This window comes from Medicago sativa, chromosome 5, assembly GCF_051527215.1.
Source record: "Medicago sativa cultivar Bolivia chromosome 5, Bolivia_mono, whole genome shotgun sequence".
Lineage (NCBI taxonomy): Eukaryota > Viridiplantae > Streptophyta > Magnoliopsida > Fabales > Fabaceae > Medicago > Medicago sativa.
In genome coordinates this window covers 74,616,623-74,682,725 of record NC_140753.1, presented here as the reverse complement: position 1 = coordinate 74,682,725, position 66,103 = coordinate 74,616,623, and the positions used below count along the sequence as shown (strand labels likewise).

Sequence of the window (66,103 nt, the reverse complement as noted above, 5' to 3'; positions counted from 1 at the left end):
ACACTGGCTAAGATACTAAAAAGGAAATTATATAGTAGTTTTTTTTTTTTTGACTAGGGAAATTATTTAGTAGTTATTGTATTGAAAATTGTGTAATTAATCCATAAAAAGTTAAAAAGTTTCCTTTTTTAGCGATAATTTTCTTTCTTTTTTTTATTCTTAGCCAACACTGGTTAACATGGCCTTTTTTTAATATTATCTCTAACACTCGGTTTTTTTTATTGAATGAAATATATGTGAATACCACACTTTAATTTACAAAGGAGATCCACATAAAGTGGTGAAACCACATAAATTTCATCCAATAAAAGAGTGAATGTTAAAGAGAATGTTAGAAAGTGAGTCTTTCTATCATTTCTCTTAATATAAAATATGTCTTTAACTAAAATAACAAGTCTTATCAAACTTTAAAAAGACCTTACTTCAGCTCAAAAATATGTAACATATGCTAAATTTGGACCTTGATGTTTTGAATATGTCAAATTTATGTTTTGTGAAGTTTAGATCAGTTTAATCTCTCGTCAGATTTCGATCGAGAGAGAGAAGTAATATCTAATTGAATATTAATTGTATTATGAATCAAATTTAAATAATATTATTTCTTCCGGTCATTTTTATAAGAAATAAATATATCAACAAAAACTGATATATATATATATATATATATATATATATATATATATATATATATTATGAACCAAATTTATCAATTTTAGTTGATCAATTTTCTCTTATAAAAAAGTTATGATGAATTAGTAGTGAAATACATTAACCACCTATATGATCAGATTAATTACATGTGTGATTTGAGAAAGCATGTCAAAATAAAATCACATGGGCATTCGTGTACTGTACATGTATTATTAATATTCCAAACAAATTGAAAGTAGTTGGACATGCATGCATCCAAGTTTCTAGTAAAAGATTTATTTCGGGTTTGGTGCATGGTATTTTTTCCATAAGTTGAAGAAAATCATACTCCTTGTCATTTCAACATTATATTTGCATCATGAACATTTTATGCAATGCTTTGAGCAAATGAGAAAAATTGAAAGTAGTTTGAATTTCAAATTACACACATAATCTTAGTATAAAACGTGTGTACGTAGCATATGCTTACAACAGTGCTTAAAAATGGAGGCAGCAGCTGAAATGGTTTAGCGGCGGCGGTTCCAACTGCCGAAGAATGCAAGTGGTCACGGTTCTTTTCCGATATAAAATGTTCCTTAGAATAGCGGTTTTTTTTTCCCGGTATAAAATATTCCTTTGGAATAGTAAAGTTGAGTTCTTTGTTTTTTAAAAAGTCAAATTAATCTATCGAAATTGACACATGTAAGAATCAAATCTCAAATCTTGAGAGGTTACAAGGTTTTAAGTCAATACCACCATACTCAACATAATCCACAGAGTTGAGTTCTTTATGTTTGCAATTTATTACCAAACATGCCCTACAAGTGTGCGCAAACATCGTTTTCTTTTGAATTATTTCATGAGCCCAAAGCACTAATATGTTTTGGATTCGTTTATAACATTTTTTTTTAAGAAATCAAAATGAGATATATTAACAATAACGGTGATACACTTTAGCACAAGGTGTACTAAAAGACCACAATAAGGTACAATCAGTCCAACATAAAAATACAAAACAAAGGTCAGCCGATACCCAAACAAAGCAACAGGTCCGACCACCATCTCAGAGAACCAAAAACAAAAGTGGTGTTGTTTGCTTTCAACCACCAATAGGAATTATGTTTAACCTTTTCCATAATTTGTAACACGGGAGTTTGGATGTTATTAAATAGCCTGTTAATTATTGCGTTCAGTCCAAACTAGCCAAATGCACATAAGCCAGACAAACTGAAGAAATGATCTACATCCGTGAATGACCTATGGAATGAATAAATTGGATAAATTGATCTACATGTCGTCAGGGCCGGCCCAACAGATTAAGAGGCCTAAAGCAAAAAATTTAATGTGGTCTTCAAAAAAAAATTAACTGAATATTTATATAAAATCAATTTTGTGGAAACCAAAATTTGTGGAAACCAATATTTATACAATTGATGCATTTTTGGTAATTAGTTAAGCTATGCAAATGTCAGTAATTTATATGTCATATAATATACTTATAACCAAATTAATTTTTTAGAGACATTTTTTAACCCAAAATTTTGGGGTCTAAAACCCTTGTTTGGGTTGCTTGGCCTTAGGCCGGCCCTACATGTCGTTTATAACATTATTTTGTGTTTGAATACAATTTTAAACGTAGGAAAAACGTGGTCATATCCTTGCATAAAACAGATCGATGGCCATCCACAGCTAAACAAATTAATTGATGGATAAATAAAATAAATATTATGAAAAAATGATAAGATAGTTTAAGGCTAGGTTTTGTAGTTAATTTTTCTGGTCGTGGATTTTGTACTTAATCAAACAAAATAAATTGTTTTTAAGCACGTTACCTTATATAACCATATCATGTAACTTCACAATTGATTATCATTGCACTAACATGCATATTTCTGGATCGTATCATTGTGATGTTGCAAATACAATTTTATGACTTAACTTGTAGGATACAAATATGTATGAAGTCAAAAATATTTTTCCTTTTCAACTTCTTTCAATTTTTTTTCTTATATTAAGAAACAAAGAATCTTGTATTTTTCATTCATATCTTACCAAATACTTTTTTTGGCTTATATTTTTGCAAATCAAATACATTTGTCGGCCATTTTGAGTTTTAATTTTTAGAAAAATCAAATGAAAATAACAACTAGGTGAGTGAAGGTGACGTGCTCTAACCTCTAAAGACAAATATCAAATCTATATCTACCCATGAGTTAATGCAATTACTAACATTATATTTCAGCCCACAGATGCAATATAACCAGGAACCACCATTCCAGCACCTTGTTTTAGTTATTTTTCCTTCTTTTTTTTCTCTACCTTAGCTGTACAAACTGTGAGCCAATCAACTATTTGGATTTGGCTCATCATCTTAATTGGAACATAAGTATGGCTAGTTTGTTTCATGTTAGTTAAGATTGAATGATTTATACACCTAAAACTAATTAAGATTTTGAATGTAGTTGTAATTCCTTGGATTTTTGTGTGGTCTTGGTCATTAGTATTTTTTGGTGGTCCTATTAGTTTGTTTGAAGTGTTATCAGAGTCATCATCTGGCTAAATAAGCTTGAGGGGTTTCATGAACATTAATTTTCAATTCAAAATCATTGGGATGAGATGGTCGGGTGTCTTTCAATTTAATTAGAAATTTTAAATTGAAATTCAATCATAAGAACAATATCAAAATTAAAGAGATATTGACCATCTATTATGATCGTATCTGATTTGTGAGATAAACTATGCAGTTACATGTATAGAATGTATTTTTACACCAAAATATGATTATTTAATATTTTTAGTTTTTGTAATAATAAGGGGCAACGCTCGAGAGATCTTGTTTAATTTTTAGTTTTTGTAATAATAAGGGGCAACGCTCGAGAGATCTTGTTTAAAGATCTCAATCCATTCCATTGAAACAAATATAATTTCCTTTTCAAGTAACGTAGTGGCTAAAATTTCACCCTTATAAGATGAATATGTGAGGAATACAAAGTTCGAACTTTGACCTTTATATATATAATACAATGTCTCTGTCAACTGAATTATGTTCACAAAGACGTGCTAACATTTACTCCCTCCGTTTCAAAATACATGTCCATTTTAGAGAAATTACACATACCAAGGAATCAAATAAATGTTGTTATTTTTGATGCAATTCTTTGTGTTTTTTCTATAATACCCTTACTCATTTATTATTTCATTCTATTATTTCTCTCTCTACAATAAATATATAAGGGTATCATTGATAAACCAATAATTAATGTTGCATTGAAACTTGAAAGGGACAAGTAAAGTGAAACAAAATTATTCTCCAAAATGGACAAGTATTGTGAAACGGAGGGAGTATTTATGAATGAAATAAATTAATTCCAGTCCAATAGAAAAAGAATGGAAGAAATTAATTATTTTCCCCTATTAAATGAATTGCTGACATGTAAGGGAACCGAATCCAAAGACTTGTATATCTAAACTTTCCTTTTTTTGGAAGGAAGAGCAAAGAAATAAACAACTACAAAATAGGATGGATGGCCAATTCAACCAACCCTCAATTAACTTTTTTTTTTTTTTTTTGACAAAAAACCCTCAATTAACTTTTACTCCATTTAACAATGCTCTTCAAGTAACTATATAGACTATAGTGTTTAATTTACTGACATCAACAAAAGAATTATAAAATCATTTCAACCAATGGTTTGAGGGCCTCCTTTGATCAATAAAAACTACATTACTCTCTTTTTTCATAGCAATAGTCACATTTGTAAAAATATTATCTCAAAAAAGAGTACCACTTTTAATTTTCAATATAATTTTAATTGATTTTTTTCAATTGTACCATCTAATACTTTGTGCATAACTACTATTTTTTACTTGCATTTGTGATAATGAAATACACATACTCACACTCACTTCATGACAACAGTGAGAAATAATTATTGGTTATAGTTCCTTTTATTTAGGTAACCAACAAAGTAACCCCTAGAACCTAGCAGACAAATTAGAAGAAAATAAATTAAAATTAATACATAATTTAGTGGTAATTGAACTACCATGTGTGTTTTTTTGTTTCTACCTTTTTCTTGTGTTCTGTTTTTTATATACAACATTTATGTGTGCTACAAGAATATTACTTTAAATCTAAGTCACAGTATTGTACTTCAGAGCTTTTATTTTTCATGTCCATATTACAGGGAGGTTCAAATATTTTTTCCTATTCTATGTAACAACTAAAGTTTATGAGATTTTGAAGCTAAGAGACTTGTTTATCTTTCAAAATTTCAGTGAGCTCAGAAGCAACAAAATTGATACACGTAATCAATTACTCACCACTACAATGTTAGATTGTTAGTTATTTCAAAAATATACTCCATCACATTTATAAATAAAATAAAATAAAATAAAATAAAAAAACTTTTTAGGTTTATTGAATAATTAACGTATTTGGTTTGTATATAGACCGGATACATTAGTTATTCAATATATCTAAAAGTTGTTTTTTCTTATAAATTTTTTTTTAGGCCAAATAAAAATCACATAAATAAAAAAGATGAGTACAAAGACTGGGGGGACATTAGACCTGACCCAGCAATAACCCAAACGGGAATACATCAAAAAATTCACAACAGTCCAAGAGGATCAACCCTAAACTATCCTAACAAAAATTCACTAATCAAAGGCGCAACACAGCGAACCCGCGTACGGGCGCGAAACCAAGTTACAAAATAGAATGAAAAGTGAATTTTATAAAGAACAATTAGAGTTTAATTATAGCGAATGGATAGACCGTCAACACGGTAACAAAATCCAAGTGTCAACCGCTCCGTGATAAACAGCAAGCCTAAAATGCTCTTTCGAGCAAAACAACGCGTAAGAACTCAGATCGAATACTATAAAAAAACTTGACATCACTTTTTACACTACTTATTTATTGACACAGACCAAAAATAACTTTAAAAAATTGTGTTGAAATATCTATTTTATCATAAAAATAAAATATGAGGTGTAAAGGCTTCGAAATTAATTTTATATTCAAAAACCATAACTCAAATACTATAAATTGACCCTTATTCAATCCTTGTATGTATGTGCTTATACAAACTTATATCTATAAATGCTTGTCTAACTGATTCATTTTGAGGCAACACATCTACATCATTCTTAATTATCCTATCAATTTGAAAATGACTATTACCATCACTTCACTAATTATGAGCAAATGGTTTTCTAGAACAATAGAAGCAATAACAAATTGTCAAGAAGTTCTTTTTAGTTCTTCTGCATTTGAGAAATTCATGAAAGCCATGGAGAGATTTCTTTTTGCTGCATTCACATGCATTTTAGCACTAGGTATGTTACATTTTGTTTCTCTTCTGTATATTATTATACTATGTTATTGCTATACAAAATATTATACATCTTATTATTTATGCATGTTTTGTAAAGTCATTGAAAATTGGTTGTTATGAACCTTAGGAGGGTCAATAATTGGAACAATAGCAGGAGCTATCAAAGGCCAAACCACAGAAGTTGGTTTTCTTGATGGAGCTGGAAAAGGAGCAATTGCAGGAGCCATTGCAGCCATAGAACTAATGAGTTTTGCATCTGTGGCTGAGCCATTTTCCAAGGTAACAATTATCTCACTACTTATTATTTATGTAGCTTTGACACTTTTGATTGAATGGATGTTGCTTCGACACTGACACATGTGATTACATTCGATAAATTTTGGTGTGGAATTGCAGGTTGCATTGTTGAGAAGTTTACTAAATGGAAAAGTGTTTATGGAATGGATATGTCCAACTGTTGCACAAGCTTATCTGTTTTATGTAAGTATTAATGAATAAAAAGCTTACTAAATGTGAAATTAATTCATTAGAATCAAAATTTTAGTTTACATTTTGTTAAACTTGTCCTTTACAGATAAATTCACTAGAAACAGCTTATGGAGCAGTACTTTCAGATATTTATGATGACTTGGGAGTTAAGGGGATGCCACAAAGTTGTATTATGAAGCTTCCATGTCAGCAATTCAGCTCCAACAAAATGATGAAATTATACAATGAATCATGTTGCTCAATTTGCATCCAGGTGAGAAACAAAACATCTCAAAACCATGTGAAAATTATTTTTGGTAATATAAAGCAAACAAAAGTTGAATATCAGTTACTGAGCTCTAAAATTTTTAACTTTTTTCTAGCCTCTTAATTGTTAAAACTAACAATGCAGAGGCTACTATGAACAAAAAAAATTCCAATACAAAGTCATCACAATGATAATATGTTAATTTACATTAAAGTGTGTGAAGTTGTTCATGAGACCATGGGGAATAATTGTCACATTATGTGGCCATCTGGTATATAAATGTATTAGGGTGTCATGTCAGATAGGAAGTATAAATGAACTTTCTGTACACAATAATTTACTTCATCATAAGATCATGCACCTTCACCTGCAAATCCATAAGTAACAAACGACCAATCTTTTGTACAAGAGTCCTACCAATTGGACTACCCTCCTTACCTCTAGACAGCATATCAACAATAACTAAAGGAATCCACATTTTACTCTAAGTGAAATAACATTAATTCTAATAGCCACATAATAAATTTATCTTATACAACTATAGACTAACTCGTTTTTTTACAGAAACTAAACTAACCCTATTATCTTTACATTTTGATTTGCAGGATTTTGAGAATGAGGAATTGGTCAGAATACTTCCAAAATGTTGTCACGTTTTTCATTTAGAGTGCATTGACAAGTGGCTAGTCCAACAAGGATCATGTCCTATTTGTAGAACTGACGTTCCTTGCAATATTAATTCGTGAATAGTTTCGTATTTGTTGTAAAATAGATAGGTTAAGCAATTACCGAGCATTAAGCTCGTATATAAATTTCCTTTTACTATATTCGTATATGACTTGCTAACATTTGTTGGTAAAAAAGAAAAACGTTTTCGTCTATTACTAAAAAAAAAGTTTCCAACTAAAAAAACATGCTAATGTTATCTGCAAGTTAGTACATATGGACCTAAAAATTGTAATATTGCAACGTTAGTGGTTGCGTTTGCATGAGCCCAATCCTCCAACAATTGATGACTTATGTCAATCATTTGAGCAACCGTCTCTGTAACATCATCCCACACTTTGAGACTGCGGTCCTTCCATAAACTCCAAAACAAACTAACCATGAGTTGTAAAGTCCGGCGTGAGGCATTGTAACAACAAAAAGATTACTTATGAGGTCGTACCCGTTTTATGACAGTTTGTTGTTGAATTGTTGTTCTATAAACCAGTTGTAAACCAACCTTGCATTGCAAAAGGACAAGTAAAAAAACACATGAGCCAATTTTTCAACATAAGAATCACAACTAACACAATTTGTAGGGTATTGAACACCTTTATCCTACAAGCAAACTCGTGTGGGCAAACAAGTAAATTTTTTATTTTCGGAGGGATGTTTAAATGCCAAATGTCGGACCAGAAACCTGGCCTTTGAAGATGAGATATGTCCACCAAACCCTCCATATAGAGCATGTACACACTTTTTACAGAATACTTCACATCCTTTTCGACTTTCCGAATCAATTTGTCATCAAGTACCTCTGTTCAAACAGAGGAGTCACATAATAATAGAAGCAATAGCTGGGCTGAAAATATGATGAACCAAATCATGATTCCAAACTTGTGTGAGGACACCATCAAACTAGCAACGGAAAAATTACGGACATGGGATGATCCTAGTATATTATCATTAATATGGTCGCTACCAACGAGCCAAAGGGTCATCAAGAATAGTTATAGATGTACGTGGACGGTGGACCTATTCACCACCGTACGCCCCCTCGCACAATAAAACATGCCCGAATGGAGCAATCAGGTAGCTCCCAAGTAGGATCGTTTTGAAACTTCCATACTTATTTACCCAATGTGGACAAATTAAAAGCTGGGAGGTCCTTGAACCCCATTCCCCCATGACTCTTATGGACCGATAATTAGTGAATACCACGACTATTGAACCCACCATGATCCTACCCGAAAGAATTAATCATCTTCTCAATAGTATTGATAAGTGTAGTAGGGAGAAGAAATATACTTATGACATAGCACAGAATAGCTTGTAGAACCGATTTGATCACGACCTAGCGGCCTGCTTTAGAAAAGTCAAGCAATTAACATCTTTGAAATAATTAATTTTATGAATCGTGGTCTTAGCATAAAAATATAGATTATATAGAATGGTGGTTTATCCAAAGCTAGATAATTGAACACTAAAATAGTTTTGGCCTACGTATACATATTCTAATGCTTTTTTTTTTGAGAGAACATATTCTAATGTATTACACAATGATGAGAATAGTTAGTTTTGTTATCTTACTTGCCATGCAAGCAACAGAGATTAGAGTTACTATATGCTATAGCTTGTTCATATTAGGATATGGTGCTCTCTGTTTTGTGTATATATAGCCTATGTACTCATTCATTGATTAAGAATAATACACTTCTCTTCATTTTCTCTTGTTTCCTAATATGGTATCACGCGCCTTCTCTCCATAAGAGAAAGGTTGTTACGATCCATAACGGTTTCTCTAACCGTTTTCTCCGCTGCACCTTCTTCTTCTCCGATCATCATTTTGATCGTTGATTCTTGCTTTTTCCGGTGTTGATTCTTGTTTATCCACCGTGATTCTTGCTTCTTGTGGTTGTTTCAACCTTGCTACGCCATTGTTTCTCACAATTTCATCTTTTCTTCATCTTCTCCATTGAAGATTTTCATACTCTGTTTATCTTCAACTTGAGTTTTCTCTGAATTTCCATGGCGCCTCGTAATTCGTCTCCAGATACTGAGTCTGTATACTTTGTTCATCCTAGTGAGAATCCTAATTCTCTCTCTATTACTCCCAAACTCACTGGTTCCAACTATATTGCATGGAGTCGCACAGTTGAACGTTCTTTGGGCACGAAGAACAAGCTCGGTTTTATCAATGGATCTATTCCTATGCCTGATGAAGATGATCTGAACCGTGCAGCTTGGGAGCGTTGCAATCATTTGGTGCAATCTTGGCTCATCAATTCAGTTTCAGACTCAATTGCACCAACCGTTGTTTTCTGTGATACAGCTCTTGAGGTTTGGCTTGATTTGAAAGAACGTTTTTCCAAGATAGATCGTATTCGTATTGCAAATTTACGTTCTTCTATTAACACTTTGAAACAAGGTGATAAAAGTGTTTTGGATTATTTCACTGAAATGAAATCCCTTTGGGAAGAACTTTCTTCCCACAGACCCATACCAAACTGTGTATGTGTTCATCAGTGTCGTTGTGTTGCTTCTAGAACTGCAAAGATTCATAGGAATGAAGATCAAATCATGCAGTTCCTTACTGGCTTGAATGACCAATTCTCAGTGGTTAGAACTCAAGTGTTGCTTCTTGATCCCCTTCCCTCTCTGAACAAGGTTTACTCATTGGTTGTTCAAGAGGAGAGTAATCATGCTTCTGTTCCTTCTCTGAATGTTACTGATGACACCTCTATTCAAGTTAATGCTTCTGATACTAGAAGACCTCAAGGGCGTGGCAAGAGTTATTCACAAAACAAACCTCCTAGACATTGCACTTTTTGCAACCGTACAAATCACACAGTTGATTTTTGTTATATGAAACATGGGTATCCCAATGTGAATAACCGTATGAGTCAATCTCGTGTCAATGCTACTACACAAGAAGATTCAGAAGTTGCTACTTCTTCATCTGCTGGTTCACATGCTTCTGCAAATTCCAACATCAGTTTTTCTCAGGACCGGTTGTCTCAGCTTGTATCCATGCTTCAGCAGGCAAACTTGGTTGTCCCTGCCTCTTCCACTCCTCAAGCAACTTCAAATCACATTGCTGCTAGTCCTCTTCTTTCTACCAGCATTTCAGCCACTGAATCTTCTGCAGGTATACCTGTATCTGTTTCCTCTCTTTCCACACAAAAACCTTCATATTGGCTTGTTGATTTCGGTGCTAATGAGCACATTTGTTGTGATTCTACTTGTTTTACTTCATTCTACAAAATTAAACATGTCCATGTTTCTTTACCTAATGGTAATATTGTCCTGGTGTATTATGCTGGCACAGTTGAATTTAACTCTAAATTTTATCTTAATCATGTTCTTTATTCACCACATTTTATGCTCAACCTCATTTCTGTAGCCAAACTGTGTGAGTCATTAACATGTTTATTTCATTTTTCCCTTGACAAATGTCTCATACAGAACCAACAATCTTTGAAGATGATTGGTTTGGCTAAGCAATTGGATGGCTTATACAAATTTTATCCTTCTAGCAGTGACTGCAATTTAGGGCTTTCTAGTCTCAATAATAAATTTTGTAATGCTATGTTGTCTTCCCCTTGTAATAAAGTTCCCTCTTTTGTTCCCTCTGATGCCTTGTGGCACTTCAGATTAGGGCATTTGTCTTCTCAAAGACAAAACACTATGTCTCTGTTGTATCCATCTATCAAGATTGATAATAATAAACATGCTTGTGATTTGTGCCATTTTGCTAAACATAAACATTTACCATTTCCTTCTAGCACTTCATATGCATCTCAATGTTTTGAACTCATTCACCTTGATATTTGGGGCCCTATTTCTACTGCATCTGTTCATGGACATAGATATTTTTTAACTATTCTTGATGATCATAGTAGATTTCTTTGGATCATTCTCCTTAAAACCAAAGCAGAAGTTTCTGCTCATGTTAAGAACTTTATTACTCTCATTCAAAACCATTTCCACACAACTCCCAAATTCATAAGATCTGATAATGGTCCTGAATTCATGTTATCCTCTTTTTACTCTTCACATGGTATTGTTCATCAAAAATCATGTGTGGAGACTCCCCAACAAAATGGTAGAGTTGAAAGAAAGCACCAATACATTCTTAATGTTGGGAGAGCTTTGTTATATCAGTCTAAGTTGCCTCCTTCATATTGGTCCTATGCCCTCCAACATGCTGTTTTCCTCATAAATAGAGTTCCTACACCTATTCTAAATAATCAATCTCCTTATTTTGTCCTTCATAACAAACTTCCTGATTGTTCTTTATTCAAAGTCTTTGGATGTTTGTGTTATGCATCCACTTTACATTCTCACAGAACTAAACTAAACCCTAGAGCCAGAAAATCCATTTTTATAGGTTAACAGTCAGGATATAAAGGATTCACCTTATATGACCTTCATTCTAGAGAAATTTTCATCTCTAGACATGTTACTTTCCATGAAAATTTTCTTCCTTATCCACATTCTCCATCTTCAACTTCACCTGACTGGCAATATTTTTCACATTTTCATTCATCACCTGTTGAAACTAACAATCATTCATCACCCATCATTGATGATATTCTTGCTCCTACTCCACCTTCTCCTGAACCTCCTTCTCCTCCTCCACTTATACCACCCACTATTCCCAGACATTCAACTAGAACTCTTACTACTCCATCCTATCTTACTGATTATGTTTGTAATAATATACATGCTTCTACATACCCTATCTCTCATTATGTTTCTCATCATCATTTATCTAACAGTCATTCTTCCTTTGTTATGTCTCTCCATACTCAACCTGAGCCCAAAACCTATGCTGAGGCAAGCAAGCATGACTGTTGGAAGCATGCCATGCAAGTTGAACTTCAGGCCCTTGAGAAAACTGGTACTTGGAAATTGGTGGATTTACCACAAAATGTGAAGCCAATTGGTTGCAGATGGATCTATAAGGTCAAGTTTCATGCAGATGGAACTGTTGAAAGATACAAGGCAAGATTAGTAGCAAAGGGATATAATCAAATTGAGGGTTTGGACTACTTTGATACATACCCTCCAGTTGCAAAATTAACTACTGTCAGATTGGTCATTGCATTGGCTTCAATTCATAATTGGCATATTCATCAACTTGATGTAAATAATGCCTTTTTACATGGAGATTTGCAAGAAGATGTGTATATGATGATTCCTCCTGGTATCAAATCCTCCAAACCTAATCAAGTCTGCAAGTTAACAAAGTCCCTTTATGGTTTAAAGCAAGCCAGTAGAAAATGGTATGAGAAGCTGACTTCAGTGCTTTATGATCAACATTATACTCAGGCTGCTTCTGATCATTCCCTTTTTGTTAAGAAAACTTCCACATCATTCACCATTCTTCTGGTATATGTTGATGATATCATCCTTGCAGGCAATTCACTCACTGAATTTGATCACATCAAGTCCATTTTGGATTCTTTGTTCAAAATCAAAGACTTAGGTATCTTGAAATACTTCTTAGGTATTGAGGTAGCACATTCCAAACTGGGCATTTCACTATGCCAAAGGAAATATTGTTTGGATTTACTGGATGATACTGGCACTCTAGGTTCTAAACCTATATCCACTGCTTCTGATTCATCCATTAAACGTCATTCAGATTCAAGTGCTCCTTTTGAAGATATTCCTGCTTACAGAAGATTGGTTGGAAGATTACTATATCTTAACAATACCAGACCTGACATTACATTCATCACTCAGCAATTAAGCCAATTTCTTTCCAAACCTACACAGGCTCATCATACTGCAGCTCTTAGAGTTCTCAAATATCTCAAGAATTGTCCTGGCAAAGGTTTATTCTTTCCCAGAAGTTCATCTCTCACTTTACAGGGATTCTCAGATGCAGACTGGGCTGGATGTGTTGATACAAGAAGATCCATTTCTGGTCAGTGCTTCTTTTTGGGCAATTCCTTGATTGCATGGAGAACTAAAAAGCAAATCACTGTATCAAGATCCTCTTCTGAAGCTGAGTATAGAGCTTTAGCATCTGCAACTTGTGAACTCCAGTGGATTCTTTATCTTCTCAGAGATCTGCACATCACATGTTCTAAGTTGCCAGTACTGTATTGTGACAATCACAGTGCCATTCACATTGCAGCCAATCCTGTCTTCCATGAACGCACCAAACATCTTGAGATTGATTGCCATTTGATCAGAGAAAAGTTGCAATCAGGCATCCTCAAGCTTCTTCCAGTCTCATCACAAGATCAAGTGGCTGATTTTTTTTACAAAGGCATTGCTTCCCAAGACTTTCAATGTTCTTTTATCCAAGTTAGGGTTGATCAACATTTATCAACCACCGACTTGTGGGGGGCTATTACACAATGATGAGAATAGTTAGTTTTGTTATCTTACTTGCCATGCAAGCAACAGAGATTAGAGTTACTATATGCTATAGCTTGTTCATATTAGGATATGGTGCTCTCTGTTTTGTGTATATATAGCCTATGTACTCATTCATTGATTAAGAATAATACACTTATCTTCATTTTCTCTTGTTTCCTAATATAATGCTATCAAACTCACGTGTAGTAAGGATTATAAAATTAGTAATTTGGTCTCCCAAGTGCATATTTTTTTTTTTTTGAAGAAGAAGACTCCCAAGTGCAAGTTATATTTAGTGTTGTGAGATTTGCCACCAGACTGAAAAAGAAAAAAAAAACATAGCAGTATAACGTGTAATCAGTTGAGTTGAGTACGATATAATTGTTTGTTTATGCAATTACATGAGTTGAGTTGTAGTTTGCAAATAGGTTGATATTTAGAGGTCTAGATTTGAATTCAGGATTCCTCACTTCTATATACATAGTTAAAGTGTCCAAGTCTAATCATTAAGCTACTCGATCAAGGAAAATACTATGGCTAAATAAGTTATTTTAACATTTTATAATTTGTTTTTAAACTATTCCTTTTATACTTGATGAATATTGTATTAAGGAGGAATTAATTCATTGGCTGCGGATGATAAAGGCAAGGCAATTATGGTGTCAACGTTTATGATATCCTCTCGGAATTAATTAAATGGAAAATATATGCTCTCGCAATTACACCCATGATGGAGTGCACGATAGGGTTGTTAAACTTGGAAGATTAGGATCGGAATGACAATTAATGTGTAGCCATGCAAGTGGGAAAAAATAACACTGCAAATGTAAGCTCAAGCCTATAGTTTCAGCATTTTTTTATTGGCAAGTCATGGTTTCCCGGTCTTCTGCTAAGAGTATTGAGTATCATTAGTTGGAATTGTCGAGATTTGGATAACCCGAGTGCAAGTACTACGCTCAAATGTCTCGTTTTGTGCCTCAAACTTACTGTTTTAATTCAATCAAATAAAGTAGTGAAAATCTACTTGCATAGCATTAATTAAGTATATATATTTGGTATCACGCAGACTGTATCAGAATCACGACAACCTACCGTGATTTTACAAAGCTACAAAGTGTAACTTTTGAAAAGTCATGGTGAGTCACCTTAATTCTGAGACACACCTGTCGTGATATCAAACATACCTTAAATTTTTCTTTTTTGCTTGTTGCAACAATAATTTTGATGAGTGAAAGTCCTAAGCTCAAGAGACATATGATGGTCACTCTCATGTACTCCTATTCCTTGAATTGGAAGTCCTAAGCCTTCCATATGATGGTCACTCTCACCTGCTAGAGTTTTTAAGAGTGAAAGTCCATGCAACGACTCACAGCTTAATAGGGGCGATTACATGTATTGTTATTTTAAAATATTGAGATGAAATTCCAATTTGATTTACATATATGTTTGATTATCAAAGAATCCACTTAGCCTAAACCAGGGCCATTCTTTCACATGTGCAAAGAGCTACGGAGCCGGGCCTTCAATTTATGAGGGCCTCAATTATTTATAGGGGTTTGAGTATAATTGTTGGGATGTAGGATAATATTTTCTTTTGTTATGTTGGTCAAAATCAAACACTTATTATTTGACAAAAATAAAATGTAAATAAACAAGTTAGGCCAAACCCACACACATCTATATCAATAAAAAAAATCAACAAAACAAATTATAATCAAAATAATTCTTATTGTTAATTTGTAATTGTTTAAATTATAATTAATTTTTTTATTAGGAGCCAATTTTTAATATTAGAACCGAGCCTCCAATTTATTAGAACTGCCCTGGCCTAAACTTCCCTTTATTAATGAAAGGAAGATCAAGAAATACAAACTACAAAACATATGCATGACCAATCCAACCCACCACCCTCACTTCAATAATTTTTTTGTGACAATGCTCTTCAAGTAACTTTGTAGTGTTTAATTAACTTAGAACATAAGAATTCGAAAATCATTTCAGCCAATGGTTTGAGGTCTCTTTTGACCAACGTGAACTATATACAGTTATGAATAACCTCTAGTGAAGCACCGTTTGGTTTCTGTGAGGGACTTTAACTATATTTTTTAATTAAAGGGATTTTGATTTTGATACTAGCTACTTTGTCTCTTTATATTAAGAAAAGTAAAATGTGTTTCATTTGTCTATACAAAAAATATTTGAAATAGTATATATGTGTGTAGTAATTTGAAATAAGTTTATTCTCAATGACACTTTTTTATAAAATGGGCTTATAATTGAGGAGATGAATCATTCGTATGTTGACGTAGACTTACTTGAACACATCTTTTAGACACACATAAAAGAGAAAAATTATTATGTGATGTGCATTTTTACGAATGATCATTCAAATGATGTGTTTAAATTCTTATGTCCACTAAGAATTGCTCTAGGGAAATAGAGTTCTAACCCCATTGCTCTAGGGAGTTAGGGCTCTAACCCCCATCTTGATTTATCTACCCATACTCACACTAACTTCATGACAACATCGAAAAAATATTATTACTCCCTCCGTTTCAAAATGAGTGTCGTTTTAGGTATTGGCACACAGATTAAGAAATGGAATGAAATAATCATTAGATATAACACTTTTACTAAACTGCCCTTTACTTTATAAGAAAAAGACAAACATAAAGTTGCGTTGAAAATTGTGTGAGAGAAAAGTTGGAGTATTTATTGAGGGTAAAGTTGGAAGAAAAAAATTAAAGTTGTATTGGAAATGTAAAACGACATTCATTTTGAAACAATATTTTTTGGCTAAAGCGACACTCATTTTGAAACGGAGGGAGTAGTACATTTCCTTTTATTTAGGCAAGCAGCAAAGTGACCCCTAGTCCCTAGCAGACAAATTGGAAAATAAACCAAAATCAATAGTGACGATTGAACTACCATCAGTACCATGTGGTTTCTTTCAACATTTTTCTTGGGATGTGTTCTTTTTTTTACACAACATTATTTTTTGTGCTACAAAATACACCATACAAATATGGGAAATGTTAACTTGTGCCCTTAAGACACAAGTTAATGAATCAAATATAGAAATAATTTATTGGAATGTACGTATTACATTTAATCTTTAACTTTTTAATGAATTAGATGCACAGAATTTTAGGGAATATTTCCTATTTTGAGTTTCTTAACATGTGCCCTAGGGGCACAAGTTAACACTACCCTACAAATATTTGTCTATAAGTCTAAGTCACAGTACTCAGAGCTTTTATTTTTCATGTCCATACCATATTACAGGGCGGTTCTAATATTTTTGCCTACTCTATGTAACCACTAAATGCTGCTACAGTTTATGAGATTTTGGAGCTAAGAAGAATTTTTTATCTTTCAAAATGTCAATATCCTCAGAAGTAATGTAAGGGATACACGTATTCAATTACTCATCACTACAATGTTAGTTATCTCAAAAATATCTTTACAATTTAAAATGTTGACATCATTAATTATTGAGACAAAAAAAAAAGTTTAAAAATGCGTTGAAATATGTATTTTTATCATAAATTAAAATAGAGGTCTAAGGGCGGCGATATTAATTTTATATGCAAAAATCATAACTCAAATACTATATATAGCACTTATATTCAATAGTTATAAATATGTGTTTGTACAAATTTATATCTATAAATACTTGTCTAATTCTACATCTACATCATTCTTATCCTCCAAATTAGAAAATGGCTATTACCATCACTTCACTAACTATGACCAGATATTTTTCTGGAACAATAGAAGCAATAACTAAGTGTAAGGAATTAGTTCTTTCTTTGAAGGCATTGAATGTAATTGGATATTCTGTATTTGAGCAATTCATGAACGTTATGGAGAGAGTTCTTTTTGCTACATTCACTTGCATTTTAGCACTAGGTACGTTACATTTTGCTTCTCTTTTGCTAGTGTATTTATTTGTTTTTGCTACATAATATTATACATCTCATTATTTAGCATAATATAAAATCACTAAAAATAGTGTGTTATGGACCTTAGGAGGGTCAATAATAGGAACAATAGCAGGGGCTATCAAAGGCCAAACCACTGAAATTGGTTTTCTTGATGGAGCTGGCAAAGGAGCAATTGCAGGAGCCATTGCAGCCATAGAATTGATGAGTTTTGCTTATGTGGCCGTGGGTGAGCCATTTTCAAAGGTAACAATCCTGACAATCATTTATGTCACTACTGATTAATTATGTAACACCTACACTCCTGATCAAACATGTGTCTGTGTCCAATACATGACACGACACTAACATATATGGTTACATTCAATCTTTTTCAATTTTTGCATACTATTATTGGCATCGAGGTGTTGGTGTCAATATTGTGTCATGTGTAGTGACTAAAACTTGGAACTATTTTACATTTTTATTCCTTTGCCCCCTTATATTAAACCAATTGAGATGGTGTTCTTCTCAACTAATTTTCTTTTTGTTTTTGGTGTGGAGTTGCAGGTTGCTTTGTTGAGAAGTTTACTAAATGGAAAATTATTTATGGAATGGATATGTCCAACTGTTGCACAAGCTTATTTGTTTTATGTAAGTATTAATAAACAGAACCAAACTTAATGTGAAATTAACTAATTGAAATCTCCTTTAGAAAGAAAAGAAAAAACCTATTGAAATCAAAATCAGCTTACATTTTGTTAAACTCGTCCTCTTCAGATAAATTCACTAGAAACATCTTATGAAGGAGTGCTCTCAGATATGTATGACAACATGGGAGTTAAAGGGATGCCACATAGTTGTATTATGAAGCTTCCATTTCAGCAATTCTGCTCCAACCAAGTGATGAAATTGTACAATGAATCGTGCTGCTCAATTTGCTTACAGGTGAGAAAACAAAACAGGTTAGAGTCATGTGAAAGCTACTAATGTTTTTTCACCAATAAACTATAAAGTAAAAGATCTCTTTTCCAAAAACTTCATAGTTCATATAAGTCATTGATATTTTAAGCTCTACAAGCTTTCAACTTCTTTTTATTCATTTAATAGCCTATGAATTGTTAAAACTCAATACATAGTCTTCACTCCTCACAATGTTAATGTGTTAAATGACATAAAAGTGTGAATGTGACATGCCAAAATTGTCGATGAGACCATGGGGAATAATTGTCACATTAAATTGTTGATGTGACCATCTAGTAGATTGGATGCCATGTCAAATAGGCAAAACTAAATTTTCTCTTATAGGAACATAAATTTATGTCATGTCAAATAGGAAAAACTAAATTTTCTCTTATAGGAATGTAAATTTATCTTATACAATTAAATTAACTCTATTATCTTTACATTTTGATTTGCAGGATTTTGAGGATGAAGAATTGGTCAGAATACTTCCAAAATGTAGCCATATTTTTCATTTAGAATGCATTGACAAGTGGCTAATCCAACAAGGATCATGTCCCATTTGTAGAACTTATGTTGTTGATCACATTAATTCGTGATAGTTTGGTTTTTTTTTTCTTTATATATAATAGTTTTGTTTTGAGCTTCGTCCCTCTTTGTAAAAAAAATAGTTTCGTTTTTTTTTTTTATTTTAAATATGGTTAGTTTATGCTTTGTTTTGTGGTAGAATTTCATTTTCGTGTTCAAAGACATAGTAGGGTAGAAGCTTTAATCGCAAGCTTCTACTTTGATGCACCATTAGTGGTGAAACAAACATGCGCTAATCAATTGTTGAGCGTTGTAAATAATGTAATTGTAATAGTAATTTATATTTGACTCATCAGTCTATTACTTCGGCTCATTAGATTTTGAAATTGTCTATATATTTAGAATAACACTTGTGCAATATGGAGATCATTGGAATATATTGAAACCTTCTTCCACTTTGAGCATTAACTTTGTATATATAACAAGAAAAAACTTTGAAATAACTTTTTGGCTTAATTACGTATGTATTTATCGATCAGTTGTTTTAAAATCTCTTAGTATTGGTTACTTTCATAAAGTTTTAGATTTCATGAATGATAATCTAACATATTTAAATGACTATCATGTCAAAGATTAAACGTCAATGGATATTTGAGAAGTAGTGTAAAATAATTTTTTTGAGTTTTCATAATATTTGTACGAAGTTTTCACCACCATCAAGCAGTTATTAATCTTTGTCGGGCAATCTGCAGGGTATATAAAGTGGATTCTTCTTTCCTAACTAATTTTTTTCATACGCATACACATGTGACAGAAATCGAATCATTGATCATATACTTAGAGGTCTAATCCATCGTTGGTTAGTGTAAGAGTTTTGACAACATATAGTAAAGCCCGGTAAACATATATAAATAACTTCATTGTGTTCAAAACTCTTTTTTGCACACAGATAATTGAGCAGTAGTGTAAAATAAGTGGTTCATAAGAGTAAAGTTAAGAATTTGTATTTTATTTGAGTAAAATTAAGAATTCGTATTTTATTTCATGAAAATGTCAACAATTAAAATGAAACATCATAGAAGAGATGAACTATTTGGTATAATGTGTTTATTTCATATTTAATAGGACTAACTATTATTTAATTTATCTTTTCAACGGGTTGATCCAATTAAGAATCAACCTGAATTTAAATGGTTAAATCTCAATTATGCTAGAACTTATTATGGGGTTTTGATTTTATCACTAAAAAATTTATGGCAACGTTCGATATTTACCAACTTGGCTATTTTTCCTTTTTTTTGTCGGTCTAACTTAGCTATCGTTTTTATGTAGTCGAAGTGGTAAATACTACGGAAACTTACGAAGAAATTTTTTTGTTGAGTTAAAATTTGATATAAGAATTAAAAATAAAAATAAAATTTAAAATGAATTTTTGTCAAAAACAGGCTTTTTTTTATAAGGATTAAAAACAAAATTTTATATATTTATGTGAACTAAAAACTTATTTTTTGATAGGGTTTTGTTAACCGATACCCTAGAATACTGGTTAAGGAATCCAAAAAAGGAAAATTTCAATGAAAAATAACATCTTCTGACTTTTTGAAAAATTGATTACACCATTTCCCTTTTTTAAAAAAGTAAATACTATAAGAGAGTATCAGACTGCACGGTGAGACTGCACACTACCAAAAAAGACTGCACCGTGAGACTGAGAAATGGCGTCGTTGTGTGGCCCCACCTGCTTCAAGATTCCGGCGACGAACGGCGGCGTACTCCGCCACCGAACTTCACTGACCACCAGAAGAGGGTGTTTGTCAGTTTCCGGCAGCACCTCCTTCTTCCATACCTCTCCTTCATCAAAGCGCTCTTTGTCATTCACATGCTTGAGCATTTCTTCTGATGCCCGTAAGTACGTACCCACCATTTCCTCTTCATTGCATTTTCCACCAAAATCAATAAAGTTACATTTTTTACTATAGGGGTAATTGTTTTTCCTATTGGCAACGTTAATTCTGATCTATGATTTAGTGTTTGTTGGGTTTGATTGATTGTAGGAATAGGAATTAAGGAAGCTGTTGAAACAGAGAAAGCACCTGCTGCTTTGGGACCATATTCTCAAGCAAACAAAGTCAACAACATTCGTTTTGTCTCTGGTGTACTTGGTCTTGTTCCTCAGGTTTGTTATCTAGTAGCATTACTGTTTTAGTACATACAATATGTTTGTTTGTTTGTGTGTGTGTTATTGGTATCTTCTTCGTCGGATTTAGATTTGCTATGGTGAGCAATCCACACATTCACGTAGTCAACACATGGTTGGTTGCAGGATTGAGATTAGACGTCCAGATTTCAATACATATTTTGATTTAATAAATAAAAGTGAAGTACCAGAGCTTAAAATTTGGACCGTATGATCTTGATCTGTCGACCATAGATGTGCTATTTGACTGCGTGAATGTGTGGAATTGTTGACTGCAACAAACTCAAATACTAGCATCGTCGCCTGATTGTGTTATGATGATATTAATGTGTTTTGTTCTTTAATGCAGACAGGGAAGTTCGTTTCTGATAATGTTGAAGATCAAACTGAACAGGTACAACAAAACCACAGTTTTGTCCTTGCATTGCAATCTTTCTTTTTATGATATGTAAGATCTTGCAAAAAATAAGAGCCTGACTTTTTACTTAGTTCATTGTATTCATTGCAAGTGTAATTTGTTGTCTTTCACATGGTTTGGTGGTGCATTTTGACCTTTGATTGCTTGTGTTTTGCTTGATTATCTCTTCCTTCCTATACTCGTTGATGATGCTGAACGTCCATTTTTCTCGGTATTAACAATTAGTAAGGGCTGATAATTCGATTAGTTTTGTAACTTCGACTTCTTTTTGGGAAATTTTAAAGTGGGAAGTTTACACACTAATGGTTTAATGATCTATAAGAATGGGAAGTTCATCGACTGAACATTTGTGAAACTGGGTTACTTACATATATTGTTAGGAAAATTAATCTGCTTCTAAACTTTCATGGAAAAATTATCTGCTTCTAAACTCTTGAATGGTCAGGAGATATTAGTGAACCTTAACTAATTGGAAATGATTATCCTTCGTACATGTTCTGTGATTGGGGTGGGTATTCAAAACTTAACTGTATTAGGAATTAACTTTGGCAATTTTCAATGAAATGATGGCACCTGATCATAGGTTTTGGATCGAGTCTAACTCATCATTACAAATCCGATTTGTGAAGTGGGAATATATCTCCTCTTTATACTTGTTTCAAACCTTATCTCTTTTCAATATGGATGTTTGGATTCTTTGCAATATATCTCCTCATGTCCAACACTATTGAACTTGAGTATTTTTTATCCCGATACCTAGTGTAATGAACTCGTGCATTTTATTTATTTATTGATTTATTTATTAATTGACGTTACTCTGCACTTATTAATTTTTTGGCGTTGTAGCTTCTAAAAAACATGGGAGAAATTCTTAAAGCTGGTGGTGCCAGCTACTCATCAGTTGTTAAGACAACAATTATGTATGGACTCCTCTACCTTCCATAGTTGGGTTTTATTGAGTCCTTGTGAGAATGCAAGACGACTAGTTTTTGAACATTTTTTTCATGCAGGTTGGCTGACTTAAAGGATTTTAAGAAAGTCAATGAGATATATGCTAAATGTAAGTTTCTGTAGCTGCGATTTTAATGTTTTCTTGACACAATTTACATTCTTTATCGAATATGAAGCTGACAACAGCCTGTTTAGGTGTGAAAAGATTATTCATCATCCTAAACTTCTGCACATTTTTTATTAGTATATTCTATTAAAATTAACTGCTGAATTTACATAACTACTGAATTGGGTGTTATCAATGACTCTCAAATTCCAATAATAATGTGTGTTGTGCTTTAAAATTTGAGTATACTCCATTTACGGACTGAGAATATGAATTTACCTTGGCTGGCCACTTTATGCCTTTTATGTGGTTTGAGTTTTGAAGATTCATATCTTAGGTTGTTGTACGTAAATCAGTTATGTTGTAGTAATATTTATCATATACCAAGAACACTAAATTGGGGCAAGAGAATCTAGTAGTGCTATGTGGAAATGATACTTCCCCCCCTGAGTTCTTATTCTATGTTTTTCACTAATGCCTTTAGAACTTCTAATTTTCTTCAATTTACCTGCTCTTCCAATGGTTTCAGATTTCCCTGCACCTTTTCCTGCTCGTTCAACTTATCAAGTAGCTGCATTACCATTGGATGCCAAGATTGAAATTGAGTGCATTGCAACGCTATAACCACCAAATTCAGTAGTGTATTCTCTAGCTCCTTCAGCAAACATGGATCAATTTCAGTAGTGTTACCATTTTAGGTTTGGAGTTTTACTTTGGTTTGATCCCCTTGGATAATAGTGCTATTGTCATTACATTTCCCAGTTATGCCTCTAATCTTCCTATTCTCTCTCAAGATTATGTTCCTATTAAAAAGTGAGTGGAGGAAATCTGTTCTTTGTAGTTTTGATAATTTTGTTTTACATATGACCAGCTATGAATAAAGTTAGCATGCTTGTTTAAAATAAGATCAGAACTATGTATTCGTGTTTTTATTTTAGATTAAATTTTGTACATCACACCTAAACTTTTTTTCCATGTAGATATATCTATGACCGTTGCACGGTTTTTTTTGGAGGATCCAAATCCAGACTTCTGAAAAACCTAAACAAAAAAAAAAGGTTAAAAGTTTAAAACATAAAAGTAGCAAACCATAGTTGATTTCAATTTAGAATTTGTTTCAGACTAGTGCATATCTTTTGGACATCCATTGAGAGCATAGTTTAGCTTCATATCTGACTCTTCTTTATGTTTGATTAGTGTACTGTGTATCATTTCCCAAGTTGCAAACTATCACAGTTTAATTTGATGTACAAGTCGTTGCACAAGAAGACTCTGAGAGATCACCCAAAGGTTTGATGAATGATTTTTTTGGCAATCATTTGTCTCCTTTCCGCCTTATTTTGAAATTTGAAAGACCGTCTTCTTTGTTAAAAGCCAAGAAGTTTACCCTTTCGAGCTAACACTCTAAAACTTTCACATGCCAACACGAATGCTCCCAAATACAACGAATTCCGCCTGATTGTGTTGTAGAATCAACAAGAAACGACCCAGAAACCTGTGTTCTTTGCTTGAGTTCTCACCTATCGACCACTAGCATGAGTTTCTAACTAACGTCCTTTAAAGAAGTTTCATACTGCCTCCATAAATCCTTACCAGTGAGAAAATTCATTGACACATGTGGTTTTTTTGCTGCTGTGAGAGTTCAGTTTGCTCTTTAGCATTCACCACATCCATCAAATTGGAAGTAACAACATTATTTCCAACATTCTTTTGAGGATTGATTTCATGAACAAATTCCATGAGAGGATTGGGGTTAATATCTTTAACTTTTCACACCACTTGTTTCTTCCATTGTTTGTTTCCGAAAATCAAAACTATCAAACTTGCCTTCTCCAGCTGCACCAATGCTCTTGCAATGATATTGTGCTCACTCCTTTAAATTCTTTTCCTACAAATAATAAAAAATTATTGAGAAAATGTTGTTTTGAAAATTTTGAGAAATAAATTGACACAATTTCAATAATTTCTATCGTTGGTATCTGAACATGTGTACATGTTAGCATTTGAACAACTCAAAAAATAAATAGATATTTAGAATCATCTTTTGGTTCAATTTTTAAAGTTTTATTAACGGTTTTTGGCTCAGGCTTGCAAAAGCCTAGGTCTTTTAATAGTTGATTGATAAATTTAATAATATTGTGGCAAAAATATAACGTTAATAATATTAATTTTAAATTAATTAAAAAATTATATTTATTACTTTTTATTTAAGATGTTTTTGAGTAAAATCATCTAACCTAAGCAACACAAAATGATTGAAAATTTTATACGTGGATACTTTGATAATATTTTGATTTAAGGAAATATAATTTTATAGAATCAAATTAAGTAGTTGTAATGAAATATTCATTCCATCCCATGTTTACAATAACTATTTGATAGATCTTAATTATAAAAAAAAAAAAAAAAAAACACTATTTAATGGATCTAACGCTTCAAAAATGATCACGCTCTTGGAGATGGGCGATGCAAAATCTGAATATCCTTCATTTTAAATATATCATGTATACTAATCTAACTTTTGTTAATATTCACTTATCAAGGATCATATTAATCGTCATATTGTCATACTATTAACAAAAGTAAAAAAAAAAAAAAAATAGTGTTTTTTTCTTCAGTAAAAACAAAAATTACTTGAGCGGCGGAATTATAAGAACCGAGAGACATGGGATTTGTCTTCCTAGGAACAACGTGGGATCTCAAAAGGGTAAGTAACCTTAAATTAATTATGTTCTGTCCACACGCAGAACCTTTCAAAATCCAAAATTTTAAAATTCTTTTTATTTTTATTTTTTGAAGCAAATTTTTTAAGATTCTTATGTTGTTTGTTACATACTAAATATTTGGATTAGATTCTAATTCTCGTATTAATCTTAATCTTTTCTCCCACGCCAAGAATATCTCTTTGCTTCTTCTGCTTCATATTCATTCCAATTTCCAACCCAATTCCTCTTCATATAGATCTGCATCGTTTTTGCTCAACCAAGATAATATTTGCATATTTTACCTTTTCAGTTTGAACTTGGGTTCCTGTAAGAATTCAAACCTTATATTTATTTATTTATTTATTTATTGTATTGAATTCTAGGTTTTTCTTCTTTCTGTTGTTAATTACCAAGTTTAAAATCATGGGGTTGCTTCATATCGAATTATTGGATTAAGATGTTACATAAAGTTCAAATTTTTTAATAGATTAATATCTCAATTGAATTTTGAACCATGATTGAGTTTTTGATTGATATTCAGGTTAGTAGCTATATACAATCTAAATCATGGAAGGTGTTGTTGTGAGAAGGGTCATTCCTTCTGATAATAGTTGTCTTTTTAATGCAGTTGGGTAAGTACCTTTTCTTTATAGCACACCCAGCTTGGTACAAATGATTCCACTTGTAATATCCTTTGCTCAATTTTGTTGTGTTTGCTCAATTCAGATATGTTATGGATCGTGACCAAACTAAAGCTGCTGAGTTGAGACAGGTGATTTTTCTTTGCTATGGATATGCAAAGTGAATGGATGATACAAGTTTATCTGATTGCTTCATTTCAATGCATGTTATGCCAATTTGGTGTTTTTTTTTTAGTAGAAAACTAGATACAAGGTGTTCATTATGTAACCTTCGTTTATGCTTGTTAAGTTTTGTCTCTCCCTATTTTTAAAATTCTGGTCATTATTTACAGTGATAATGTGCTACACTAAACAATTCAGATGTTGTATCCAACTTGGTTAAATGTACTTGGACTTGCATGTCACTTTGCTTGTTTCAATTTGAACTAATTTCAGAAATAAAAAATTCAGTACAGAAATACATTGATATGTATGTTTGGCTGGACTCTAAAATCATTAATTTGGATAAACAACTTAATTAAGCGCTTATCATATAAGTGCTTATGTAGAAGTTATTTCTATAACAAATGATAAAGTCAAGTCATTTTCGTAAACTATCTTGTTGTGTATTGTAGTACATGTAGAATTTCAAGAAGCATCCTTAAATAACGAATACACATTTGATTGTTTTTCTTTGGCAAAAGCTTGGCTTTAAACTTCAAATTATCATATATGGCTTTGCTTGTATGTTTATCACCTTCTCTGATTATTTTCAGTTCCTGAGGTATTACACAGTAATACATAGGTAGATCGTAATTTTTTTTCATCAATCTATCATAAATTCCTAACTATCATCCATCAACCCCCATGGTGTTCTAGTACCAAATACATATACATTTTTACTTATATTTAAAACCGGAAGGGGTATTTCTTTTTGGTATTTGAAATTACATTGTCTATCATTTAAGACTTACCAGCGAATCGGAACTTTAATCCCTTGTTTTTCCTAATTTCAGTTCTCTTTGGTGTTATCAGTGTCATTTATTTACATATTTTTTACTTTAACATTTTGTTATATTTTACATGCTAAAGGTTATAGCTGCAACAGTAGCTAGTGATCCTGAGAAATATTCTGAAGCATTTCTTGGGAAGCCAAATTCAGCCTATTGTAACTGGATTCTTGACCCAGAGAAGTGGGGAGGTTAGTTGACTTATGTCTTCCGAATCATGGCTGTTTTAAATTATAAAATTGTTTATAGGTAATAGTTATTAATTTTTGTTTCGCAAGTTAGAACTGCTACTTTCGGTGTTCTACCATAATTTTAGGATGATTTAGAATCTATGAGAATCCTTACACTTTGGCTTTTGATAAACTTTGCAAACATAAATATATACCAAGTACATAGGAGTACATTAGATTATTTTAATGAAATTTTAAGATGTATAATGATTAAATTAAGAAAGTCATATTTGAACATCTAGGAGGTAACTAGACAAAGTTCTGCAACAGTCAGTTGTTGTGGTTCTTGCAATTAAGTACCAAAAGTTTTGTCGGTTCTGAATTTGTGGTTGATGAACATAAAAATGAGTTTCAAAGGGCATTTTAAACTCTTCTGTTTGCAAATTTGGCAGTAAAACACTATTAGTTTTTCATTAGTTTGGACTTTGATGTGCTAATGAAGCTATATTCCGTTGTGAAGGTGCGATTGAACTCTCAATATTAGCAGATTATTATGGACGTGAAATCGCAGGCTATGATATCCAGACAACACGATGCGATTTGTACGGTCAGGTTAGATATTTGACGATGTTCTATATGTTCTCAAGTTTTGTCAATCCCTAGTAACTGAACCTTTCCGTTCTTGTTTTTGCTGATTACTTTTGACAGGAAGGTAATTATTCTGAAAGGGTGATGCTGATTTATGATGGTCTCCACTACGATGCTTTAGCTGTATGTAATTTCATATTCCAGAAATTACTAATCATCTATTGATTTTCTCTCACACTTCGGGCATTTTTTCCTGCCTTGAAAAGTGAAATATTTTTACGCTTGACATCTACAAAATTAAGGTTCATATGTATTTTCCATTTTTATGTTGCCTAATGATTACTCCTTGTATGGGTCAGATGTCTCCTGTTGAAGGAGCTCCAGAGGATTTTGACCAGACCATATTTGCCATACAAAAGACCAGAAGCATTGGACCTGTTGAGGGGATTGCTTTAAATTTTATTAAAGACCAACATAGGTAGTCCTCAATTCTTATTGAATCTTTATATGGATTTAGTTTTTATAGCAGTTTTGTTGTGTACTTCTATATATAAGGTTTCTCTTATTTTTCGGGTGTGATGGGTCTCAAAATGTAAGTAGTGAAATATAAAGACAAAAATAGAGAACTGTAATTGTATTGATTTGGAAAAGGAACAATTGATGGAAAATGAATAACTAACTGTAAGAAAATAACAAGATTGTTAACAAGCTAACAATCTCCCAAAAGCACTAAGGCTCCCACAATGCACGTAATGTGAATTGTTCTGCTAACAGAAAACTCAGCTGAGAGACTCTCTCTCCACTGTCCCCCTTATATAATGCTAGTTCCATGCATCACATGCATTCCATGCATCATTCCCTCCACGTCATTACCCTTCATGCCTTTCTTACGTTTTCTCTGATAAACTCTCCACACTTTGGGCTTTTGACCAAAATGAAGGCCCAATTGCTCATCAGCATTTCTATCAATACCACCCCCTTCAGCAAGGACCTTGTCCTCAAGGTTAAATTCTGGAAACTGCCCTCTGATCACATCATTGTCCTCCCAAGTAACATCGTCTATGGACTTGTTTTTCCACTGAATTAAGCTTTGAGGGGTTGAAACACCATTCTGCATAGTAACTCTAGATCCCAGCACTTTCACAGGATAAATCTCCTCATCAAGGATAACTTCTAGTTCCTTAGGCAACTCCCCTTGCACATGATATTCACCGACTGCTTTCTTAAGTAAAGAAACATGAAAAATTGGATGAATTCTGGACTGATCAGGTAACTGCAACTTGTAAGCAACTTCCCCAATTTTCTCAATTATCTTAAAAGGACCATAGAATCTAGCTGCCAATTTCTGATTGTTTCTCTTAACCACAGATTGCTGTCTGTGAGGCCTGAGCTTCAGAAACACCCATTCCCCCTCCTTAAAATTCACATCCCTTCTCTTCTTATCAGCATACCATTTCATCTGCTGTTGAGCCTTCAGAAGATGAGTTTTTAACTGATTCAACGCTTCATCTCTGTCTTGTAATTCAACAGCAACTGCAGCTACCTTAGTTTCATTGCTAAGGAATCTCAGCAACTTAGGTGGCTGTCTTCCATATACAACTTCAAACGGGGATTTACCAATTGACACATGAAAGGTAGTATTATACCAATACTCTGCCCAAGGCACCCAGTAAGACCAATGCTTAGGTTGTTCAGCTGCAAAACACCTAAGGTAACTCTCCAGACATCTATTGATGACCTCAGTTTGGCCATCAGTTTCAGGATGGTAAGATGAGCTCATCTTTAGTGTTGTGCCCTGCAGTTTGAATAGCTCTCTCCAAAAATGACTCATAAACAGTGGATCCCTATCACTCACCAATGAGTTAGGTATTCCATGAAGCCTGACTACTTCTTTCACAAAGACTTCAGCCACAGTCTTAGCAGTATAAGGATGTTTCAGTAAAATAAAATGACTATACTTTGATAGTCTGTCCACCACCACCATTACAGCTTCAAATCCCTTAGATTTAGGCAACCCTGTAATAAAATCAATGGACAAATCCTCCCATACCAAGTTGGGTATTGGCAAAGGTTGCAATAACCCTCCAGGAGTAGTGGCAGCATATTTCTGTCTTTGGCACACATCACATGCTCTCACATAGTCCCTGATAGTTTTCTGCATGCCTACCCAATACAAATTCTCTGCTATTCTTCTATAAGTTCTTAGAAATCCAGAGTGACCACCCATAGGAGTCTCATGGAATTCCTTCAATAAGGCAGGAATCGAAGGTGAACTCCTGCCTATCACCAAGCGCCCTTGGTAAAGTAATACACCCTGTTGTATCTCAAATCCAGGATGATTATCAGGATCTTTCTCCACTTTCTTCATAATTTCCTGAATAGATGCGTCCTGTTTCACTTCCTGTAGCAACTGATTACTCCCCGGCCAAATAGGTGTATGCACCATAACAGTCAATTCTCCTTCATCAAAACAACGAGATAACGCATCAGCTGCCTTATTTTCCGGTCCAGGCTTGTACTTAACTTCAAATTGATAACCCAAAAGCTTGGCTAACCAACACTGTTGGTCTGGTGAAGATATTCTTTGTTGTAAAAAGTATTTCAGGCTCTTGTGGTCCGTGTAAACCACAAATTCTTTTCCCAATAGATAGTGTCTCCAATGTTGGATTGAAAGAACCAAAGCCATTAATTCCTTCTCATACACAGACTTAGCCAAATTACTATCAGATAAAGCTTTACTAAAATATGCAATAGGCTGTCTATTTTGCATTAATACAGCCCCAATTCCCCTGCCTGCAGCATCACATTCTACTTCAAACGGAAGTGAAAAATTAGGTAAGGCTAACAAAGGAGATGTAGTCATTATTTTCTTTAACTTAATGAAAGCCTCCTTAGCAGCTTCACTCCATGAAAAGTTGTCTTTCTTAGTCAAATCAGTAAGAGGTCTAGCAATTTTTCCATAATCTTTGACAAATTTCCTATAGTAACCTGTGAGACCTAAGAAACCACGCACTCCTTTAACACTCTGAGGTTCTGGCCATTCCAAGATGCATTTTACCTTCCCAGGATCAACAGATACGCCCTCTCCAGAAATGATATGGCCCAGGTAATCAATCTGCAAGCACCCAAATTTGCACTTTGATTTGTTAGCCACAAAGCAATGCTTGATCAGCACATCCAATACTTGCTTCAAATGCACCAGATGGTCTTGCTCATTCTTGCTATAGACCAGGATATCATCAAAGAACACCAGGACAAATTGTCTAAGGAAGGATCTGAATATGTCATTCATTGTAGCCTGAAAAGTTGCAGGAGCATTCATCAAGCCAAATGGCATCACCAAATATTCATAATGACCATTATGAGTACGAAAAGCTGTCTTATGAACATCTTGTTCCTGCACACGGATCTGGTGGTAACCTGACTTCAAGTCAATCTTGGAAAAAACTGTTGAGCCAAATAATTCATCTAGCAACTCGTCCACGATAGGAATGGGGTATTTGTCAGGAATGGTTGCCTTGTTGAGAGCCCTATAATCAACACACATTCTCCACGAGTTGTCCTTCTTCTTCACCAAAATAACTGGACTTGAAAACGCACTCATACTAGGCCTGATGACCCCAGCCTGAAGCAACTCCTCCACTTGCCTTTCAATCTCTTCTTTTTGGTGGTGAGGGTATTTGTAAGGTCTTACGTTGACTGGTCCATGATTAGGTAGGAGATTGATCTTGTGCATTTGTTCCCTCTCAGGAGGAAGTGATATTTTCTCTTTGAACACTTCTGGAAACAACTCCAACACTTCCATAATTCCCTCCTGAACCACTTCATTGACATCATGTTTCTTCTCCTCCTTTGGCCACCACCAGTCATGGTTAACCTCCATTCCTCTACCTTCTAAGAAAGAATTCAAACACCCCTTAGGCAACTGTTTCCCTCCTTGACCTTGTAAAGTCACCATTTCACCATCATGCCAAAACTGCATAGATAAGTCCTTCCAATCCATGACAACCTTCCCCAACGTACTCAACCAAGAAACACCTAAAACCACATCCAATCCTCCTAATTCCAACACCAAAGCATCCACCTCAAAGTTTTTAGACCCAAGAGTAAGTCTAATACCCCTACAAATTCCATTTGACAGTACCTTATGACCATCCCCCAATTTGATCCACTTCACATTGGTGGGAGTCACTGTTAACCCAAGAGCAGTAATTAGCTCAGGAGAGATAAAACTATGGCTAGCCCCACTATCAATTAGAACCTCTACATTCACATTCTCCAATTTCCCTTCAATTTTCATAGTACGGTACTCCCCCATTTTCCCCAGCACTCCAATCACCTTACATTCTGCTTCTATACCTTCTTCCTCTTCTACCTCTTCCATCTCCATAGCAACAATCTCACCGTCTTCGTTCACTGACTCTCCTTCACCCAAAATCAGCACACGCAAAGAGCGTTCTGGACATTTGTGTAAAGTGGGGTGATACTTACCACCACATCTGAAACATAAACCCTTGGCTCTCCTCTCCTCCATTTCTTCATTTCGCATGCCTTTCCACCTTTCGTTCGCACCGCCGCGACGGTCGTTGTCAATTTTCTTCCCCGTCGAATTCACAGATGAGGTGGAATTAGAGTTAGATCCAATTGAACCCGTTTTACGTGTCGGGTTGGACCAACCCGAATATGCAGATCTGGGTATGTCTTTGTGGGTCGGGTTGAACCCGCTTCGAAATTTAGATCCAAGCCCATTAGAGTCATTTCGGCCTACGTTCTTCTTCGCGTAAGCTCTGTTCTCCTCTTCATCTTCATCACGCAACTCTTCCTCAACATCTTTAGCAATTCTCATCATTTGCATACGATTCTGGGGATTGAGCGTTCGCACCCTCCGACGGATCTGTGGCTTCAGCCCACTCATGAAGTACCCTAAGTATTGTTCCTCCGGTAAACGCCCCACCTGAGAGGATAACAATTCGAAGGCCTCCACGAATTCTTCCACACTTCCCGTTTGCTTCAACGTAGACAGCTCTTCGAATGGGTTTTCCAAACGACGACCACCGTAGCGAGCGATTAACGATTTCTTCAATTTTTCCCACGTTAATTGATCTTCTGTTTCCATCAACAAGTTAAACCAGTGTATGGTGGCACCTTCCATGCTCAGTCGAGCTAACTTCACACGCATCTCTTCGGTCGTATTTTGCACATCAAAATAGATCTCAGCTCTAGTGATCCATCCTACAGGATCGTCTCCTTCAAACACCAGTAGCTTAACCTTCTTACCGGAAAGTCGCGATTCCTGAAAATGATTATCTGAAGATTCACTCGAATGAGTAAACTCCGGTGTTGGTCGCGTCTCTAGTCGCTTGCTTAATTCACTCAGCACAGCGCTTTGTTGTTGCATCGTAACGCTTTGTTGCTGCATCTGTTGCGAGAGTACCAACAACGCAGATTTCATCTCTCCCATCTCTGCTTCCAGTGCGTCGACTCTTTCTGCCATCTTGGGTTGGCGTGGCATCTACAATTGCAGACACTGTGTTGTTTGGATCCGGTAGGTCGGACCAATTGATGGGTCTCAAAATGTAAGTAGTGAAATATAAAGACAAAAATAGAGAACTGTAATTGTATTGATTTGGAAAAGGAACAATTGATGGAAAATGAATAACTAACTGTAAGAAAATAACAAGATTGTTAACAAGCTAACAATCTCCCAAAAGCACTAAGGCTCCCACAATGCACGTAATGTGAATTGTTCTGCTAACAGAAAACTCAGCTGAGAGACTCTCTCTCCACTGTCCCCCTTATATAATGCTAGTTCCATGCATCATTCCCTCCACGTCATTACTCTTCATGCCTTTCTTACTTTTTCTCTGATAAACTCTCCACACTTTGGGCTTTTGACCAAAATGAAGGCCCAATTGCTCATCAGCATTTCTATCAGGGTGTGTGTATTTAAGGTTTTAGATGCATTACTTTTTCGATTTTGAATGAAAACGAAGCTGTAAACATGCTGCTAAGCAGTTGAACTATAGATTTAGATTTTGGTAACATGAAAAATACAGCATTTGCAAAACATAAAGTTTTCTATGTATGTTGTCAGCTGTGAAGGTGCAATTATGTCCATTGTGCTAGTAAAAGTGTTTGGTTGTCTTGCATGGTGTTATGTTTTTGAAATTTTCTACTCAACCTAGTTTGGTTATCATCTTGAGTTGCATCTCCGGATTAATTCTGCTTCCAGTATCCTCTCCAGTGCTAATATTTTGGACCCTCATTCTCAGGAAACGGAGATTCACCGACACTGCCAACTTCACTCTACGATGTGGGGTATGCCAAATTGGAGTCATTGGTCAGAAGGTCATTCCTAAGTACCTGATTCTTTGCTTTATGTGACATGCATGGTGAATCATTAATTCAGTCCTGAAATTGTGCGTGTAGGCCTATTTACTTAAAAATGACATTAGCGAAAAACTGAGAATGATCTCTATAACAGAAAATTCTTCGGCCACGTTCCTATTTCAGTAACTAAATTGGTGTTCTCTCATTATATGTCCTACTTACCTGTAATTTTTATAATTCTGACTGAGTGCAAATTTTTCTGTGAATATATTCAGGAGGCAGCGGAGCACGCTCAAGCAACTGGTCATGTAAACTTTCAAGAATATAAATGATACACTGTGAGGCAATAACTTGTATGTGTAATCTCAGTTGATTTGAATGAGTATGAGTGTCATTTTTTTATTTTATTAAACATTTAAACTGAATAATCTGCATGCCTTGGAATTGTTGTGGCAAATTGTGTTGTAATTGTAATCATAGTTCCTTTCCTTGGTCTCAAATCTTAATAGACAATTAGAATTTCCTACACTACAGGATTATCATCATATTCTTGTTGGTTTATATTCATACTGTTGGTTCTTTGAAGTTTCTTGATTTTCTGAGTTTCACTTGTGTTGAAATTTTTATTATATAGTCAATGCACTTTTTTTTTTGAAGCCATATATAGTCAAAGCACGTTATTGTTGAACACTTTGCTGGTAATTATAATTGAATTCATTTGAATAGATTCCTTGTTTATTATTGTTAACAGTTACAATGAGACAATACTTTTTTGTTTACTATACACGGAGACAAATACTACAAGTCTACAACATGTTTAACATCCTTATGATAATATGAGCAATTATAAGATGCTGATATATCATGTCAACCGTTCATACATTAATCATATTGGGATGGTACTTCAACAAAGACGAATGGTGAGTCATGTTTATTTTAACAATAGAATGAGTGTGTTATTTAACTATTCCTCAAGGAGGTGATAGCCATTCTTTCATTACATAAATTTGTGATGTAATTTTAGATCTGACTAAGGAGTGGTTTAGTTATATCCACGTAATTTTGGAACGTTTTCTCAATAGAAATATAAATTATCCATACCTAGTCAAATTTGAGTTTATTTAAGGATACCAAAACCAATCTTTGAGTTTATTTAGTTTCCTACGATGTTGAAACCTCTTCCTAAAAATGTATATATGGTCCTGGTTAGGTACTACTTCCCTTTCATTGAGAAAAGAATAATAGTAGGAAGATACTTTGTATAACACACATTTGAATACGCTCTTTAGTCCTTTCTTCTGTGGATTGAAATTCATGAATCTTACAAGATTATGTGGATTGCATAAAAATTTGATGGGGCTGATGTGAATTTCAATCAATAGAAGAGAATATGTTAGAATGTGTTAGAAATTGCGTTCTTAGTACTCATCCAAAAGAAAACAACTACTAGTAATAACTTCATCTGAAATTCCCATTTCCAAACCAATTTTTTTCCAAAATGATGCAACTTTTTTCGAAATTGCCAAATCATTGTTGCTCTTTGACCTTATAAATCATTCTTTCATGTTTTACTTCAAAGCTATATCATTCTATAGCATTCACAGCTTTGTCATCCATTGTGAAAAAATGTTTGCTAGTTCAAGGATGAACCATATGTTCAGGACCTTTTTTGGTAACTTTAGTCTAAAATACATATCAAATTGTGTAACCCACCATACACCCCTTAAATTATGGGAAAAGTAGACATTTTTTTTTTTTTTTGTGCTCAGGGTTCGAATCTCAGACTCTGTATATATTATGTATTATCTTTATCAACTGAGCTAAGCTCACGGGGACAAAAAATAGACATTTCAAACATTCAGCAATGGGACATGAAGAGGAGGAGATGGTAATATTTTGTAAAAGGAAAAGTAAATAAGTAACAGAAGATTAAGAAAAACGCACAAAAAGAGTACACATTTTATATTCTTTTTGTAGTTACATTAATCTAAGAGCTTGCAAATGGAATTAAGTATCTTATGCTATGCTATATCTCTGGAATGCTATAAAGAGCAGGTCTCCAAGGACGATGAAAAGAGTTATATTGGTGACTATGTTTCACCAAATGAGACAAAATATGTTCTATCCCTAATTCCTTCACCTCCATTTTCCCAATCAACTCCTCTAATTGCTTCTTTGTGATCTTTATCTTCACTTCGGTTGTTGTTTTCTCATTACCATTGCTTGGTGCTACAAATGAACCAGCCTCCTCCATAGATGATTGGTGCCTTAGGCAATTACCCATTTAATTTTTTGATTTTGTAATTGAGTGATGAGAATATTTGAGATATAGGTTGGTGATCATACATTATATACTATAGAGACAAATAAAAGGGTCAAAATAAATTTATGTCACGTTGGAATTCATGATTGGCAAGTGTGTGTGTCCCCGTTGTACATGCGGTAAGACCAGAGACCACATTACATTGTAGCCAGCCAGCGGTTGTATTGGACTAGCGACTACTCTAACCTGGATTCACCAACCAAGTTAGATTTGGTCCAACTCTAAACATCTCTTTTTGAGTGAATTACTATTTTGTACTTTAAAATTGTAGATTAGGTATTTATATTCCTCTATAATTTGTGAATAAGCAGCATAAGAAAAAATCGATTTTAGATGATATATGACAACCTGATCCTTTTGATAACTTGTAAGGACTAGTTTAATAGTGAGTAATGTAATTGTGGATAAATTTGCTAATAATGATGTAATTCAAGTACTACACACTTCGGTCACTATTACAAGCAAAACTTTGTATTTTATAGACCACTTTGTATATAGTCTTTATTATAGATCACATACATCATTTAATGAATGAATCTAAAATACAAAGTTTTGTTTATAATAGTGATCGGAGGGTGTACTTTGTTAGTAAATTTAGATACAAATTAACAAATGAATAACTTATTCATAATTGTAAGTTTTCCAAAATGACAACATAAATCAACATGAATCTTTTCAATGTGTTTTGTCTTCACATTTACGTTTTTTCGAAAAAACTTTCTATAAAGTCACCAATCTCAAATATCTAACCCTATCTCGGTCACCATGTCATTGTTCCCAACAAAAACATATCATTGACCCCGAGAATGATGCAACAAGTGGTGGTGGTGGTGGTGGTATCTCAGCATGTGGGGCAACGAGCTCATCATACACCTCTTATTCATGCAATCATCGCTTACCTTGTAAACTATCTACCTCTTTGTGTGAAAATGCAATAGCAAACCTACCACAACTCCCATGATCGACACCTTGTCCTTGCTCAATGTACACATCCATGCAATCATCACTTATCTTGAGCTTACAAACAAAAAACAACATAAGGTTAATTTATAATTTTGTCCATGATGTTTTATTGTTAATTTCTTTTTTGTAAAGTATATAAACCTAGGCTCCTGGAAATTGAACCCATGTCAAGTAGAATGCCAACGCCAAGCTCTTCTACCAGTAAGTCATCTCCATTAAATTTAAATTTTAAGCAGGTTATTGGTATATAATCGCTTTTATCATGCACCATACATATAAAAAAAATATTTTGGCCCCAAAATTTTGAAAACGCAACTCGAGAATGCTAGGGTCACACTCCCTAACACACTCTTTAACACACTCCAATAGAAATTAGCCACATGACCCCTTCCTTTTATTCATTTCACCTGTCACCGGTAAAGCAAGTAGTTTCACGTTTTTTTTTTTGTTCACCTTCTTCCTCCACTGAATTTCTTTTGTTCCAATGGTGGTGCTAGAGACATCAACATGATCCTCCTCCTTGAAAAGTAACGGCACCAACCTATTCCGATTTGATTCAATTTGTGGTCCCTTCTGTACCCTTTTTCAAGAAGACCCATGACAATCTTTCCTTTTTTGAAGCCATGGAAAATTGTCATCATCCTCAATTTGATACCCATGATTCCAATATACATGTTTCAACGCTCACCATCACCAGATTCATCTTTTTATTTCATTTTCAAATTACTCAAATTGAGAAGAGGGGTTGTTGTTATAAATTGAAAATGAAAGTGAATTAGAACAGGAAAAGGAGGGTATTGAAATTGAGAAAAAGAATGGGGAAAAGGGAAGAAAACGAAACGATGATGATGGCTCACAATCACAACAGTATGGTCTCTGCACTTTTTCAAAAAAGTATGGTCTCTGCAAGTAGAAACTAGAAAGAGGGTGAAAAACAAATTGCACCATTTACCTGAATAGCTTGTAACCGGTAAAAGGAATAAAAAGTAGAGGTGACATGGTTAATTTTAATAGGAGAGTGTTAAAAGGGTGTGTTAGAGGGTGTGACCCTAGCATTCCCCAACGCAACTCTGCAGATCTGTTTGCACACCTTAAAAGACGACTTAGATCTTATTATATGACCAAATGAAAGAATAACTAGTTAGTCACATGGGTATTTTGCCAAACTGTAATATTTATTTTTTTAGAATGCATCTTGAATATAAAAATATATAATTATTTTAGAATAAAGATTTTTGGGAACTAACTATGTTTTTTTGAACAAGGGGAACTAACTATGTTATCCAAACACTTTTTAAAAAAATTACTCCTTCGTTTCAAAATGAATGTCACTTTAGCCAAAAAAATTGTTTCAAAATGAATGGCGCTTTACATTTTCGATACAACTTTAATTTTTTTCTTCCAAGTTTACTTTTCTAACTTTTCTCTCACACAATTTTCAATGCAATTTTAAATTTGTCTTTTTCTTATAAAGTAAGGGCAGTTTAGTAAAAATGTTATGTCTAATGATTATTTCATTTCATTCATTAATCTGTGTGAAAAGCGACACTCATTTTAAAACGGAGGAAGTATAAGTTATGTTGGGCAAGTTTTTCCGGATCAATTTTTAAAATCGTGAAACAAACAGAATAGGATTTTCTGCTGTAAATATTACACATAGTTGCACGCTGTAGCACATCTCAACCGTAGATATGAGATCGGTCGATTCTGATTTTAATCGTAGTTTCACATAATAAAATGATCTCAGACATCAATTTTAAATTGAATAGCTTAGAGCAGTTAGACCATCTACAATGGGGATTCCTTCCCCTATTAAGCATCATTGTAAATAGGCACTCCCTTTGTGACACCAATGAATATGGTGCTTATGAAAGTGAGTGCTTGTATAAGCACCCTCTCTCTCCTATTACTCATGAGTCCCACATGTACAATTAATTCTATTTTTTTTATATATTTAATTATTGTATTATTTTGATATTAAAAAATGATGTTGCAAGGAATGAAATACATAATGGTCCTCATCCAAATCTTGTCCCGTACCTACAAAGGAGAGCACAAATTCAAGATAGATAAACTCATCTTCAACTTCAACATGATCTTATGGAGCATATTTGGCACCGTTTTGGGAGTGATAGTCAACAAGATTAGTTGTTATTTAAAATATGCAATTTTTCATCATTCATGTTATATTGTTTTTTTAAGTTTTAACTTTTTCTTGAATTATTAATAAAAATAAAATAAAAATGTTTGTTTTTTTAATAATTTATGATTAAATTATTTCAATATTTTAAAATTATATAATTATGAATGAGTATAAAATGTAATGATATAGAGTTATTGCTGGGACCCAATTAATAATTATTTTATGGTGCTGGGTTGGAGAGATTGGGTGCTTATTACGTATTAATTATAAAACGAATGACGTGTACGGTCGGGACCCATTTAAACATCCAAATGGGGTGCTGCATTGTGGATGGTCTTACAACACCCCTTAGTAATTCTTTTTGAAAAACATAAACTCAATAAATGTTGTACTATAAGATTATTTTTGGAACAATATATTAAATAGATCAATTTTTTTTTCCTTCTTTTAAAGGTGAATTCTAACTAACAGGTTATTTGACAAAAAAAATTGAGAAAAAAATTGTTTTTTTTCCCTTATAATTTGTGAGAGTGCTAGTTGCTTCAAATACCCAATTACCCATACTCCCCGCATCACTCGAACTAAAAACACACACACACACACTATCGCGCTCGCTCTCGCTCTCGCAGAATCAGAATCAGAATCAGAATCGAGAAGAAAGAACTCTCTTGGGGAAGAAGAAGAAGATGCAGATCTTTGTGAAGACTTTGACCGGAAAGACTATCACCCTCGAGGTTGAGAGCAGCGACACCATCGACAACGTCAAGGCCAAGATCCAGGTTAGTTATTCCCCTTTTTTTCTACTTTCAAATTACTTAATTAGGGTTTTTTTAGGGTTCTATTGTTAGGTTTTAAAATTGAATTGATTATTATGGGTGTGTGTTTGGTCAATACTAGTTTTGGTATACGATGATGGACTTGATTTTGTGATTCTAACTGGTGCTTGTGGTTTTAGGACAAGGAAGGTATCCCTCCTGACCAGCAGAGGTTGATTTTTGCTGGTAAGCAATTGGAAGATGGTCGAACTCTTGCTGATTACAACATACAAAAGGAATCAACACTTCACTTGGTCCTTAGGCTTAGGGGAGGAACCATGATTAAAGTCAAGACTTTAACCGGTAAAGAAATTGAAATTGACATTGAGCCTACTGATACTATTGATCGTATCAAGGAACGTGTTGAAGAAAAAGAGGGTATTCCACCTGTGCAGCAGAGGTTTGAAACTCATAATTCATTGCAAATAATTTAAAGAATGTTTGGAGTGTTTTTAAGTTATAAATATTCATGCATTAAGTCATGCACCATTTGAATTTTTAATTAGCAAGTTACTGTTAATATGATAGGTTTGTTAGTTAAGAGATTTATTTATTTAGTTAGGCTGGGATAGTTTGAAGAAAGATGTGTTGCCTATGATAAAAAAAAGAGGGAGTCTTGTGGCAAGAAATAACTATTTAAACTAGTTTATTTATTTTGTACATTTTTACACTCAATCTGAACTAGTTTCTAGGTTTAGAAATAACTATTTTTTTCACTTCACAGATCTGATCAAAGAATAGTATATAAGGTAGTATTTATGCAGATTTGGTTGACTCTTTCTGATGCAAGTATGTTAGATCAATAAGGAAACAAAAACGTAAATATAAATTTTTCATAAACACGTGTTTTATTTCTCCTAAACTAGTTCCTATGAATCTGGGCAAAATTCTCAACCATATTCTATAACCCCTCAAGATATAAAATTAGATATTCATCATGTCCAACTTGCTCTGCTGTTGGAGCAAATCGGCAATGGCACACAAATAACTCCTCCAGCTATTGTAATGGTTAATCTGGATTAGTGGCAAGAGATAAAATGACTCCAATTATATTTAGTTTTGCATCTAGAGCGAAAGGTAAAAACAAATCACATACATTTTATTGAAGCCTTTACCAACAAACTGAGCCCTAAAAAAAAACATTTTTTATTTATTTTTAAATTGTTCTTGTCACACGATCCTTTTATGATTCCAGATAAAAGAGAACAGTTGATGGTTTGAAACTCGCATAAGAAGTTGTGTGTTTAGCAATTAAATTATGCACCTTGAGGATAAAGGTGAATATTGGGTAGGGGTAGGGAGAGTATTGATAGGTCTGTTTTGAGGTTTATTTAGCTAGTTTGGATGAGATAGTAAGAAGAAATACGTGTGTTGCCTGTGATTTTGTTAAGATGAGATAGTAAGAAGAAATACATGGGGGGTGGGTAGTGCAACTGGTTTGAGATAAGTGTTGTTAAGGAGTTGGAGGTCCAGGGTTTCAAGGCAAGGAGAAGAAAACTAACAACAATTAACATACTTACATTCGCCATTCAAAACAAAAAGTAATAAGAAATACATGCGTTGCCTATGATTAAGAAAAGGGCGTTGAGAAGTCATTTTGGGTCTAGTAGAATTGGGACCAGGGGGGGGTCTTTTATCGCTTGAATATCCAGGGATCTACATAACTTTCTGTATGTTTGTGCGCTCAATCTGAACCAGTTTCTATCATAAGAGTGCATAATTTTCTACTTGTCATTGATATATCTTATACAGGTATCATTGAGTTGGATTGCATATTTATTGGTAGATCTATTGAACAATGCTTAATTAGTCGATATTCAAAAACAAAACTGAATTTTGATTCTGACGTTTTAATCTGCTGTTAATTTAGTTTGCACTTGCAGTCTTAGAAATACGTTTTGCTTTCTTCACTGAACAAAGCATGAATGGAAAATTAAGAATTTTTTCTCTTAATTCTTTTGGAAACAGTAGAATCTTACACCTGCTGTCACTTGCTGCAGGCTCATCTATGCTGGTAAGCAGCTTGCTGATGACAAAACAGCTAAAGAGTACAACATTGAGGGTGGTTCTGTGCTTCACTTGGTGCTTGCATTGAGGGGTGGTAATTAGTAAGGTAGAATGCACATTCGATCTCAAGAAATTAGTTGGTCACTTTCTAGTTCTTGGTAAATGTTTAAAAATTGCTTCTGAACCTAAAGACATGAAAGGAAGCTCTATACTCGTCCATCTGAGGACATGATTGTTCTTTTATGTGCTTGGTTTTTATAATTTTTGGGTAACTATTGGTGCTCACTTCGTTGTATGCTTTTAAACCAAAAAATTGGCATCTTAATGAATCTCTAAACTATAACCACAAGTACAATGGTGAGAGTTTTGCTCTGTTATCGTCTTTACAGAGGTGAAAGTTTGATTTTGGTTTTAGGGCCACAAGCACAATGGTGGTGGCCCTGGCTGAACTGGATGAATGATCTAGATCTGAAGTAATTTTCAGACAGCCCAAATATGATGTATTCATGTTGACTGCTTTTTTACCTACCCTGAGTTTCTCGCGCGCCCAATGCAGTTCGGATTATAGAATGCGAATGACATAAACACCCCATAAAAACCTCCAAAAACACGTTGAAACGTTTCGGATTTTAGAATCTGAATAGGCACGTGAGAACTCATAGGGTGGGAAAAGTAATGATCATTCATGTTAGCATGGCTGATATATTTTGGCCAAGTTACAATTTGAAATGTGGCTTCAGAATGTGGTCCAGTGAATATCCAGGCTGTTTGACTTCGTTGGTGCCATTTTATATGCAAACTTAGGAACTACAACTAAAGATTTAATCCTTTATAGAGCTACATTTTAAATGAGTTTAATAGTATGTTTGTTTATGCGGTACAATTGCACCATTCACACGTCTGGAGAGAAGCTACTATTCATAACTTCTGTTTTTTCACGTTGGAGAGAAGCTACTACTATTCTTAGCTTCTGTTACGTTGGAGTGTTTGAAATGCATGAAATTCTTGTTAGACGCCAAACCAAATACTTGCCGACTTGTATGCACCGATAGTGTACGATATTTTTACACAAATGTTAAAATTGTTTTACAATGTCAATGCATACATATTTTTTGAAGGAGAATGCTAACTAAGGGCATTGGCTAAACAACTAAAATAAGTAAGTTTTTATAAAAATTAGTGTGATTATTACAAAAATAAAGCAAATGTTCATCTTATTTGGGATAAGTACGAGACATCAACGCATTGCTTTGTGGAAGGATTTGCATGCGTATCATGACTAGAGACATTTTTTTTTTTTAAGCAAAATATAAAATATATTAAAAAGAACGAAAGAGATACAAAGACTGGGGGGACATTAGACCTGACCCAGGAAAAACCCGAACGGGAATACATCGTGATAAATCAGTCCAAGTGGATCTACTCTAGTCTATCATAACAAAAATTCACTAATCACAGGCGCAACCCAGCGAACCCGCGTACGAGCACGAAACCAGGTTACAAAAAAACATGAAAAGTGAAAAAATGCACATAACAGTTAGAGTTTAAAAATGGCGAATGGATCGACCGCCAACACGGTATCAAATCCAAGTGCCAACAGCTCCCTGATAAACAACAAGCATAAAAAGCTCTTTCGAGCAAGCAACGTGTAAGAACTCAGATCGAGGGATGAGTCCAATACGTCGGTAACAGACCCTTTCGGGTTAAACGAACCAACCCTTTCGGGTAAATAGAACCAGACCCTTTCGGGTTATCGAAAAAGAGCCACCGCAAGAGGGACCACGCCTGCCATCCACCCAATCTCTAAACAAACAGCATAAACACAATACAAAAACAAACAACGCAAAAGGTACAGTACAAACAAAGAAACAACAAACACCAAACAAGACCGGCATCCGAAACTGAAACAGCTCCAAATCTTCGACGCAAACCAACAGCAAGCACCAAAATGAAGCTCACACCGAGAAACTTGAAATAGAATGAAGCACGAGAATGTCGGAACCAATCGAACCACAAAACCACCGGAACGGCGGCGACGACCCAAACCTTTGTTACTGCAGATCTCAACATATCTGTGGATAGAATTAGAAAACATAGGCAAGGCCACACAACCACCACCTACCTCCTTCAACACGGCGGCAAACACGCGAAACCGCACTGAAAAGCATAGCACCGGAAGAGAAATGGTTCAAAACAACCCCAAAGGGGTGAAACGGTGGTGCGGACAAAAACAGAATGATATACTTCCCCCGTATCGAATATAAACAAAAACTCGTGTGGGTTAAGGTATGCAATTATAATGTTTTACCGATTCGTGGTTAAGGTATGCAATATAAGACTAGAGGCATTCATTGTTCATAATTGAGATGGTCTAAATTTGAATCTAGATTAAGGTATGCAATTATAATGTTCTACCGATTTGTGGTTTGCAAGAGGAAATGAATGTGCTTGCCTGTTGATTAAGCTAATTCAACTTCGTGCGGGTTTGAGAACAAATCATTAACCTGATAACTAATTCTAGTTTTAGCTTGTCATGTTTGATTTGTGCCAATTGTCTGCTACAATCTCATTCTCAACCTTCATCAGCTTTTTGCACATAGAGTAGGATCAGTTGATGTTCATAACTTTTTTTGTATTTGAAAAAAGCTTCAATTACTCAACTACTCCTAAATTATAAGCAGTGATTTGATTATATTGCTCAAAACAAATGATTAAAAAAGCCTGTGGCAATAACCATTATTGAGCAAGAATAATTAGCAAATAAAAGTAGAGTAGCTGAGCTTGGGCTGATAAGCTTCAAATCAATTCGATTGTCAAGTTGATGCGTCTGCAACAACTCGAAAACGACATAAAAGGTTCAGTTAAGCACTGCTGCCAACTGCCAAGAGACAAACTGCATGCTTAACTCAGCCAGTTCTATTTACCAACCAGAAGTGTCCAATTCGGAACAAGCCAAATCATGTACGTAATTTGGTTTTCTAGTCTCAAGTCATAATCAACGTCGAATACATCAATGTTAATAATTGCTTACGGTTCTTTGAAACTAGTTATACACGATTTTCTGGATCAAAGTTAAGCTCGGACAATCATTCTTTGAGTGTAGAAACTAGAAAGTGAGATTTTAATCTAATATATACAGAAAGTTCACATGCTTAAGTGTATAATTCCATGCAATATGTGGTGGTATCTCTGCATGCAGTGCAACGAGCTCATTCTACAGCTCTTGTTCATGCAATTATAGATTATCTTGTAAACTATCTATCTCTCTGTGTACAAATGCAATAGCAAGCCTACCACGCCTCCCATGACCGACAACATGTCCTTACTCAATCTCTAAAACAATAAAAAAAAAATTATGATAAAGGCATCTCTAACACAATATAAACAACAAACATAAGATTAAATTATGTAAAGATGTACATATCCAGACGTGTAATATTAAATGTTACAAACTTCAAATACACGTTGAAAGTGTACATTCATACATAATAATTTGATTGATTTCTTGCATTATCGAAATATGTATATTTGAAGTTAGTTTTGATGTGTTCAAAATACACATCGTAACATAACTTATATCAGAAAAGAAAAAAAAAATACAATACTTCCTTCAATCTCATATGCAAGCAAATAATTTTTTTTAGGTTGATCAAGATTAGAGCCTAGAGAAATTATTACTACTTTTTTAAGTAGAGCCTAGAGAATGTTGGTCGTCACTTCTAGAAAATCCATAATGGGTGGTGTGTATCAATAGAAGTATTTCTCTACAACAATTAACACCAATAGCGTGTCATGTTTTCATTTGCTGGGACAAATTGGTTTGTATTGATGGAATGCGATGGAACTTAACCTTCAGATCCAACCGTTGAATAATAAATACTCATGAAAGTAACTCCCCTCCCTGCCCATATAAAGACCCATATTATGGATATATTAGTTGGACGAAATTTCACAACGTGTCCCTTTTAAATGCAACATGTTTTGTGACATTTTCCATTTCTGTAGGGATAACGACATTAATTAATTACTTAATTAATAGGCACGACAACATGTTTTTGGACGTGCCATTTTGCTAGCAACGTAATACGAGTGACTTTTTTTTTTTTTTTGAAAGATAATACGAGTGACTTTGTGTCGTACTGGTTTGATGATTCAACAACCATACATGAGAGTGATTCAAGAAATTGATCGTGTCCTAATTTAATACCGACAATAATAATATTTACCATTTAAATAAGGGTCTTGCCAAAGGACATTGGTTAATGAATTCACTAAAAAAAATTTGTCTTGTAAATATAAGTTTTTATTTTTATTTTACCAATAATCACATCACTTTTTGATGCAACCTACTACTCCCTCAATTCCTTTTCTTTTGATGTTTTAGCTCTTGACACAAGTTTTAAGGAGTAATTAAAGTATATAAACATTTGTGTGTGTTTTACTTAAATATCCTTATTTATCATTAAATTCACATGTGATAAACCAAAGGTCACACCTACTTTAATAGTTTACTAGTAACATACCCGTGCATCCGCACGGGTACTGGTTGGTTGTGGGTGATTTTGTGTAGTTGGAACCCAACATTATGTAGTTGTGAACAGTTTAAATTTAGATCATTTAAAAGTTAATTATTATTAACATTATAATTTATAGAATATGTATATAAAAGTGTTTGGGATAAATTTGAGTAGTTTGAACTCGCTATTATGTATTAGTCAATGACAAATTATACTGTGTGTTTAATCTATTTCTGAAATTTTAGTCAATGCTCACTTATCCCGTGCATTTTATTCTATGAGGATTCAATATTATTATAGAATTGAAGTGAGGGGATATTATAAATAGCACAAATAAATTGTTTTAAATGACAACTTGTCATGTAAATCAAGGTTAGTTTAGTCAATGACAACTAATCCCGTGTGTTTAATTATTTTTGAAATTTTAGTCGAAGCTCACTTATCTAACGCATTTTAGTTTATGAGGGTTCAATATCATTATATAATTGAAGTGAAATGATATTATAAATAGCATGAACATTTTAGCATGAACAATTTTTTATAAATGACAATTTGTCAAGTAGATAAAGGTTAGTTTAGTCAATGACAACTTATCCCGTGTGTTTGATTTATTTCTGAAATTTTAGTCATTGCTCACTTATCCCGTGCATTTTAGTTTATGAGGGTTCAATATCATTATAGAATTGAAGTGACGTGATATTATAAACATCATGATCATTTTAGCAGGAACAAATTTTTATAAATGACAACTTGTCTTGTAAATCAAGGTTGGTTTAGTCAATGACAATTTATCCCGTGTGTTTGATTTATTTCTGAAATTTTAGTCAATGCTCACACACTCGTGCATTTAATTTTATGAGGGTTCAATATTATTATAGAATTGAAGTGAAGTGATATTATAAATAGCGGGAACATTTTAGCAGGAACTTTTTTTTATAAATGACAACTTGTCTTGTAGATCAAGGTTAGTTTAATCAATGACAACTTATCTCGTGTGTTTGATTTATTTCTGAAATTTTAGTCATTGCTCACTTATCCCGTGCATTTTAGTTTATGAGGGTTCAATATCATTATAGAATTGAAGTGACGTGATATTATAAACATCATGATCATTTTAGCAGGAACAAATTTTTATAAATGACAACTTGTCTTGTAAATCAAGGTTGGTTTAGTCAATGACAATTTATCCTGTGTGTTTGATTTATTTCTGAAATTTTAGTCAATGCTCACACACTCGTGCATTTAATTTTATGAGGGTTCAATATTATTATAGAATTGAAGTGAATTGATATTATAAATAGCGGGAACATTTTAGCAGGAACTTTTTTTTATAAATGACAACTTGTCATGTAGATCAAGGTTAGTTTAATCAATGACAACTTATCCCGTGTGCTTGATTTATCAATGACAACTTATCCCTTGTGTTTGATTTATTTCTGAAATTTTAGTCAATACTCACTTATCATGTGCTTTTTAGTTTATGAAAGTTCAATATCATTATAGAATTGAAGTGAAGTGATATTATAAATAGCAGAGACATTTTAGCAAGAACAATTTTTTATAAATAACAACTTGTCCTGTAAATCAAGGTTAGTTTTGGCAATGACAACATATCCCGGGTGTTTGATTTATTTCAGAAATTTTAGTCCGTACTCACTTATCTTGTGCGTTTTAGTTTAGGAGTGTTCAATATCATTATAGAATTGAAGTAAGATGATATTATAAATAGCCGAAACATTTTAGCATTGACAATTTTTAATAAATGACAACTTATCATGTGTGTTTGATGTATTTCTTAAGTTTTATTAAATGCTCACTTATCCCGTGCATTTAACTTTATGAGGGTTCAATATGATTATAGAAATGAAGTGAGGTGATATTAGAAATAGCTCGAACAATTTTTTATAAATGTCAACTTGTTATGTAAATCAAGGTTAGGCTAGTCAATGACAACTTATCATGTGTGTTTATTTTATTTTTGAAATTTTAGTCAATGTTCACTTATCTCGTGCATTTTAGTTTATGAGGGTTCAATATCATTATAGAATTGAAGTCAAGTGATATTATAAATAGGAGAGACATTTTAGCAAGAACAATTTTTTATAAATAACAATTTGTCCTGTAAATCAAGGTTAGTTTTGGCAATGACAACATATCCCGTGTGATTGATTTATTTCAGAAATTTTAGTCCATACTCACTTATCTTGTGCATTTTAGTTTAGGAGTGTTCAATATCATTATAGAATTGAAGTAAGATGATATTATAAATAGCCGAAACATTTTAGCATTAACAATTTTTAATAAATGACAACTTATCTTGTAGATCATGGTTAGTTTAGTCAATGACAACTTATCATGTGGGTTTGTTGTATTTCTTAAATTTTAGTAAATGGTCACTTATCCTGTGCATTTTACTTTATGAGGGTTCAATATGATTATAGAAATGAAGTGAGGTGATATTAGAAATAGCACGAACAGTTTTTTATAAATATCAACTTGTTATGTAAATCAAGGTTAGGTTAGTCAATGACAACTTATCATGCGTGTTTATTTTATTTCTGAAATTTTAGTCAATGTTCACTTATCCCGTACATTTTAGTTTATGAGGGTTCAATATCATTATAGAATTGAAGTGAGGTGATATTATAAATAGCAGGAACATTTTAGCAGGAACAATTTTTTATAAATGACAACTTATCCTGTCAATCAAGATTAGTTTAATCAATGACAAATTATCCCGTGTGTTTGATTTATTTCTAAAATTTTAGTCAATGCTCACTTATCCCGTGCATTTTAGTTTATGAGGGTTCAATATCATTATAGAATTGAAGTGAAGTGATATTATAAATAACAGGAACATTTTAGCAGGAACAATTTTTTATAAATGACAACTTGCCCGGTAAATCAAGATTAGTTTAGTCAATGACAACTTATCCCGTGTGTTTGATTTATTTATGAAATTTTAGTCAATGCTCAATTATCCCGTGCAATTTAGTTTATGAGGGTTCAATATCATTATAGAATGGAAGCGAGGTGATATTATAAGTACCAGGAACATTTTGACAGGAACAATTGTATTATATCATAGGTTGATTAGTAAATCAAGGTTAGTTTAGTTAATGACAACTTATCTTGTGTGTTTGATTTATTTCTAAAATTTTAGTCAATGCTCACTTATCCCGTCCGTTTTAGTTTATGAGAGTTCAATATCATTGTAGAATTGAAGTGAGGTGGTATTATAAATTGGAGGAACAATTTTTTATTTTATTTTTATAAATGACAAATTGTCCTGTAAATCAAGGTTAGTTTACTCAATGACAACTTATCCCGTGTGTTTGATTTATTTATGAAATTTTAGTTAATGCTCACTTATGCCGTGCATTTTAGTTTATGAGGTTTCAATATCATTATAGAATTGAAGAGAGGTGAATTTTTTATAAATGACAAATTGTCATGTAAATCCAAGGTTAGTTTCGTCAATGAGAACTTATCTCGTGCGTTTGATTTATTTATGAAATTTTAGTCAACGCCCATCTGTTCGGCACATTTACGCTGCATTTGAAATTTTAGTCAATGCCCACTTGTCTGATTCATTTCAATTATCTACGAAATTATATTCAAAGTCCACTGAACTTGTGCTTTTTATGGTTTATAAGTGTTCAATATCATTGTAGAATTGAATTGAGACGATAATATTCTAAATAGTTTAAACGTTTTAGCAGGAACAATTTCTTATAAATGGCAACTTGTCTTGTAAATCAAGGTTAGTTTAGTCAAAAACAACTTATAACGTGTAATTGATTTATTTCTAAGATTTTAGTGAACGCTCACTTATCCCGTGCATTTTAGTTTATGAGGGTTCAATATCATTATGGAATTGAAGTGAGGTGACATTATAAATAGCAGGAAAAGTTTTTTTAAAATATCGTGTATCAACTATAAATATCTTTGATAAATTAAAAATTAATAATTATATTAAAATTTGTATCAACGATAACTTGTCCACATTTAATTTTTATTTTTAAATCTTTATCAAGATCAATTTGTTTTCTATTTAATGATGATGTAATGAAAATGTGTTTAGTAATGTATTTATTTTGATCATTATTATTAGATAAAAAAAATCATATTTTAAAGTTTTTGCTCAATGAATTGAGATGACAATTATTCTAAATAGTTTAAACGTTTTATAGTTTCAAATAGTTTAAAAATCATATTTATATTAAGTCTATATTTATCGTCAAATATTATAATTGCTCAATGAATTTACAAAGTTATTTTGAGCTATCCTTAATATTTGATTTTCTCATTAGGACGATGATGAGTTGTGCACTTAGATCTCAATTTGATATTTCTTAACTCTTTAATTTTATATTTCCGCCATCTCAAAATAATCGTCATTGTTTTGTATTTTTTTATCTGTGTTAAAATAATTGCCACTTTCGAATATCAACGTAATATTTATAATTTTTTTCACTATTACACTTTTATTTATTAATTTTCATCTAACTTAATTATACCATAATTATAATTAATAATGATATTTAGTAAATGAAATTTATTCTATATTTTTTAACATACTCTTAATGTTTAAAATAGATTTTATTATTTACTTAATGCACTTAAACGCACAAGATTCCTCACCCACACATTTTTCATTAATTTTATTTAATTTTTTCTTTTATTCTTTCAACTCACACCACCACACACAAACACTTCATTTGATTTTATTTTTCTCTCTCTTCCTCCTCACTTATCAGAGAGTTCTCCCTTTCCTCAAACAAACCCTAGCCGCCCCTCCTCCTCCTTCCATGGGTTGTGGCCGCGCCCCACCACCATTTGGCTTCCAATGTCTTTTAAACATAACCAATCTCACGACATCATCTTTTATTTCCTTCTCGTATGTTTTGTTTTTGGAAATCATCACATTGACACTGTAGCAGCGGCCAAAAGCACCATTTTTGACCAATTTTGATTCTCATCTATGAAGTTTAGCAGCAGATCTGGAACCTTCATCATGTAAGCTTTCTTTTAGGCCTATTTTATCATGATTTTGGCACTTATTCTCTCACACATGCAACAACAAATCAAAGTTTAGATTTTGGATCTCAACTTTGTTGGATATGTAAATTTTGGACAGGATCTAACCTCATCTTTTTTTTTTTTTTTGATTTTTTATTATTTTTTAATAGAAGACTTAAACTCTGTTGTATGATGTTTTTTACTGTTTAATTTTTTTTAGGTTACCCGTTTAATTTTATTTAAACTCTATTGGAGATGTTTTCAAAAAAATAAAAACCGAAAAACTAATTGTATGTTATATTGTTTATTCATGTGTCTTTATATTGTTTATTTGAGACCTTAACCCTTGTCCAGTCCAAATCCGGAAAATATTGATATGACTGAGCTGATTTGAGTTTCTTGTGCTGCTTATATTGTTTTAATTGTTTATTATCGTTCGTTGCAGATATTATGGCAGACTTTGAGCTTCATATCAACAAAATCCCATGATTTGTTTAAACCTCTCATTTTGTTTCTATGTTTAAAATCACCATTGTTTGTACTGATAATGGCATAGATTTATATCACTGTTAATGTTATTGTAAGTTTAATAGCTTCAAAATTTCACTGTGTGTTAAAAGCTTCTTTATCTCTCTTTTACATACACTGTGTGTTTTTTGGTCTGACATTTAATTGCATACAAAATTTCTACCACACATTGCACCGCACAAAATAATTACCACAACTCAATTTATTATTATATTTTGCCAGAAACCAGTAATCTTTTTTCATCATCACACATCCATTTTTCATCAATGGCAAATCAACTATTTATTGATTATTATTTATAATTTTTTACCAAACCAAATTCATCTCCCTCAACAATGGCAAATCAACTATTTATTTATCAACTCATTCCACTCCATGTTTCTGCCAAATCAAATTCTAACAAAAAAGCTCAGTTGTAAATTTTGTTTTCAGGCCATTGTGGTCTCTCTTTGGATGCACCACAACTGAACTCTTATATATATATATATATATATATATATATATATATATATATATATATATATATATATATATATATCTTTTTTTCATAACAATTATAATCACACAAAACATATCATATCGAAACTCTCATAATCAAACTTTTTCCTCGTCATTTACTTAGGCGTGTCTTTCTTTGTAGTTTCTTCGAGGAACAACAACACCATTCGAGTTTCTTGCAAAAAGAACAGAACAACAAAATCTTCATTTGAAGGTGAGATATGGAAATAATAATATCAACAAAAAGGTACCGTAACCGTTTTCCTCATCATTTATTTATGTTTGTTAAAGATGATAGGAACAACATTAAAAGAAGAATGATGAATGCATATGTTTATGTAAAGAATTGGTGTTATTGTCTTTTACTCACCCTTGCCCTTGTTGGTTCATCAACACATATATACTACATCTATTGAAGAACAAAAAGTATTGAAAAAGTCACATAAAAGATGATCCTTTATGTAGTATATGTGTGTGGTGATGAACCTAAGCAAAAAAAAAAAAACATAGTAGTTTGCTAATGATGATATGAAAACCATAAAAAAAGAATGAAGAATGCATATTTGTAGATAAAAAATTGGTGTTATTGTCTTTCACTTACCCTTGTCCTTGTTGGTTCATCATCACATATATACTACATCTATTGATGAAGAAAAAATATTGAAAAAGTTATATAAAAGATAATCATCTATGTAGTATATGTGTGGTGATGAACCTAAGCAAAAAAAACATGGTAGTTTGTTAAAGATGATATGAACAGCATAAAAAAAGAATGAAGAATGCATATTTGTAGATAAAAAATTGGTGTTATAGTCTTTTACTTACCCTTGTCCTTGTTGGTTCATCATCACATATATACTACATCTATTGAAGAATAAAAAGTATTTACAAAGTTACATAAAAGATGATCTTTATGTAGTATATGTGTGGTGATGAACCTAAGCCAAAAAAAAAGCATGGTGGTTTGTTAAAGATGATATAAGCAAAATAAAAAAATAATGAAGAATGCATGTGTAGATAAAAAAAGATGTTATTGTCTTTAACTTACCCTTGTCTTTGTTGGTTGTGCAGAGATGAAAAACTTTCAACTTTCCTCAAGAAAAAAAAAATCAGTTAGTGATTGGAGTTTAAGATTACAAAGAGAGGAGGAAAATGAAGAACAAAATGATTGAAGATACATGAGGAAGTAAATGCAATTTCAAATGAAAGGGATGCAGAGAGAGAGAGAGAAATTGAGAAAGAGATTGTGTGAGGAAAGAATGAAAGTTGTGGGAAACTTATGTATGAGAATTTGAAATTTGAATTTGAAATTTGAGAGCCAAAATAAATTGACAGCCAAGCATGTAAATATTAGTAACCGTGCAGTTTGAATCACATGTTCTCTCTAGTGGATCTGTTTTGAAAAGGGAAAATATATGGTTACTTCTCAAGTAAAAGGTGTTGTAATATGTAGTGAAAATCAAGTTTATATTTACATGACATCATTAGAGTTAGATGACATAATCTTGTTAGAAAAAGTAATATTTAGACATGTTTTACCCTTTAAAAAGTGACGTGGCAGAAATTCATTAAAGGTTAAATTTGTGTTTTCCACAACATGTTTTGTTCTTATATTAAAGGAGGATTGTGTTTTCCAACAAGGGTAAACTTGAGAAAACAATAATAAATTCACTAAAACATCAAAAGTTTTGGAATATAGTTGAAGTTCTAAAACATCAAAAGAAAAGGAATGGAGGGAGTAATTTTAACACCTTAATCAATATCATAAGGGTGTTTGTTAGCATTCTCCTTTTAAAAATATAGATAACTAATAAATAAATCAAAAAACAAACTATAAGAATTATGACTAAACAATTGATCGATTTTTAATTTCGATTGAACGATCATTCTCATTGAGTGTGAATGTAATGTTAAAAAATTTATCGAATGATCAAACCAACGAGACCTCCAGAATTTTATAGTTGAATCAAATGCTCGTTCAAACTTGTGAGACTTTTTATGTAAATACATCGTTAAAAAGTGATCAAATGAACCCTAAATATGTAGTTAAATCAATTCAATCCAATTTGACTTAAATAAACCACACTAGAACCAAATTAAATAACTTGCAAATTTATCTCTCAATTCATATAATTTAAACTAGTTTTGTTAAATATCAATTTAGAACATAACATAAATGAGAGATAATTCATAATATATTCGACTTTTAGGTGAAACAATGTTTTATCTTATTTTACTTATCTTTGGTCTCAAGTCAATATTAGTAAATCCTTTTACCCAAAACTAAAGTGCTGATTAATTTAGTAAAATAAGGCTTAAATAGGTCTTTTGTCTCAGCAAATATAAGTCATTTGAATTTTCGTCCCTGAAGTTACTAATCCTTTCAATCTGCCACTGCAAAATTTAATCATTTGACTTTTGGTCCTAATTAGGTTTTTTTGCTGAGGTGGGCTGTCATTAGTGACGTGGTGCCCATGTGGCAAGTGGTGATTGGGCGAGGTGGATGGCTTAAATAGGTCTTTCGTCCCTGTAAATATAGGTCATTTGAATTTTCATCCATTAAGTTACTAATCAAATGTAATTAGGACCATTTTTCAAATGATTAATATTTGCAATGGCAAAATGGAAGGATTAGTAACTTCATGAACGAAAATTCAAGTGACCTATATTTGCAGGGACGAAAGACCTAATTATGCGTAAAATAATTATTTTTAATTGACGTTCCTATCCTTTTAAAAGGGTTGTTTGTCAAAAAAAAAAAAAAAAAAGGTTGTTGTGATAAGTTTATGTTTTTATTTTACCAGTCATAACCAAGATTTGGTTCTTTTTGCCGTGAGCGAATCCTCATCCTCTCTCTCTAACAACCATTGAAGCTTTTCCCATTTCTCTCTCTCTTGTTCTTTCACTCACACTCTCACTTGGGTACGTATCTTCTTCCCCTTTTCCAATTACACTTTGTTTCTTATTTCCAAACTTAATTTCACCCTTTTCTTTCAAAAAATCTATATAAAAAAAATGTTTTTGTGGGTTATGTTAGTTTCAGTTCAAATTTTTTAAAGATTTTATCTTTATTATTTATCAATTTTTTCTGGACATTGATTCATGTAATTTATTGAAGGGTTGTTGAAGATGAGAATTTGTGGAGCAGGTATGGTGTTCATATTTCATTTCTTTGTATTTCCCTTTTATATTTCTACAATTCAGTATCATGTGACCTTGTTTTTAGTTTTTTTTAGTGATTCCTTTTCAATTTTCACTATATTTAAATATCAATGACCATGAATATCATTATATTTAAATATCAATGACCATGAATATCATTAATTAGGCCTGCTGTCATATTGATACAATATTAAAATGTCAATTTTTTATTTATTTGTTTAATATTTGTTACAATTATGAATCCATTTATTTGTTTAATATTTGTTACAATTATGAATCCATGTTCCCTTAAATTAGTCCTAAATCTTACGAGTAATAACTAAACCATATACTCCCTTAATATGAGAGTAGTTTACAAAAATTACAGGTATTAAGAAAAATTGAGTAATAAATTTGTCTGAAAAATATGTGACTATTACTAAACTGCCCTTTTATGTATAAATGCATTCTATGTTGATTTTTCATATTTTAAGACAATTGATAGTATTGATAAAGGGTATAGTTGGAAAGAAAAAAATGAATGCATTAGAAATTTATAGATGGTCTTATATTTAAGGACAAAGACTTTTTTGTAAATGGTCTTATAATTAGGGAAGGAGGGAGTGATACTTTTATATTGATAATAATAACAGAGGCTCCGTTCAAAAAACAGAGGCTCATTTTTTTGTCTGTCTGATTCTATACATGTATAGAAGAAATGGCATCAGCAATATTTTTTATCAAAAAAAAGTTGTAGCATCATCAAGCTTTAAATTAGTGTTTAATGATAATGGTATGTGATTTTGCAACTCATAGTTCATGTTTAGGAGGGTAAATTTCCAATATGAGAATCAAAGGAAATAAGGAATGAACATGCATGATTAGGGGTTTGATTTGAAGTTTAGAACATAAAACAATGAAACTTTAAGTTATTTTCATACCTAAACATCTAGGCAGGAATTGCTGCTCATGATTAGTGTTAAATTTTACATTATCAATAAACCAGTATCATGTACTTACTTAGTAATTGATTCCCGAGTCCTTTCGAGGTTTTGCCGTTTCTTCTTTTGAGTGCAGCACCCTTTTGTTTGTTGATACTGTAAAACTCTTTTACTTTGATAATAGGTCCATCTTAAATGTTCATTTTTGAAATGTCTGTTATTTGTTCATATTTTTCATTCAGTTTTCTTGGCATCCCAACTTGGTGGCCCTTATGTTTTTTAACAGTATTTTGAAAATGGCTCTTATGTTTTTGAAGGGTGTTTTGAAAATGATTATAATTTCTAGATAAGGGTTCTCATCTTACTCAAAATCTTAGCAGCAGCCAGCAGCGCCTATAGCACCACGTCCAGCTCCTTGCTAGTGTTTGTTTCTTCTTCCTTCTCCACTCCTGCCAAAACCAAGTTCCTGCCCTCACTTTCTAGATTTTCTGTCAAGCGTCCTTGCTTGTTTTCACCAACCCGTCCCCATTTTACTGTAACCAAGCCCTCCATGAACCTTCTGAACAAACTTGGATTTGGCAGTGCAAGGTCATCGGAGAGCATGGATTCAACCATTCCTCAGGGACCAGATGACGATATACCAGCACCAGGTCAGCAGTTTGCTGCTTTTGGGGCTGGCTGCTTCTGGGGTGTTGAATTAGTCTTCCAGAGGGTGCCTGGAGTTAGTAAGACAGAGGTTGGTTACACCCAGGGGCTTTTGCACAATCCTACTTATGAAGATGTGTGTTCAGGGACCACAAACCACAATGAGGTTGTAAGGGTCCAATATGATCCCAAACAATGTGCCTTTGAGAATCTGCTTGATACGTTCTGGTCGAAACATGATCCTACTACGCCAAATCGACAGGTATATACCGAATTGTTCGTTTGTTTATAAACTTAATAATGCTAAGTTGAGTTCCTCTTGTTTGCGAATTGAGTTCTTTTTTGTCTCAAGTGGCATGTCCTGACTTTGCTGATCTGAATAATAAGTCTAGACTTGTGGATTGTCAACATTGATGGTTTTTTTTATTTATGTTACTTTGTGTTTCTAACATTTTTTAAATGATGAATTGCCTCCAATGTTAATCATTTTGATAGCAATTTTCTTATTCTGTGATTAATTCGTCTGAAACATTATTGATTCTCTCTGTTGCAGTATCTTACAAATGCATTCAGTTTCTATATCTAATCATGTCATGTTTTGTAAATTATGTTCCAACATGTTCTTTTAGTAAATTTGGGTCAAATCAAATTCCCAGGAAAAATGATTGTCTTGTCACTGAGTATGTGATGGATCTCTCAAAAAGAACAACTCATGAGCATCTAGAAAAGTATAAAACCATTTTGATATGGAGTAATCTATTTTCCTTACCTAACATTTTGTCTTGTCCCTTTGTTTCTTTTCTGTTCAAGACTGTGGTTTCTTTTGTTCTTTCATTTTCTTATGCATGCTTTTGTTTCTGTAGTTCTCTTCTCTCTTTCGTTCAATTTATTCGAATGCATGAACTTTTGAATATAAGATAGTTGAGTAGTGATGCTTGAGTGCTGATTTCCACTTTCCATGAATGGTAAGAGCTTAGTAATTGTGACATCTGGGTCTTTGTATGTGTCAGGGGAATGATGTGGGAACACAGTACAGATCTGGAATATACTTTTACACTCCTGAGCAAGAGAAAATAGCTAAAGAGTCTTTGGAACAACAAGAGAAGCAATTGGGCAGGAAGATTGCTACTGAGATTCTTCCTGCCAAGAAGTTCTACAGGGCTGAGGAGTACCATCAACAGTACCTTGAGAAAGGTGGTCGATTCGGTTTCAAGCAATCTGCTGCTAAAGGATGCAATGACCCAATTCGGTGCTATGGTTAATTGTTGATAATGTGAATTTATCCTCAAGGATCAATACGACACTGTATTGGAGCTTGAAAATGGGCATAGCCATAAATTAGAGTTGTATACTGTCATCTATTATATGTGTAATTTTGTTGTAAAGTATTTGTCTTGGCAACTTACAAACCAAAAAATAAAAGACAAAATGTCTTTTCAGAAATTAGCAGGAATTGTGAACATTAGTAATTCTAAAAATTGTATGAACCTTCTCACAGAATCACCCCGCTTGATGGGGTTCAATGTCTCAAAAGGATGATATGGCTATTCTTGATCTACTTTTTTTGCTGGTAACAATATTGCACACATATTTATTGATTAGGTAATTTCCTTTAGTAATTAGGATTTGTGATTGTTATAGTTTTGGACTGTGGATGTATATTGAATTAAAATTGTTAATAAAGAAATTATCTTGAAATCATAATTGAGGGTCTAAATTGTTATAGACAATTTCCTCTAGAGCAAAAGCAAATGATGATTAAGAAAGTTTACCTTGCTGAAAAGTGCGTTGAGAAACAAACAGAAATGAAAAGGTTTTTGACCAAATACAAGAATATGCATTTGGTCTCTACTTATAATAATTGCTTGTAAGGAAGTGAACATGGTCAGCAACTCAGCATGGTATGTAAATGGACGCGAAGTCCCCGCTGCACGTGTGTTCTTGCCTACTGCAATCTTTTTTTAGCAGGTCTGCTACAAACTTATTTTATAAAGAGAAATGAAATTTAAAAATAAAAAGTTGATCCTGTATGTCGTATAAAAATACATTCAATTCAAATGCTGATTTGTTTGGAAAAGAGAGATGAAATTAATAAAAGAATCAAAATCGTGTCCTGTGAGCATAGCTCAGTTGGTAGGATAATGCATTATTATATGCAGGGGCCGGGTTCGAACCCTGGACACCCCACTTATTCACCTTATAAGGTGAATTCTAGCCACTAGACTACCTGACCAAAAAATAAAAAAATCAAAGGTGAATTCTAGCCACTAGACTACCTGACCAAAAAATAAAAAAATCAAAATCAAAATCGTTTTATATAGGGAATTTGGCATCAATTTTTTTTGTCAAAATAACATTTATGTTTTACAAGTTACTCCCTCCACATTATTTGTCTCATTTGAAATATTTATAATTTATGTCTGAAATTATTTTTATAATACATATTTAATATTTATTGTTTCTTGACGAATAAATAATATGTAGGTTTTTAGTCTTAGATGTAGTTCGATAGAGGAAGTTATTGATAATCTTTTGAAGGATTGCATGTGGTCAAAATAAATTTGGCTCCATTGTCTTTTGGGTGTTCGTTTTAAAGGTTACATGTTTTCTTTTATTCAATGTATGAAAAAAGCGATCAGTCATAGCTCAAATGGAGAAAATAGTTTGTTTTGTCCTTGAGTTATGATATTTGGTAAATTGGTATGTTGGAAACAAATCTAATTTTGCAAGGATAAACATTTACATTGTTGAGGTTGTTTGCAAAACTTAGAGTATTGTTTATGATCATAAGACAATGTTGACCACCCTTACACATATCTTTTAAATTCTCAATCTCATGCCTCTGCTTTTCCATCTACTTGATCTCCCTTTACCAACCTGTTTTAAAATGTAGATGATAAGGGTCCAATGGACAATAAATGGGGTATTACAACTATTTAATATCATGATGAAAATTGCTTGGTTGCAACCACTTGGTGTTTTGAGGATCTTTCTTATTATGACGTTGCGAAAGCCACAACTTTGACACTAACTTTTCAATTTGCTCTTGACATTGGTTTTAAGTGCAGGTGGCATTTAGCATGGGAAAGGGAAAGAGTTTCCCACCATGGGAAAGTTATTTATGACCATTAGATTAAATAAAGAGCACAACTTTATCATAGACTCTCAACACTAGATATTTTTCTTTCATCTTCCTCACTCACCCACCACCACCAACTAAGCTTTTGCAAGATCAAACCAACCATGGCTACCATTTCAAGAACTTGAATCACACAAATCTTCATAAACTGCTCTCAATATTTTCTTCTCTCTATATTTTTTACTTCAATTTTCAACGGTAAGTGGGTCACATTTTTCTGTAAATTGAACATTGGTTTTCGTTATGTGTTCATGAATTAAATTCACAATTTGCAGATTCTTTACCAAATTGTACACTGTAAAACTACATCTTTTGTTTGAATTGAATCAACAAGAACACTCTTTTAGTTCAATCTAAACAGTGTTTCTCATTCTCCCTCAAACACTTACTTTCATTTGTTGTTGAGGTGGATTAATTTAGAATTGGAAGATGAAAAATTGTTCATAGAAATACCCAGATTCTAAATAATTTTGTTTTTGATGCTTTTTTAATTAGATTTTTAATAAATTAGTTCGGGGGGAGGATGGTGTGAACACATGTGGATGTGGGATGAACATAGCTTTATCATAAGTTAATTTTGGCAGTAAAGAAAAATGGGATTCATTGTCATGGTGTGGGTGGATGTGGGTCAATTTGAATCTCACGGAGGAAGAAGACAATGTGAAAAAAGATATAGTGTGAGTGGACTATGATAAAATCAATGTTCCTAGTTAATCTAATGGCTAAAAATGACTTTCCCATGGTGGGAAACTCTTTCCCTTTCCCATGCTAAATTTGTCTTTGAATGAAACTTTGTCAATGCCATCAAAGGAATGCATGCAAAATTCAAAGGTTTCTCCTGCTTTTGTTTGGTGACTATTGATTGTCAGAAGATTAGTATTTCCTTCTTTTAATGTAAAATCATGTTAAGATTAGCTATTTTCGCTTTGAGTTCCATAAACTTGGATTGAATTTTGAAGATTTTCTTCCGTGTATTATCTCTTTTGTTTTAACTAATTTAACTATTTAATGAATTCAATTAAATTTACAAATTTCACTTGAGTCCCATGAGCAAAAGCATGGTCGACACAGAAATGCAAATGAGACAAAAGAAAATAAATATTAAATTTATGTTGTCTTTTGAGGGTATTTCTTAATGTTGTCTTTTGAGGATTGTCTTCCTTTCATGATACTAGTGGAAGGATAAAAACAACATGACTTAATAAAAGATGATATCCTCTCCGTCCTAAATTATAAAAAATTGTTTTAGTCAATTCACACATATTAAGAAATATAATTAATTTTGTAGAAAAAGTTAAATTATAAGTTATTTTTACAAAATTATCCTTAACTAATTATATGAGAAAGATAAATTAAAGAATTGAAAAATGAGATAACAATAAATACTCCCTCCGTCCCTTAATGTAACCCCCCTTTGCTTTTTTCACATTTCTTAAGAAAAGTTGTCAGTGTAATTAATGTGTCTGTTTTGTGTATTGATATTACCAAACTGTCCTTTGTTTGTTTGTGTAATAAATTTGACTATTCATATTTCAAGACAAATTAGTAGTATTAATTAGGGGTATGTTTAGGAAAAAAAGTAATAAATGCATCTAGTAATTTGAAAAGGGGGTTACATTTAGGGACAAAAATGAAATCAAATGGGTGGTTACATTAAGGGACGGAGGGAGTAGATAAGAATATATAACAAAAAAAAATAGTTAATGGTATAATATGAAAAATAATATAACGTTTGATTGATATTGTAAAGCGGTTTATAATTTATGATGGAGGGACTACTAGCTTTTGAAACACGACGAATCAAAATTTGAATCAAAACTAAAAGAAATGTCTGTTTAGGACGTCATAGTCGGTAGATGAAACTTGTAGGGAAATAGAAAGAAGGGTCTTGTTAACCAATGTCCTCAAGACACTCATTCTAAATTAAGTAACTATTCTTTAAAAATCTCAAACTTTTTAATTTTCAATGTACTGATTACACAAACTTTCATAAAAGTTTACCATTTAAGGTCCTTATCTAGGGCAAAGGCTACGGTGGGAGACCTCTTTAGGTCTCCTACCGTAAGAGACTTGACTTCTTTTTTTTTTTGTTGCAAAATAGATATTAACCATTGGATGTAATTGAATTTTTTTGAAGACCATGGTATTATATACTCTCTTTAACACTAGATTATTTTTACACACATCATTCTCTATTCCCCTCCATATTTCTGCTTACTCGCCCACCACAATCACCACCACCAGAGCTCATTTCAATAACACTCCAAAGACAATAGAATAATAATTAATGCTACCCATCATCATAAATACCATGAAAATCAAAAATTTCTTCACTGTAGCTCAATTTCTTCATTTTTTTATTTTAATGATGTTTTAAATTTGTGTTGGCTCTATCTATTATTCAACAATTTCTCCATAGAAAACAAACCCAGAAATAGATAATGATTACGAGGTTGAGATAGAGAAAGGGAATCAACTAGTGGTTTTGATGGTGGCGGTGGTGATTAATATGTTGAGCTATGATTTAGAGATGATGATGATAAAGAACAGGATAAGTTGATATGAAAAAAAAATCTGAATTTACAGAACACAATAATGGAGGATGGAGATGATTGATGAACACGGTGAAGAGATGAACACGGTGAAGAGATGCTGTGCTTCTGGGTTTTCGGTTTTATACCCATGACAAGATGATGAATTGTATCTCTATATACATGAAAATGGGTCCTTAATTAAATCAATTAAACAAAGTTCCAACATTAAGATGCCTCAATTGGAAGTTAATACCATACATTTCTTCACAAATTGAATGAATATTTAACGATGTAAATAAACTCATGTGATTAGAGGAGGTTTGGCGGTGGTGGGTTCTTGATAAATTTTTGCATCAGTTCCAAAAGTAACCTTTATAGCAGTGTCATTGGAAATTAGAGTACATACAAATCAATTTAGCAGGTAGCATTTCATTTCAATCACAACCACTGATTAATTTACAATATATCCAACAGCTGCAATTACTCCTCTCAACATCTCGCACGGGTGCGAGACCTATTCCACTCGCGCACGGTAGACAGGGCCCTTATCTAGTGTCCCATAGACACTAGTTAACATTTCTCTAGAAAAATTGACATTGTATGACAATTTTCTCAATGTGGTATCAAATCATCGTAGAAATACGTAGACCGTATATAAAGCCAAATACTACAATGAGTTCAAGTAAATGTAATACATACACACCTCATTGTAGTATGTGTATGCTTTCACTTTCTTCATCGTTTTCTTCCGCAAAACCCCTCAAGTAAACAACAATCTCTCCTCTTTTCTATTTTTCCTTGTGTTCTACATCATTTCATGAACTCTCTCACATAAATTCTATCTTTATGCATCTCTTTCACAAATTCATTTTTCCACTTTTTCTTTTATTTCTCTTTCTTTGTTTCAACAACAAAACCTCTTTAACAGTACTCTGATTATTATCTAAACCAGCATTCAGTCAGGCACAATAACCGCCTTTATGCTTTTTTTATTGCACCAATGCAACAATGGTTTTTATGAAAGTTTGTTTTTCTTTTAAAAAAAATAAAACGTGGACTTTGTTTATAATTATTTCAAAATTGATTAAAAGTATATGTATATATATTTTGTACTTTCACATTGTAACAAATTATATTTATCTTTTTCTGTTTTTTTTAGGGAATAAATTCATTGCTTTTCATTAGCTATCAAATCGCGGATACACGACGGTACATCATCATAAACGTGGGAGCTAGCATGGGATGAGGCAACCCTAGCTAATTCATAAGCGACCCCGTTAGCTTGCCTCCTATTGAACTCGACATGAGAGTTCTGAAAATTACAAATAAACAACTGCCTGCAAGCCTGAATAATACAACCTAGTTCACTGCTATCCTCTAGGTTTGAATTAAAATGCTCAACAACAGACTTGACATCCAATACAAAATCAACATGGTTATAGTGAAGAACAACCAACCATTGTAACGCCGTGTGAAGTCCAACAGCCTCGCCGACATCAACATCACAAAGTGGAGAGAAACAGTCCGTCTTAGCCAAGACAAACTCACCCTGGTCATCACGAATGCATATGTCAATACCTACCATATTCAGAGAATCGAAAAATGAGGCATCAGTATTGCATTTGTACCTGCCATATGTCGGCTTCGTCCACTCAATTTCATGACCGTTACTAGCACTGTTCGGCTGAGCAGGATTATCAGTTGCTTTGTGTGATCTGACTTCTTGGGCAGTTCTCCAATCATCTAAGAGGTGTCGAGCCTATTCAACAACCTGCGTACATGTTTCATTTTGTTGTTGCCACAATTTTAAATTCCTACGCTTCCACAAGCTCCTCATAATAGTTACAAACAATTTTTTTTTGCGCAGAAGGCAACAGATCAAGAAGGGAAAATATCAAAGCATCTATGTTATAATTTTGACAAAGAGTTCTATCAATAATGTCCCATAAGTTAAACCCCCCCCCCCCCCCCCCCCAATGCTTGCATCGCACCTGGACATTCTAACAAGGCATGAATGCTATCTTCATAATTATTACCACATAAAACACAATCAATAGGACAATGAATACCAAGACTACTCTGGCGTGCACATGTAGGGAAACAGCCCTGAAAACACACGCCAAACAAAATTTTGTATCTTGGGTGGAACCTTGAGCTTCCAAATCGAGCTCCACTTACCCGGAATATGTCAATGGAAATTATCTGCAGTTTCAGTGACATAGATTCGATATGTACTACGTACAGAATAACTACCATTCTTCTCAGCCTTCCAAATGAATTTATCTTCATGAACAAGAGGATGGAAAAGAGTATTCAAAATAAGCTGAGTAGTGTTATGATCAAACATATTAGAAATTAAGGTAGCATTCCAAACCTTTGTCGATGGTTCGATGATATCTAGAACTTTGACATGAGCAAGGGGCACATAAAGAGGATTTTGAGTTGAGAGGGAACAACCGTCTTTAAGCCAACAATATAACATTCTTATAGGCAAACTTGTTTAAGCATATAATTAGAAGTGAAAAATTTAGCCTAAAGCCTTTTATTCTCTTTATATCTAGTACTAGTATAGATGACTTTCACTCTCCAA

At 33.2% G+C, this 66,103-nt stretch overlaps 6 protein-coding genes and 2 long non-coding RNA genes across 15 annotated transcripts; 7 read left to right on the top strand and 1 right to left on the bottom strand.

Moving 5' to 3' along the window:
* Positions 1-5,727: 5,727 nt before the first annotated feature.
* LOC146924967 (NEP1-interacting protein 1-like) lies at positions 5,728-7,535 on the top strand. The gene is made up of 5 exons (XM_085709955.1): positions 5,728-5,973; positions 6,100-6,251; positions 6,369-6,452; positions 6,547-6,714; positions 7,314-7,535. Exons 1-5 carry the CDS (start codon positions 5,808-5,810, stop codon positions 7,452-7,454), a joined length of 711 nt encoding a protein of 236 aa, XP_085566081.1. The 5' UTR covers positions 5,728-5,807; the 3' UTR covers positions 7,455-7,535.
* Positions 7,536-17,452: 9,917 nt separating this feature from the next.
* On the top strand, positions 17,453-19,357 carry LOC146924966 (NEP1-interacting protein 1-like). Its single transcript, XM_085709954.1, has 5 exons — positions 17,453-17,700; positions 17,821-17,978; positions 18,282-18,365; positions 18,492-18,659; positions 19,133-19,357. The coding sequence occupies exons 1-5, from the start codon at positions 17,511-17,513 to the stop codon at positions 19,271-19,273; spliced, it is 741 nt and encodes a 246-aa protein (XP_085566080.1). The 5' UTR covers positions 17,453-17,510; the 3' UTR covers positions 19,274-19,357.
* Positions 19,358-20,835: 1,478 nt separating this feature from the next.
* LOC146924965 (reactive Intermediate Deaminase A, chloroplastic-like) lies at positions 20,836-23,776 on the top strand. Its single transcript, XM_085709953.1, has 6 exons — positions 20,836-21,107; positions 21,257-21,378; positions 21,749-21,793; positions 22,664-22,737; positions 22,828-22,877; positions 23,404-23,776. The coding sequence occupies exons 1-6, from the start codon at positions 20,918-20,920 to the stop codon at positions 23,496-23,498; spliced, it is 576 nt and encodes a 191-aa protein (XP_085566079.1). The 5' UTR covers positions 20,836-20,917; the 3' UTR covers positions 23,499-23,776.
* A 1,742-nt stretch (positions 23,777-25,518) lies between these two features.
* Positions 25,519-34,882, top strand: LOC146924964 (OTU-like cysteine protease family protein). Of its 2 annotated transcripts, none has more exons than XM_085709958.1 (9): positions 25,519-25,581; positions 26,121-26,211; positions 26,306-26,351; positions 27,292-27,400; positions 27,900-27,991; positions 28,088-28,150; positions 28,327-28,445; positions 34,240-34,315; positions 34,573-34,882. In XM_085709958.1, the coding sequence occupies exons 2-9, from the start codon at positions 26,147-26,149 to the stop codon at positions 34,627-34,629; spliced, it is 627 nt and encodes a 208-aa protein (XP_085566084.1). In that variant the 5' UTR covers positions 25,519-25,581; positions 26,121-26,146; the 3' UTR covers positions 34,630-34,882. The 2 variants fall into 2 exon arrangements, with proteins under 2 accessions (XP_085566084.1, XP_085566083.1); XM_085709957.1 differs by lacking the exon at positions 25,519-25,581 and adding an exon at positions 25,739-25,906.
* A 5,415-nt stretch (positions 34,883-40,297) lies between these two features.
* Positions 40,298-42,897, top strand: LOC146924963 (ubiquitin-NEDD8-like protein RUB2). Its single transcript, XM_085709952.1, has 3 exons — positions 40,298-40,505; positions 40,682-40,941; positions 42,542-42,897. Exons 1-3 carry the CDS (start codon positions 40,413-40,415, stop codon positions 42,648-42,650), a joined length of 462 nt encoding a protein of 153 aa, XP_085566078.1. The 5' UTR covers positions 40,298-40,412; the 3' UTR covers positions 42,651-42,897.
* Positions 42,898-51,694: 8,797 nt separating this feature from the next.
* Positions 51,695-54,455, top strand: LOC146924962 (uncharacterized). 2 transcript variants are annotated; one of them, XR_015010326.1, is made up of 4 exons: positions 51,695-52,084; positions 52,533-52,667; positions 53,256-53,360; positions 54,185-54,455. It is a non-coding gene; the product is annotated as an uncharacterized LOC146924962 (long non-coding RNA). The 2 variants fall into 2 exon arrangements; XR_015010327.1 differs by lacking the exon at positions 52,533-52,667 and having other exon boundaries at positions 51,711-52,084.
* A 1,466-nt stretch (positions 54,456-55,921) lies between these two features.
* On the top strand, positions 55,922-59,398 carry LOC146924961 (peptide methionine sulfoxide reductase-like). Of its 6 annotated transcripts, none has more exons than XM_085709949.1 (4): positions 55,922-56,035; positions 56,243-56,261; positions 57,576-58,102; positions 58,851-59,398. In XM_085709949.1, exons 2-4 carry the CDS (start codon positions 56,243-56,245, stop codon positions 59,100-59,102), a joined length of 798 nt encoding a protein of 265 aa, XP_085566075.1. In that variant the 5' UTR covers positions 55,922-56,035; the 3' UTR covers positions 59,103-59,398. The 6 variants fall into 6 exon arrangements, with proteins under 6 accessions (XP_085566075.1, XP_085566072.1, XP_085566073.1 ...); XM_085709946.1 differs by having other exon boundaries at positions 57,573-58,102; XM_085709947.1 differs by having other exon boundaries at positions 56,232-56,261.
* A 5,256-nt stretch (positions 59,399-64,654) lies between these two features.
* LOC146924960 (uncharacterized) lies at positions 64,655-65,467 on the bottom strand. Its single transcript, XR_015011002.1, has 2 exons — positions 65,142-65,467; positions 64,655-65,062 (listed from the first exon to the last, which is right to left on the bottom strand). It is a non-coding gene; the product is annotated as an uncharacterized LOC146924960 (long non-coding RNA).
* Positions 65,468-66,103: the final 636 nt, after the last annotated feature.

Bases quoted from the DNA above. Each gene is read 5' to 3' on its own strand.
- LOC146924964 (XM_085709958.1), top strand. From the start codon at position 26,147: ATGGAAGGTGTTGTTGTGAGAAGGGTCATTCCTTCTGATAATAGTTGT. The intron at 27,992-28,087 runs GTTAGATATTTG...TACTTTTGACAG, and splicing joins GATGCGATTTGTACGGTCAG to GAAGGTAATTATTCTGAAAG. The intron at 28,446-34,239 runs GTAGTCCTCAAT...CCTCATTCTCAG, and splicing joins TTTATTAAAGACCAACATAG to GAAACGGAGATTCACCGACA.
- LOC146924961 (XM_085709946.1), top strand. The intron at 58,103-58,850 runs GTATATACCGAA...TGTATGTGTCAG, and splicing joins CTACTACGCCAAATCGACAG to GGGAATGATGTGGGAACACA.
- LOC146924963 (XM_085709952.1), top strand. From the start codon at position 40,413: ATGCAGATCTTTGTGAAGACTTTGACCGGAAAGACTATCACCCTCGAG. The intron at 40,506-40,681 runs GTTAGTTATTCC...TTGTGGTTTTAG, and splicing joins ACGTCAAGGCCAAGATCCAG to GACAAGGAAGGTATCCCTCC. The intron at 40,942-42,541 runs GTTTGAAACTCA...CACTTGCTGCAG, and splicing joins ATTCCACCTGTGCAGCAGAG to GCTCATCTATGCTGGTAAGC.
- LOC146924967 (XM_085709955.1), top strand. From the start codon at position 5,808: ATGACTATTACCATCACTTCACTAATTATGAGCAAATGGTTTTCTAGA. The intron at 6,453-6,546 runs GTAAGTATTAAT...TGTCCTTTACAG, and splicing joins CACAAGCTTATCTGTTTTAT to ATAAATTCACTAGAAACAGC. The intron at 6,715-7,313 runs GTGAGAAACAAA...TTTGATTTGCAG, and splicing joins GTTGCTCAATTTGCATCCAG to GATTTTGAGAATGAGGAATT.
- LOC146924965 (XM_085709953.1), top strand. From the start codon at position 20,918: ATGGCGTCGTTGTGTGGCCCCACCTGCTTCAAGATTCCGGCGACGAAC. The intron at 21,794-22,663 runs GTACAACAAAAC...TTGGCGTTGTAG, and splicing joins TTGAAGATCAAACTGAACAG to CTTCTAAAAAACATGGGAGA. The intron at 22,738-22,827 runs GTATGGACTCCT...TTTTTCATGCAG, and splicing joins GTTGTTAAGACAACAATTAT to GTTGGCTGACTTAAAGGATT.
- LOC146924966 (XM_085709954.1), top strand. From the start codon at position 17,511: ATGGCTATTACCATCACTTCACTAACTATGACCAGATATTTTTCTGGA. The intron at 17,701-17,820 runs GTACGTTACATT...TATGGACCTTAG, and splicing joins CACTTGCATTTTAGCACTAG to GAGGGTCAATAATAGGAACA. The intron at 18,366-18,491 runs GTAAGTATTAAT...CGTCCTCTTCAG, and splicing joins CACAAGCTTATTTGTTTTAT to ATAAATTCACTAGAAACATC.